General features: G+C 40.5%; 1 protein-coding gene across 1 annotated transcript; it reads left to right on the top strand.

Annotated features, from left to right (window-relative positions):
• Positions 1 to 20,835: 20,835 nt before the first annotated feature.
• LOC136858132 (glutamic acid-rich protein) lies at positions 20,836 to 45,671 on the top strand. The gene is made up of 3 exons (XM_067137457.2): positions 20,836 to 20,970; positions 36,341 to 38,397; positions 45,530 to 45,671. The coding sequence occupies exons 1-2, from the start codon at positions 20,908 to 20,910 to the stop codon at positions 38,375 to 38,377; spliced, it is 2,100 nt and encodes a 699-aa protein (XP_066993558.2). The 5' UTR covers positions 20,836 to 20,907; the 3' UTR covers positions 38,378 to 38,397; positions 45,530 to 45,671.
• The last annotated feature ends 26,418 nt before the right edge of the window (positions 45,672 to 72,089 follow it).

The following is a 72,089-nucleotide window of genomic DNA, read 5'->3' as shown; positions in this document are numbered from 1 at the left end:
CCCTTCGGTTCAGGGAGTCTCGGGCTCTGTTCCCGACCGGGTCAGGGATTTTAATTTTGTCTGGTTAATTCTTCTGTCTCGGGGACTGTCTGTGTTTGTCTCAACACACTTCTCTTCATACTCAGACAACCGCACTACCAACCACCACAGAAACATGCCGTAGTGATTACAACCCTCCACAAACCACCAGAAGGCAACCAACCATGAAACAAAGACAAATACATATGTGTGAGACAATTAGCTCCCGCTACTCCACAGGTGTGGGGAAAAGCGGTAGACGAAGAACAACAACAACAAGAAGAAGAAGAAGAAGAAGAAGAAGAAGAAGAAGAAGAAGAAACAACGATTAAGGCCCGAAATAAAAAAATATTACTTTCTCCGAAACGGCATGGCGAAGACGTTAAAATCTCACGTGTTGATCGCTTCTTTCTCCTATATATTTAATAAGAAATTGTTTTTAAATGTCCCACTCTTCATAGGACGGAATGATGGTTAAGACCCATAAACCAAACTACTAATTCCTCCGAAACCGATTGACCTATGAAATAGAAATTTCACAAGTATATCCTCGATATGAAATATGAACTATTTTGAAAATATTCCACCCCTAAGGTGCTTATATGGAGGTTAGTTCCGAAAATAATAATAATTCAGGAACCGTTTGACGAACGAAGTGAAATTTTCATTCTTTTCACCTCCATATCCTGTATATTAAACAAAGCATTGATCCTTCACGGGATTAAGTGGAGGTTTCCTCCGAAAACAAAAATATTTCTTCCTTCAAAACCGTCTGACGTAAGAGATCAAAATTTCACATAATGATGGCATTTTTAGGTTCTATGTATTATTTAGAAATATTTTAAAATATTCTACCCCTAAGGGGTTTAAATGGGGGTTAGCTTCGAAAGCAAACACACTAATTCATCCGAAATTATTTGAAATACGTGATTAAATAAAACGTCATGATGGTTGCTGTTCTATGTCTTAGATATTAATTACCAGGCGAGTTGGCCGTGCAGTTAGGGCGCCCAGCTGTGAGCTTTCATCCGGGAGATAGTGGGTTCGAACCCCACTGTCGGCAGCCCTGAAGATGGTTTTTCGTGGTTTCCCATTTTAACACCAGGCAAATGCTATTTCGAAGGACAGTAAGGTGACTGTCGTGCATTGTTCATCTATGTTGATAGTACAGGACTATTCACCGAATTTTATTGTCACAGTTCGTATTTGAGAATAACATTTTAGGCCTTCCCCTAAACTACCATTTCACTGATGAAAAATGCACAACAGTGACCTTACTGTCCTTCGAAATAGTACCGTCCCATAACTATGCACTGCTGAGATCAGCTATACATGTCCTGGAAACTTTGCAAGAAGGCTTCCTTTGGAATGGTGTTCAAAAGCCTCGTCACGTTTCGCTGGATGTCAGGAATATCGTCAAATCTCTTTCCTTTCAAAGCGAGTTTGATGCGTGACTTTTCGGCTCTGACCTTTCTCCGACGAGGGGATCCCGGAGAACGCCATTCCATGCTTTGCCGTTTCGTTTCAGGATCGTACCTGAGACACCAGGCTTCATCCTCAGTAACTATAAAGTTCAAGAAATTTGGTGTCGCATCCGCCGTTTCGACGAAATCCTGTGAAGCCTCTAAACATGCCTGCTTCTGATCGTCAGTCAAGTGATGTGGCACAAGACGAGAACACGTTTTTCTCTTCCCTAACTTATGAGTAACGATTTGTGGCACGGATTCACGTTTAATCTGCAGTTCATCCGCTATCATGCGCACAGTTAATCGACGATCGTTCGTGATTAATGTCCTCACCTTCTCAATGTTTTCGTCACTGACGGCGGTCGCCGGTCTTCCGCTACAGGGGTTGTCAGGAATACTTTCCCGGCCTTCTCGAAAACGGACGAACCACTCGTACACACACGTCAAGGACAGTGCTTGTTCTTCATAAACACGTACCAGCACCGCATGCGTTTCTTTCGGTGTCTTGCCAAGCTTAAAACAAAAATTGAACATTGAACTTTTGGTCATTCAAGATCATGTTCGCAGTTCAGAACCAACGCACTAAACACGCACTGTGTCAAACAGGTCTTACACGGCACACACACGATGTTAAACTGAACAACGCTGGGAGCAGGTGGTCAAAATCTGCTGCTACGCAGGTGCAGCGTTGTGTGTCGCCAGTGTTGCCGGATCGACCGTTCTGACTTCATTTACCGAATTTTATTGTCACAGGTTGTATTTATATTATTAGTGGTCATATCGATAAATACTGCATAACTAAGTTATATAGAATTAAATTTCCGATCATTTATGTCTTATACATTTTCACCGTACCGGCTATGAAAATAGAGATATTCATGAATTTGTATTTTTGTTGCTAAGTCCATATCAACGCCAAGCCACGAGAAAATCGTTAAACAGAATTTAATGAAAATCGGTATATGGAATCGGGGAATAAGAAACTACGATTTTATTCACCCTGGATGAAATGGTAATTTAGGGGAAGGCACCTAAAATTTAATTTTTAAATACCTATGTTATTGGTCCTACCGAAAAGTACTACACAACAAAAGATATAGAGAATATAATTTCCGATCATTTATGTTTTATTCAGTTTTACCGTACCGACTATGATGAGCGGTATTTCAGAGTCCGAAGAAAATTAAATGTGAAGGCTTACAATATCGCAAGCGCATACATTGATCAACAGTAACATTGACCATAGTTTGTTGTGATGTTCTTTGTCTCTTATGCTGACACTCAACTCCGATAGATGGGATTACTCCTGCATACCGAGTATAACAACCTGACTGAATACTGGCGAGAAATAGGTAGGGAGTTAGAAAGCGTTCTTCTTTAGCATGCCATTCCCCTGGTTCATACATTTTCTGATACTGCTGGTACGTAACACACTGGGTCATCATAGTATTCCAGCTATTCGATACATATTCTGCCGCGCTGTTTTGTATGAGCAGTGTGCGCACTTAAGACAGAGGCTCAGGAGTAGTAGTAGTAGTAGCAGTAATAGTAGTACGGCCTGGTCTAGAATTACGATTTAGGCACATTCCAAATTACAGCAGCACAATTCACTAAATAACTTAAAATTCAACCTTGAAAAGAGCCGTTTCTTAATAAAAGCTTCTTCTTATTCACTTTTATTAAATTTGTCATTCATTTTATTCCAAATTAGCAGTGAAGAGTGGGTTTCTCCTCTGACTTGGAAGAAAAATTGCCTCCAAGTCAGATATATTTTCCCGCCACCAGTGTAGTGAATTGAGATTTTCCGACTCATCGGGTACTCCCAGGAAACAGATTAGTAAAAGGGCATAGTATTTGCCCTGGGACACTCCACTATTCGAACACACCCGCCGAAAAAAGACGAAGAGTGTTCAAATATCACGGCTGTCTGCGGCTTGGTCATTCGAGCTCTGGAACATTCGACTGTTAGGTCAGCAGCGTAGTACTGTTCGTTAAAAGTGAGAAAATGTGTGGTTTTTCATTTCATCGAATATTGTATATGAAAGCATTGCTTTTAATCGCGCCATTTTTACTGACGACATAATAATGACCTATGTTCATTTGAGTTGGGAAAACCACGAAGACAGCATTTCTGAGGATGTAAAAATGCAGGTGGAGAACGAGTGTCTGCCATTATAATGAATACTTCCCAAACTGATTGTGACTGATGGTAGGCAAGCGGGCCTACCAATACAATGAAAATTCCCTAACCCAGTCTTCATATGAGAAGGGTAACGTTAAGAGCTATGCAATTTAATACAATCTTGCTCACAACGTGTACACTACCTAACCTAGAATGTTGTATACCGTGTAGAATTCCGTAGCGAAGCACGGGTACATCAGCTAGTAATAAATATTTTAAAGCACTTTGTCTCTAATACGTTAAAGGAGAGGGGGGGGGATCTCAACTCCAAAAACAAAAATATTCAATCCTCCAAAATCATTTTCAGTACGAAGTCGAATCTTCATATGGTTGTTGCTCTTTTACATCTTGCATATTAAATAAGAAATTATCTTAAAACATTCCACCCTTACGGTGCTTGTATAGGGGTTACGTCCTATAACAAAAAATATCATTTCTGTGAACCATTTGACGTACATAATTAAGATTTACCATGGTAGTTGTTTCTGTGTGTCCTACAAGTTAAATAACACAAGATTTGTAAACTTCACTCTTTAGGTGGTTAAATGGGGGTTAGGACCCCCCACCAAAGAAAGAAGTGATATATACCTTCAAATCCGTTTGACGTAGACTATGAAGTAGAAATTTCACATGTGGTTGCTTAGTTTATATCCCAGACGTTAAATGTGAAATATTTTTAAACCTCCCATCATCACGGAATTTAAATAGGGGTTAGTTCAGAAAACAAACCCAAAAAAAAATCTTACCTACAAAGCCATCTGCCGAACGAAGTTAAAATATCACGTGATGATGGCTTCTATGGCCTACGTCAAATACGAAATATGTTCATACGTTCCACCACTGAGAGCCAATGGCCGTAGCCGTGTGGAAACACCGGATCCCCTGAGATCTCCGCAGTTAAGAAACATTGGGCGTGGTCATGATTTTGATGGGTTGACGCGCGCTGTTGGTGGGGGGGGGGGGGTAAGGGAATGGAGAAGCGGAAAGGAACTGACCACCCTACCGTACGTAAACTCCGGCTCAGGCACATCTCTGCGGAGGTTCGGACCTGCCTTCGGGCAGAATACACCCTTACCTTACCTTACCTTACCACTGAGAGTCTTAAATGGTGGTAGTCCGGAAATAAAAGTGTTAAATCCTTCAAAACAGTCAACGTACGAAGTTTAAACTTCACATAATGATTGCTTCTTTATGTCTCAGATACTTATTAAGAAATTGTCTCAAATCATTCCACCCCCAAGGGGTTTGAATGGGGGTTAGATCTAATAAGCAAAATTCTACGAAATCATTTGACGTACGAAGTTGAAATTTCACTCAAGGTGGTTCTTTATGCCCTAGATACTAAATATTTTAAAACATTTCACCCCTAAGGGGCTTGGGCGGGGGTTAGTCAGAACACCAAATTATTCAATTTTCCAAAGTCCTTTGACGCAAGCAGTTGAAATTTCTCAATGTGGTGTCTCATTTATGTCATATATGTCGTATTTCAAATATTTTAAAATAGTTAGCTCATAATTCCTAAATAATTTAGATGGGGTTTAGCCCTGAAAACAAACATATTCATTCCTCCAAATCTGTTCGACGTAGGAAGTCCATATTTTACATGACCGGTCCATCGTGTGTCCTGTATGTCAAATAAGAAATATTTAAAATCACCCCACACATTAGGGGGATTGAATAAGGGTTAGCTACGAAAATAATAATATTTAATCCTCCAAAATTATTTCGATGTACGAAGTTGAAATTTGTTGACTAGTTTGACTGCTGCGCAAGAAGAGAGGCACAAGACGAGTGACGGTGGCTATCTCTTCCCTTCACTGGCGAATCCACTTCATTGTTCTTGAAGTGGGAACTACAGCTACTGTACCTTGCTAAGAATATATGTGGCTAGCGTAGATTTGAGGAACGACTGTTTCTCCAACGTGCGTACATAGGCTGCTGAAGAGCCCCACACAGCTTAGTTAATAAACCTCGCCAGGAGGAAGAAGAGAAAATGTAGTTTACAAGGAAGTTATTTAAATGTATTGGTTATGGTGGATAAAGGGGAAGACGGGATCTTCAGCCTGTACAATCAAGCAAAACAAGTTCACACCCGTTGTGGAATGAGCGATCGACTTAATAAACAAGAGGACCATCAAATTAAAGGACTCGAATATTTAATACCATCAGTGTTAGAAGAACTTTCAGCCTAAAACACCAGCGAAGCACTGATATCCTGCTAATTATTATATAAAAATACTAATATTTTCATAAACTTAATATTAACGTAGCTATAATTAGATCGACATTCTTCAAGAACGTACTGTTCAACGACTCATTCTACATTGAACAAATGTGTAATAATGAAAAACATGTTTTGCCATCTTCAGAAGTCGATACTGTCAATCACTAAAGTTATAGGACCCAACATTCGTGTATCTCCTCTGCTTAATGGAAGATTATTTGAGCACCTGTAGAATATGATAACAATGCTTCAGAATAACCTACATTCGGACTTGATGTTTACAACAACGAATCTGTGCCGAAGATATATCAGAGAGAATTTGTTATTACTCATAGCGCCTAGTTTAAGGAAATAAACTTCCGAGGTAGATCAAATTTAAACAGGGTTGAGTGGCTGAGGCAGCAGAGCGCTGCGTTTTCGAGCCTAAGTAGGTGTGTTCGATCCCGGCTCAGTCCGGTGGTATTCAAAGGTGTTCAAATACGCCGACTTCTTGTCGGTAGACATATGGCACATGGCATAAAAAATAACTCCCGGCAGGTTGGCGTCTACGAAAACCATAAGAGTAGCTAGTAGCAGGAAAAAATATTATTATTATTATTATTATTATTATTATTATTATTATTATTATTATTATTATTATTATTATTATTATTATTATTATACATAAACACATACATGCATCATCATTATAGACCGCTATGCCTTCCAGCGTTCAGTCTGCAAGCCTCTGTGAATTTACTAAACGTCGCCACAATCCCCTATTTGCAGCTAGTGCTGTGGCCTAATTTAGTTCTATACCTCTTATCTTTAAATCATTAGAAAATGAGTCTAGCCATCGTCGTCTTGGTCTCCCTCTACTTATTTTACCCTCCATAGTAGAGTCCTTTATTCTCCTAGGTAACCCATCTTCATACATTCGTCTCACATGACCCCACCACCGAAGCCGGTTTATGCGTACATATTCATCCATCGACTTTATTCCTAACTTAGCATTTATCTCTTCATTCCGAGTACCCTCCTGCCGTTGTTCCCACCTTTTGTACCAGCAATCATTCTCACTACTTTCATGTCTGTTACTTCTAACTCGTATGAATAAAATATCCTGAGTCCACCCAGCTGTCGCTCCCGTAAAGCAAAGTTGGTCTGAAAACTGGCCGATGAAATGATAGCTTCGTCTGGTCGCTGATTTCCTTCTTACTGAATACTGTTGATCGCAATTGCGAGCTCACTGCATTAGCTTGTTCTACCTTGATTCAATCTCACTTATTGTATTACCACCTTGGGAGAACACACATCCTAAATACTTGAAATTATCGACCTGTTCCAGTTTCGTATCACCTACTGACTTCAGTTTAGTCTTCGAAAGGCCAATCTTCATAGCATACTCATTGCACATATTTTCAATTTGCAAGATATTAGACTGCGGGCTTTCGGCACAGTCTGCCATTAAGACCGAGTCGTCAGCATAGGCCAGACTGCTTACTACATTTCCACCTAACTGAATCCCTCTCTGCCACTTTACACATTTCAGCAGCTGATCCATGTAAACTACGAACAACAAACGTGAAAGATTACAGCCTTGTCTGCCCCTGTAAGTACCCTGAACCAAGAACTCATACTACCATCCATTCTCACTGCAGCCCAGTTGTCGACATAAATGCCTTTGATTGATTTTAATATTCTACGCTTAATTCCATAGTTCCCCAGTATGGTGAACACCTTTTCCCTCGGTACCCTGTCATCTGCTGTATCTAGATTCTACGAAACATAAACACAACTGCCTATTCCTCTCGTAGCATTTTTCAATTATATGGTGCATACTGAAAATCTGATCCTGACAGCCCCTCTGTGGTCTGAAACCACACTGGTTTTCATCCAAGTTCCTCTCAACCAGTGATCGCACCTTCCCTTCCAAGATGCCTGGTATACTAATCAATGAGATACCTCGATAGTTGTTGTAATTCTCCCTGTTCCCTTGCTGATAGATAGGTACAATTACTGATTTTGTGCAATCTGAAGGTACCTTACCAATACTCCATGCTAATCTTATCATTCTATGAAGCCATTTCATCCCTGCCTTCTCACTATACTTCACCATGTCAGGTCTAATTTCATCTATTCCTGCTGCTTTATGAAAATGGAGTTCAATTAGCATGCTTTCCACTTCTTCAAGCGTAATTTCACCAAATCATTTTCCTCCTCCCCATGAGCTCGGTTGTTCGCGACACCACCAGAAAGATTTCCTTTTACGTTGAGAAGAATTTCAAAATATTCCCTTCACCTGTCCAGTGATACCCTGGGGTCTATTATGGGTTGAACTGAATTACCCAAAACACTGTTCATTTCTTTTCCCTCCATTCCTATGATTCTTTATTACAGTCCAGAAATGTTTCCCTGCTGCTTTACTTAGCCTTTTCAGGTTATTACCAAAATCTTCCCTCGACTTCTTTTTGGATTCAACAAATATTTATTTGACACTGTTCTTTCGTCTACGTACAATTCCCTGTCTGCATCAGCCCTTGTTTGGAGCCATTTTCGGTAAGCCTTCGTTTTACGTTTGCAAGCTGCTCTCACTTCATCGTTGCACCAAGATTACGCTTTTTCCCATCTACACACACAGCTGTTCCTAGGCATTCCCTTGCTGTTGCTACAACAGTATCCCTTTATGCCACCCATTCTGTTCCGACATCCTGAACCTGCTTGCTGTCCACTGTTCGAAAATTCTCACTAATTATATCCATGTACTGTACTTCTATCTAATTTTTTCGTCCTGAGGATTCTCTACCCTTATTCGTTTGCAAATAGATTTCACTTTGTCCTAGGCTTAGAGATACTTAGTTCACTACAGATCAAATAGTAGTCTGTATCATAAAATATCCACGAAAAACCCGTATATTTCTAATGAATTTCCTGAATTCGATGTCGGATAAGAAATAGTCCATTACGGTTCTGGTACCCCTGCTCTCCCATGTGTAGTGCTGAATATACGTAGCCTTATGCTTGAAGAATGTATTCGTAAATGCTAATCCCATATTAGCACAGAAGTCCAGCAAACGCTTCTCATTCCTATTAGCTTCCATATCTTCCCCACATTTACCAATCACCCTTTCGTATCCTTCAGTTCTATTTCAAAATCTCGCATTGAAATCGCCCATTAGCGCTATCCTATCCTTGCTGTTGACCCTGACTACGATGTCACTCAATGCTTCATAAAACTTCCCAACTTCATTTTCATCTGCACCCTCACATGGTGAATATACTGAGGCAATTCTCGTCCTAATTCCTCCACCTGCCAAATCTACACACATCAGTCGCTTATTGACGTGCCTAACAGAAACTATTTTGCGTGCAGTAGTATTCCTGATGAACAGCTCTTTCCCATAGTCTGCCCTGCCCTTCCCTTTTTTGACATCCGTCAAGTACATTTTATAATCTCCCGTCTCTTTCTCGTTATCTCCCCTTACCCGAATATCACTTACTCCTAGCACATCCAGATGCATCCTCTTTGCTGACTCAGACAGTTCGACTTTCTTTCTTCCATAAGCCCCATTAATATTGATAGCTCCCCATCGAATTCCATTTCGTTCGCCAAGTTGTTTCTAAGGAGTCCGTCGCCGGTCAAATGGGAGTGGACTCCATTACTCCCATAGGTCCGAGGCTTGCTCAAAATGTTCTGAGCTCGGTAAATTCGTGAAGCAGGATGCTACCCTACTTACGCATAGTCCAAGCGAGGATCTCTCCTCTAACGGGTTAGGGACCACCGGTGGATTGTATACTCCTAGCCGCCTGAGCACAAGGAGAGCCAAGACTCAGAATATGTCCGAAGTGCCCACTCCCATTCCGTAGCAACTGGTATCCAGACTCTCAGGACCACTTACTAGGCCACTTAGCCGTTGCCCATGGTTCACGAACTAGGACGTGACTACAGTAACCCACACCATGAACCATTATTATTATTATTATTATTATTATTATTATTATTATTATTATTATTATTATTATTATTATACATAATTTTTCTCTCCTATTCCATGATCATGAGTAGGAAGTTTACCTTTAGCCCTAGGTAGTTCCGAATATTTTCTGAAAGTTCTGCAAATCACTTCCAATCGTTTCATATTTCCTTATAAATAGAAATTATCCCGTTTGCTACCGGATAAAAGACAAAAACGTATTTTCAGCATGGAATACAGGGAGTAGTTTTAGGCTCGGTTTAACGTACAGAACTTCATTACATGTTTAGTTTTATGCACGGTTAAGTTTACATGTCTTCTGTATGTATTCGCCTTGATGCAAGAATGAAGACCTCCTGGAAACTAATTAGTTTAGTGGACATAAATTTGGTAGCCCATAAAACTCATTGAGGATTTTGAATTTATTTATTTATTTATTTATTTATTTATTTATTTATTTATTTATTTATTTATTTATTTATTTATTTATTTATTTATTTATTTATTTATTTATTTATTTATTTATTTGTATTATTTTGCTTAACGCAGTTAAGTCTATTAAAGTATTCTCTTACACTAAACTAAGATTAACAAATATATTAATCATATAATTTGCAGCAAGCCGGAAATAATGAAAATAATCTATATATATAAAATAAGAGTCTTGTCTGTACATTGCTCAGAATGTTAAAAGAATGGTATTTCTGTATCTGTCATGTCCACAGTAACCAGGAAATGTACTTTTTACTTTTCCGTAATTTCTCTCTGTATGTATGTACACGCATCACTAGAAAACGGCTAAAGATAATTTAATGAAAATCGGTATACAAAGTCGGGGAATATGTCGCTACAATGTAAGATATAAATAATTTTATTCGAGCTGATAAAAATGGTAGTTTAGGGGAAGGCGTAAAATTTAATTTTCAAATATTTATGTTATTAGTGGTCCTATCTTAATAAAAATTGGTATGCAAAGTTGGGGAATAAGTCGCTACAATATAGGCCATAAATAATTTTATTCACGCTGAGTAAAATGGTAGTTTAGGGGAAGGCCTAAAATTTAATTCTTAAATAATTTAAGTCATTAGTGGCCCTATCTCATTGAAAACTGGTATACAAAGTCGGAGAATGAGACAATACAATCTAGGCTATAAATTATTTTACTCGCGATGAACGAAATGGTAGTTTAGGGGAAGGCCTAAAATTTAGTTCTCAAATATTTATATTATTAGGGGTCGTATCGACAAATACTACATAACCAATGTTATAAAAATTCAATTTCCGACTATTTATGTCTTATACATTTGTACTCTACCGGCTATGATAGCATAGATACTCATGAATTTTTATTTTTGTTGCTAAGTCCATGTCGACGCCAAGCCACGAGAAAATGGGTTAACAGAATTTAATGAAAATCAGTATATAGAGTCGGGGAATAAGAAATTACAGTCTAAGCTATAAACAATTTTATTTGCCCTGAATAAACTTGTAGTTTAGGAGAAGGAGCCTAAAATTTAATTTTTAAATACCTATGTTTTTGGTCCTATCGAAAAGTACTACATAACAAAAGTTACAGAGAAAACAATTTCCGATCTTTTATGTATTATTCAGTTTTACCGTACCGACCATGAAGAGTGGTATTTCAGAGTCGGAAGAAAACTAAATATCGAAAGCGCATAACATTGATCAAAAATAACATTACATTGACCATTGTTTGTTATGATGTTATTTGTCTCTTATTTGTCTCAACTCCGATATAGCCGGGGAGTTGGAAAACTTTCTTCTTTATCATGCCATTTCTCTGGTTCATACTTTTTCTGATACACCTGGTACGTAACACACTGGTTCTTCATAGTTTTCCAGTTATTCGATCCCTACACTGATGCGCTGTTTAGAATGAGCAGTGTGCATACTTAAGGCAGAGGCTGACTTAGTAGTAGTAGTAGTAGTTGTAGTAGTAGTAGTAGTAGTGGTATGATCTGGTCTAGAATAACAATACACAATACACTAAATGACTCAAAATTCAACCCTGAAAAAAGCCGTTTATTAAGAAAAGCTTCTTCCTCTTCACTTTTAAATTCTACGTTCATTTTATTTATTCCAAATTATCAGTGAAGAAAGGGTTTCTCCTCTGGCTTGGAGGAAAAATTTGCCTCCAAGTCAGATATATTTTTCCGCCGCCAGTGTAGTGAATTCATATTTTCCGACTCATCGGGTACTCCTAGGAAACAGATTAGTAAAAAGGCATAGTTTTTGCCCTGGGAGTATCCACTATCGGACCCTCTCACCGCCTAAAAAAGACGAAAAGTGTTCACGAATCACGGCTGTCTGAGGCTTGGTCATTCCAGCTCTGGAACTTTGGACTGTCAGATCGGCAGTGTAGTCCTGTTCGATGAAAGTGACAAAATGTGTCGTGTTTCATTTGATCGAGTTTTTCATATGAAAGCATTGCTTTTAATCGCGCCATTCCTACTGACGTCATTGTAACGTATGTTCATTTCAGTTGGTAAAACCACTAAGACAGTCTTTCTGAGGATGTAAAAAGGCAGGTGGAGGGTGAGTGTCTACCATTATAATGAAGACTCCCCAACATGATTGTGACTGATGGTATGCAAGCGGGTCTACCATTACAGTGAAATGAAATGAAATGGCGTATGGATTTTAGTGCCGGGAGTGTCTGAGGACAAGTTCGGCTCGCCAGATGCAGGTCTTTTGATTTCACTCCCGTAGGCGACCTGCGCGTCGTGATGAGGATGAAATGATGATGGAGACTACACATACACCCAGCCCCCGTGCCAGCGAAATTAACCTATTAAGGTTAAAATTCCCGACCCTGTCGAAAATCGAACCCGGGAGCCCTGTGGCCAAAGGCCAGCGCGCTAACCATTTAGCTATAGAGCCGGACACCATTACAGTGAAATTTCCGTAACTCAGTCTTCATTTGAGAAAAAATGTTTGATGACTTCCCCGTCGCGTTTCCAGGGTAACGTTATGAGCTATGCAATTTAGGTCTAATTCAATCTTGCTCACAACGTGTACACTAGAATTCTGTAGCGAAGCACGGGTACATCAGCTGGTATCCTATAAAATAATATAACTGTAGGAATTTGATTACCCCAATAATAATAATAATAATAATAATAATAATAATAATAATAATAATAATAACAATAATTATTACCGTGATGCCCGTGGAGCAGAAGAGGTGAAAGAAGGTGCCGGGATGAATGGGTCTAACTACAATTTTAAGAAGTATATTTTAAACGTAACCTGAAGGTTATATTTCCGAAAAACAACAAGTTAAAATTTTTTTCATAACAACAAAAGCCAGGTACACTGACAAATTCTAGACAAGACAAGAAATCCAAAATTTAGTGACTGTTTAAAAAAAACTGGGCTTCAAGACCCTCGCTGTACAGTTCTTGACCTCGTAGCTCAAATTTACAAAAAGCACCAATTTACTCAAGGGCAGAAATCCCTCAATACATGGAGCACATCCTCTCAATTTACAACATCAAGCCTCCCAGAGGCATTTTTACATCACTTGAAAAGAGCTGACGTGTTCTCAGTTTTCCAAGCCTATTCAAGGCAATATCAGAAAATTACCATCACTCGCCATCAAGGCACAACTCACAAATTTGAAACAGAGGTATCTAGTACCCAACATATTGGGCCTTTGCGGAAAAGAACAGGTTAAGTAAATGGCCCGAAACACACATTGAATGGAGTTGTGTACTTGCACTCCTAGATATGAATTCTTAAAACCTAAAGGGCACTAGGCGTATGAAACAGGGGCTCTTCCCAAACTACTGAGGGAGCACGCAAGGAAATCACTTTAATACATTGCAGAAAACAAAACGTGGCACCTCAAACCAAGATGAAGGGGAGCTCGAGAGGGTACAGCACTCCCTATCCCCTATTTACAGTTGGAGATTTTATGAAGTAATTACATTAGCCGACAGAAAGTTACCTTTTTAGAAAAGAAGGTTACATGGTTAATGATTTCGGACCTTTCACTCAGGTTAAACTGCGGGGCTTGCAAGACAGAAAAAATGATGTTATGTGGCCATTACCTTATAGAAGTTCTAGCAGCTGACGAAGAGGCCTCCCGCCTCCTGCCTGACACACACACTCAGTAAGATGACGATCATTTGGCCAAGAGACGAGAAAATCCGCAGTTTATAAACCCTCGGGGAAAGTTCGAGATCATTCATGAATAATCAAGACACACCCACAGAATTTTATTGGTAGATTTCAAGAGTAACTCTCAGGATCGAAGAAGACAGTGATTGGTAGAAAATTAAGTACAGAAATTAGGGATTGGCTAGATTCAAAACTGGCGGAAAGGAAAGATAAATATTGCCAACCAAAATATAAATGAATATCAATTAGTAAAAAAAACTTATGAATACAAACATTTCTTTAAATCAAATAATCTTTCACTTCGCACCAGGGTGCATGATCATAGTTTTTTGTAGTGACATCAATGGAGGAATGTCCAAACTTCTTGATGAAGGGCAAACAAAGCAAGTAGAATTTCACACAGTACAGGAAATTTCACAATAACAAAATTATATCAGATTTCTGTGGTGACATCTTCTGAGCAAAGTTTTAAGCAGGTCTAGTTTCAAGTTCACGGTTTCTCCAGTAGAGGAGTTCATTTAGGCGCTAGATTGAAATGCGCGGCGTTGGGGTGTACCTCCCGGTACAACAACTACAATAATAATAATAATAATAATAATAATAATAATAATAATAATAATAATAATAATAATAATAATGTTCTGGACCGTCGTCCGCATGTGCGGACCGCGCTGGAAACGGGTCCTGGCCGGGTAATGACTACGAATACAGTCCGGCCGAGCTTCCACGTCGAGAATGCCATGAGACTACACAGATAACATTATCAGTACGTCGTTAACTTACCTCTTTTTAAACCAAATCAGAGACCAAAAGGAGAAAATTTAGTTTTTTTTTCTTCTTGTTACATTTTTTTAGTATCAATGACGTTCCACGGAGCTTCCGCAAGCCATATCATTATCATCATTATCCATAAAATTGAGTTTACACGAGTGACTTTAAAATAAACCAAACGGTGAAAACATTAGCACGAAAGAGGTGAAGGAAAATGCTCAAACATAACTTACAAGGGAAGAATCAACGTAAAATACTCCACCAAGATCAAAGTGTTTTACAGAAAAATCAGTCACGCTAAATAGTTCAATAAAATACAATCATCACCATCACTATGGCAACCACAAAACAAAACAATGGAACAACCAACCCCGGAACAATACTCAACCATAAGTTTACAAGAGATCAAACAATAGATAATCTAGCAGAATCCATAATACAAAAAATTACAAGGTAATTAAAATGTTAAAAAGGGTAACAGAATTTTTCTTTTTTGCTAATTGCTTTACGTCGCATCGACACAGATAGGTCTTATGGCGACGATGGGATAGGAAAGGCCTAGGAATTGGAAGGAAGCGGCCGTGGCCTTAATTAAGGTACAGCCCCGGCATTTGCCTGGTGTGAAAATGGGAAACCACGGAAAACCATCTTCAGGGCTGCCGACAGTGGGGCTCGAACCCACTATCTCCCGATTACTGGATACTGGCCGCACTTAAGCGACTGCAGCTATCGAGCTCGGTACAGAAAATTAATATAATTAAATGGGATCAGATTATAATTTTACCAGAACTCTTGCGGAAACCCACATGGATAGTCAAACCGCCACTGACATAATTTTACAGTCAATTAGATATTACGTAATAGTTTAAAGTACCTGCTGGCCGAAATAATAAGAATAAGAATAAGAATAAGAATAAGAATAAGAATAAGAATAAAAATAAGAATAAGAATAAGAATAAGAATAATAATAAGAATAAGAATAAGAATAAGAATAATGCAATCAAAACTTCATAGAGCGTGAAATGGTTTGGCGAAATCAAATGAAAATAACGTATAACTTTTAGGAACAACTTAAATTTAGAAAACATACAATGAGAAGCCCGACCAAATATAAGTTGAATAAAGAAACGTAGTAAAATTTTGAATAGGACGTAATTTTCCGAAGCTACGCGAAACAGTCTGGTGACCAGGAGAATCAGAAGAACAGAAGTAAATCATGGTGGTCGGGTAATTCCTCATCAGCGACTTTGAGGGGAAACAGTTTACTATCTTCTACTAGTCCGAATATGTTATAGACACACTGTTCTTTTTCTCAAATTTTGATATGTCCGAAAGAGGTGTGGGAATAGAGACGCAGTAAAAATCATACATATTTTCCATACCTTTGTATTTACTGACACCTTGACGTTTTTTAGAAATTATTTTTTTCCACGAGAGAATACATTAAGCATTTCTCAATCCTTTTAGTTTTGAAGGTTAATACACGTTTTCCTCGCTTCAATTCTTGCAAGTAAGGGAATGTATGTGCTTCCACGTAAGGGATTGTAATTATTTATACGCAAGTGAATGACTTCAACATCTAGTAATGCCCAGTTTCTACTCTTAAGATGTGATTTCTCCATTTCTGTAGTTAATTTTTTGAACTGCTCTTCAACAAAGATATTTAACCCTTTCCCGCCCGCATTTTCACTCCGCTTATCCCCAGGTTTCAACCTATTATTTAGCAAAAACTGAAACAGACCGTATTGTTTCAGAGAAAGTTAAATACAGTAAAAACTATTCATCACAATGAATTCAAATTTTCAATAACATTAGAAAATATACCATCACATCCATTTCTCTGTTTATTGAGTCATGTGTTTTTCACCCCCCCCCCCCCCCTCCTCGTGATACTCGACACAGAGACAGTCTGCATTTGTCACATTCCCACGTTGTCTGAATCCCTCAAAACCAATAATCACGTGATCTTGGAAGTGGAATGACACCCATGTATATAAGATTTTATTTCATCTGGGTAAGTGTCTTCCCATTCTGTTTTTATCTTACCGGAATGCGACTGTTTGAAGGCTGCATTGTTATATGCGCAATAGGCTATGTCACTGAATAATTTTTCTCCTCCTAACATACGTAAGAAAAATCTCTTTCCTCTAATACTCTTTCCGAATTATGCGCAGGTTCAACATCATCCATTTAATCATTCGGAGTAACGAAACGTAATATTTGTGTTACCTGAACTGCCGTGGCATCGCCATCAGGTCCGATTCGTTTTCATTCATATCACTGTTATCACTAAAATTATCTTCGTTGATATATTATTCACTCATTAAACATTCACCTGCACCCCTACTCAAGGATTCTGTGTCACTTTTTTCGCCCATATTCAGCTCAGTTTCAATATACGCGATATTCAATCCCGCCATGTTCACGAACGAAACAGCTGACCCGCGCTCGCGGAAGTTCAAGACCGTTGCCTAGGCAACGTCAAGACAGATTATCTCTCTTCCTTTATTTTCTAAGACTTGTAGATTGCACTGCGTGTTCATAAATGCCTTATCAACACTTCACTGATGAGAAAAATAAAAAACTATCGCACAGATCGCAGACGAATGCAGATAATGCAGCCGGGCGCTTTCGGGCGCTAAGGGCCGGAAAGGGTTAAATCAATTTATATAAACACAGCGGTGTTCCGAGTTTTGACGGCTCGATCCAGCATTGATAAACTGACACTCTACCATTAAGTTTACTTTTAACGATCTGTAGACAGCCCCCGCCGGGTTAGTGCGTGCCTTAAGAGCCCCTGGCCCAGCTCACATAAGTATTCACTACTAACGTTGATCACATGAGGTCGGATAGGAAATACGAAAGTAAGAGACATGCAGCTAGAATCAATTCTAGAACTACCTTGATCGCTCCTGAGTTCGAGTCCCCAGTTTTATGAAAAGCGGGGAATGTCGTGGATGTAATCTTAGTTTTCGCCAAGAGGTAATTATGTCTTTAACTTTACTTTTTTTTTACCACACTACTGTAAGTGATCTTTGCCACTGGGATATTTCTAAATTGCAATGTATTTGTTAGTAATACTACTAATAGTAATAATTAAGGTAGTCAGAGAGACTCTTATTTGTCGGCTTTTCTGTTTTCTTCATACAATCATTTACAAAACGCTCTTCCACGCCATTGAAGAATTCTTGACAGCGGCACGGAAGTGCTCCAGGCACATCGAAATATTGTACCATAGCAAACATTTATTACAGTGTAACAGGCACTTGTGGTAAGGTGTCGGACTACCCGTATCAATTATAGTGCCACTAACTGCTGACTACAGTTTTCAAAGACGCCGAGGTGCCATAATTGTGTCCCTTAGGAGTTATTTTACGTGCTGACAAACGTGCCGGTACGTGGCTGAAGTAATTGAGCACTTTGAAATGCCATTCGTCTGAGCGACCTCGGCGGTACACAAAAGAAGTGAGAAAGTTTTCTATCGTTTCTGAACAATTACTGAAAATATTTTGACGCGTTAGTCGGTCCTATGAATGGGCAAAGGAACAAATTCAAAGTGTGAAAAACCTTGGAAATCTGTATATATAAAATAACATGTACTGACTGACTGACGGATTCATCATCGCCGAGCCCAAACTACTGGAGATAAAGAAATTAAATTTTGGGGATACATTTATATTACAGTGTAGATGCTCACAAAGAAAGGATTTTTGGATATTCCTTCGCTAAGGGGATGTAAAGGGGGGGGGGTGAATTGTTTAAATGAGAATATCTATATCTCAGAAACTTAAAAGTTTACAGACGTAAACATTGGTAATTAAAAACTACTACAAAAATAAAGAAGCACGTATTTTTGTTTTTGGAAAATCCCCTTAATCGGGGTGAAAAAAAGTGAAAAGTGGTTGAATACCTTTTATGCGGATACTTATATCTTAAAAACTAAAGATGTTACAGACGTGAAAATTGGTATTTTGAATCTCCTTTAAAAACGAAGAAATACATACTTTTTCGTTTTTGGAAAAGTGACAAAGTGGGTGAAATTTTAAAAAGCTGTATTTACAGCATATCTCAGAAATGTAAATGTAAAATGTATTTGGAATCTACTGTAAACGTAAAGAAATATAGACAATAAATTTTCGGAAAATCCACTTAAGGGGAACTGAAAAAAGGGGTGAGTTTTAAAATGAGAATATCTACAGAACATATCATAAATTTAATATGTTACAGGCATGAAATTTGGAATTTCTAATCTCTTTTTAAAATAAAGAAACATTTATATTTGTTTTCGGAAAAAAGCTTAAGGGGGATAAAAAGGACTGAAAAGCGGATTGAATTTCTTTATTAGGATAGTCATATCTCAAAAACTGAAGATATTACAGCGGTGAATATCAGTATTTGGAGTCTCCTTTAAAAATAAAGAAATATACGAATTTCTTTGTTGTCGGAAAATCTACTTAAGGGGGTGAAAGAATTGAAAAATTAGTTGAATTCCTTGTGTGAGGATACTTATATCTTAAAAACTAAAGGCGTTCCAGACGCGAAAATTGGTATTTGGAATCTCCTTTAAAAATAAAGAAACATATCCTTTTGCTTTAGTAAAATGCACTTAAGCGGGTGAAAGAATTAGTTGAATTATTTGTATGAGGACCCTTATATTATTAAAAAATTAAAGATGTTACAGACGTGAAAACTGATATTTGGAATCTCCTTTAAAAATAAAGAAACACATCTTTTTTGTTTTCGGAAAATTGACTTAAATGGGGCGGATGGGGGGGCGTGTGAAAATAAGTAAATAGAGAGTTGAATTCTGTTTATGAGGATACTTATATCCCAGATTGAATCTCCTAAAAATATAGAAACACATACTTATTGATTTCGGAATGGGAGAGAGGAGTGGAAAGAAGTGAAGAAGTTGAATTCTTTATGAGGATACTTATATCCCAGAAACTGAAGATGTCACCGCTGTAAAAACTGGCATTTGGAATCACCTTTAAAAATAAAGAAACTAGTATTTTTCTTCTGTTTTCAGAGAGTCCACTTAAGTCGCTGAAACAATTGAAAAAGCGTGTGAATTTTTGAAATATATACCGGTATCTTTACAGAGGTGGGGGAAGGACTGGATTCTTTTTATGGTGATACTTATATCTCAAAAACTGAAGATGTTACAGATGTGGAAATAGGTATTTGGAATCTCTTTTCAAAATAAAGAAATATTTTTATTTTATTTTTTATTTTTATTTTCGACTGGTGAGAAGACTGTTTATCACATGTACAGTTCTATCTCACATGGACATCTCAGCCCCAAAAGGCAATACCACAAACGTGGTGTACAAAGAATTTCTGGGGTCAATGAAATTCAATTTTTCGGTGATTTTTTATACTTTGGAGGTTTTGAGATAATGTCTTAGTACAATACCGAAGAACAATTACTTTTAACACATTACGAAATCCACGCGCTAGTAGCCGTTTGGCCTCAGGAGAGGCGTGTCTGTGAGGATGGGGCCCTGCAATAAACTAATGGAAGTTTAAATTGCCGATCCGGGCGGGAATCGAACACGGGACCCCTTAGATCAAAGGCCAGCATGCTGACAATTTTGCCATGGAGCTGGATGTTGTTTTGATTTAAACATGAACGGCAGAAAGCCTGCTTGGTGCTTGAATGTCGGAATGCCAGGTAGATCATTTCTTGTGTATTCTCGCAGAAGCACCTCTCAAAACACTTAGATCTTTTCCAGTCACGTATTTCACCCTCCGATAACAGTCTGGTTCACCTGTTTCTTGTCCGGCTAACTGGTTAGCGTGTTGGAATAGTGGGTTCTGTTCCCGGCCAGGAACCTCCTGCGACTCGGGGATTAGGTTTTTCTGTCGTCTTCAAAACTAGACTACATTTGAGGCAGGGCCGCATTCTCAACTCGGTAGATCTACCACACGCCTGTTTATTAATGCAACATGCGCTCTTGCGAAAGACACACACGGTCTCCGCTTATCTGCAGTCCCCGATGTCCTTGCCGTGATTGTTATAAGAAAGTAATCGCGCAAGATCACGATCATGTCTTCTTATCAGGATATGGTCCCCGTATAAAAGCCATGGCAGGCAGAAACTTGGTACACACTCCTCAATCTTCAGTCATTTGATACAACAGCATAGGAATGAGGACAAAATGTTTGGGGGTTCTGCTCTGGACGCTTCTGCTGCCTGCTTTCGCTATCGAGGTAAGAAATGAAAAACCGAAGAGTGAGGTGAACCCTACAATGTTACTATCCTAAGAATAGCATTGTAAAACATTCTAAAATTGATTGTACTGGCACTACTATACACTTAGTTCCTACAAATAGCAACACATTAACTTTCTAACACAACTTTAGCTACAATTTTCTTGGAGAACTGAGGAAGTTACTGACACTAGTGCTTACAGGAAATACTTACAAGTGGATCCAGAAAGAATTTCCCCCTGTTTAAATGGACTCACAAATAGAAAATAGAAACTTCGGTGGTTGTTAGTGTCGAGGTGTTCACAGTAACTATAGAGAGTAGTAGAGAAAATGTGAACTCTTAGGCCCGGTTTCTCCAACTCTGTGTTAAATTTTACTTAACAAATGTCAACTAAGAATTATTAATTTAATACCAAACCCAATGGCACTTAACGCCCTTGAAAGGGCCTTGGCCTGCCCAGAGACCGCTGCTCAGGCCCAAGGCCTGCAGATTACGAGGGGTCGTGTGGTCAATACGACGCATCCTCTTGGCCGTTATTTTGGGCTTTCGAGACCGGGGCCGCCATCTCAAGGTCAGATAGCTCCTCAATTCTAGTCACGTAGGCTGAGTGGACCTCGAACCAGCCCTCAGGTCGAGAGAAAAATCCCTGTCCTAGCCGGGAATCGAACCCGGGGCCTCAGGGCGAGAGGCAGGCACGCTACCCAACACCACGGGGCCGGCTATTAATTTAATACTTCGGTTAAAAGTACCCCGTTTTACGAACACATTTCCAACATTTGTTACAAAACAATTGTTACGAAAAATTAACACGTTTCCGTGAGATTTCTGAACGCGTTTAGCAGTGAGCGTCTTTTGTTTCTTTACATAAGCGCTCCTTATCGGTATGTTGGAATAGTACTTCGTCACACATGGTTGACGTTATTATAGCTTATGGTTAGCGGATATCGCTAAGACGTAAATATGTGCAATAAGAGGCAACAAAGGCGTTATTATGATGAATGCGAGACAAGTGCAGTTATAGATTTTAATTTGAAAGTATGCAGGTGTGCTTGAAAAATGAAAGGACGAACTGTTATATCACATCATTCATTATATTCTTATATGAGTGCAATCTAAGGTTCCTAAATCACCGGAAATTGTGATAATTGATATGTCTTGAAGGATTTTCGGGCATTTTTTTTACTGCGGGGAAAATACTGTAATACCTTGTTAATGCTGCAATGGAAGCATGAATTCTTTGCAGAATTCTGCACACTCTTGTCTTGCACTCATGAGCATATTCGCTTACAATTACATGAAAAGAGTCCGAAGCATAATATATAAGAACTATAAGCAACCGTTACACTGCAGAAACTGATAAGTTTCAGTCTCTGGGAAACTCTAACAGGTTCCAAGAAGGACATTCCAGGAATAATTAATGAACAGTGGGAGTGTGTATGTGGGGATCTTCAAAAGGCAGAAGTATTCAGTCAGCAGTATGTAAAGATTGTTGGTTACAAGGATAATGTCGAGATAGAGGAGGAGACTACGGTCAAAGAAGTAATAAAATTTACATGTGATAACAATGACATTTACAGTAAGATATAAAAGTTGAAAACTAGAAAAGCGGCTGGAATTGATCAGATTTCTGGGGATATATTAAAGACAATGGGTTGGAATATAGTACCATATCTGAAGTACTTATTTGATTATTGTTTGGTCGGATGAGCTATACCAGATGAATGGAGAGTTGCTATTGTAGCCCCTGTGTATAAAGAAAGGGGTGATAGACATAAAGCTGAAAATGACAGGCCAGTAAGTTTGACATGCATTGTATGTAAGCTTTGGGAAGGCATTCTTTCTGATTATATTACACATGTTTGTGAAATTAATAACTGGTTCGATAGAAAGCAGTTCGGTTTTAGGAAAGGTTATTCCACTGAAGCTCAACTTGTAGGATTCCAGCAAGATATAGCAGATATCTTGGATTCTGGAGGTCAAATGGACTGTATCGTGATTGACCTGTCTAAAGCATTTGATAGGGTGGATCACGGGAGACTACTGGCAAAAATGAGTGCAATTGGACTAGACAAAAGAGTGACCGAATGGGTTGCTATATTTCTAGAAAATAGGTCTCAGAGAATTAGACTAGGTGAAGCTTTATCTGGCCCTGTAATAGTTAAGAGGGGAATTCCTCAAGGCAGTATTATCTGACCTTTATGTTTTCTTATATGTATAAATGATATATGTAAAGGAGTGGAATCGGAGGTAAGGCTTTTTGCGGATGATGTTATTCTCTATAGAGTGATAAATAAGTTACAAGATTGTGAGCAACTGCAACGTGACCTCGAAAATGTTGTGAGATGGACAGCAGGCAATGGTATGTTGATAAACGGGGTTAAAAGTCAGGTTGTGAGTTTCACAAATAGGAAAAGTCCTCTCAGTTTTAATTACTGCGTTGATGGGGTGAAAGTTCCTTTTGGGGATCATTGTAGGTATCTGGGTGTTAATATACGGAAAGATCTTCATTGGGGTAATCACATAAATGGGATTGTAAATAAAGGGTACCGATCTCTGCACATGGTTATGAGGGTGTTTAGGGGTTGTAGTAAGGATGTAAAGGAGAGGGCATATAAGTCTCTGGTAAGACCCCAACTAGAGTATGGTTCCAGTGTATGGGACCCTCACCAGGATTACTTGACTCAAGAACTGTAAAAAATCCAAAGAAAAGCAACTCAATTTGTTCTGGGTGATTTCCGACAAAAGAGTAGCGTTACAAAAATGTTGCAAAGTTTGAGTTGGGAAGAATTGAGAGAAAGAAGAAGAGCTGCTCGACTAAGTGGTATGTTCCGAGCTGTCAGTGGAGAGATGGCGTGGAATGACATTAGTAGACGAATAAGTTTGAGTGGCGTTTATAAAAGCGGGAAAGATCACAATATGAAGATAAAGTTGGAATTAAAGAGGACAAACTGGAGTAAATATTCATTTATAGGAAGGGAAGTTAGGGATTGGAATAACTTACCAAGGGAGACGTTCAATAAATTTCCAATTTCTTTGAAATCATTTAGGAAAAGGCTAGGAAAGCAACAGATAGGGAATCTGCCACCTGGGCGACTGCCCTAAATGCAGATCAGTATTCATTCATTCTAACCTATTTTCAATTTCTTCTATTACCTTGTTTATTATGGCTTTGGTAATTACGTATCTTTGTAAGAAATTTCCCCCTGTCAATTCTAAAAACTCAGTTTTTCTTAGTTTTTCTTTGTCTTCAGTTTATAGATAGTCTTCATACAGCAGTAAATTTTTAAAACTTATGTCTTCAACATGCTACCATTTTGACATTTTAACAGCTGCTGAAATGTTAATTATTATTATTAAATTATTAATTTAACACAAGTATTAACAATTTGTTAGAGTTAACAATTTTTGAGGAGATGACCATTTTGTTAAATTATGTATTAAGTCTCCTTAACAGTTGTGTGAACACCTAACATTCGTTGAAGAAACTGGGCCTTAGGTTATTTAGTGCGGTGACTCGTCCGCTAGAGGCTATTTGAGGGTTGGCGTCTCTAGTTCTAACATGTTTACGTTCAGTAGTTCTTCTCTGAATGCAACAACCAAAGAGTCGCCTATGATTGTTAAGTGAAGTGTGAGAAGATACCCGAGAATACGAAGAAAACTCTCAAATCATGCTTTGGTGTTTATGCGAGCCGAAATTCCACACATGCTAATCAAATGGCGTATGGCTTTTAGTGCCGGGAGTGCCCGAGAACATGTTCGGATCGCCAGATGCAGGTCTTTTGATTTGATTCCCGTAGGCGACCTGCGCGTCGTGATGAGGGTGAAATGATGATGAGGAGGCACATACACTCAGCCCCCATGCCAGCGAAATTAACCAATGACGGTTAAAATTCCTGACCCTACCGGGAATCGAACCCTGTACCCTTGTGACCAGAGGCCAGCATGCTAACCATTTAGCCATGGAGCCGGACTGTCATCATCATCATCATCATCATCATCATCATTTCCCCTTATCCAGCTCCTGCCGGGTCGGGGTATTTATCGCACTTCTTCATCTTCCTCTTTCCTTCCACCATTCCTCTTCTATGATGCTCCAGTCTAAATTTCGTCTTATGCCGCTCTTGACTGATTCAATCCGCCTTGTTCTAGGTCTTCCTCTTGCTCTCTTGCCCTTGTACTTTGCCTCTATCATCTGTCTTGGAATTCTATTCTCCTCCATTCTCTTTACATATCCAAGCCACCTTAGTTTATTCTTTTCAATTCTCTCATTTACTTTTCCTATCCCAACTTCCTTCCTAACATCTTTATTTCTCACTCTTTCTTTCCTGGTCTGTCCTATCATACTTCTTAGGAATTTAATCTCGCTGGCTTGAATTCTACTCTCTTGCCTGCTAGTCAAAGTCCAAGTCTCAGCTGCATAAGTCAGTATGGCTACATAGTAAATTTTGTACATTATCTCTTTGCTTTTCACCGGGCTAGTTGGCCGTGCGGTTAGGGGCGCGCAGCTGTGAGCTCGCATCCGGGAGATAGTGGGTTCGAACCCACTGTCGGCAGCCCTGAATATGGTGTTCCGTGTTCCTTCCCATTCCTAGGCCTGTCTTCTCCCATCGTCGCCATAAGACCTGTGTCGGTGAGACGTAAAGCAAATAGCAAAAGAAAAATCTCTTTGCTTTTCCTTGGTACTTCTTTGCTCCAAACAAGTTTTCTTACACTTTGGTAGAATGCATTGCCCTGCTGTACCCTCCTGTTTGTCTCCATGTCCACCCTAGCATTTTGCATTAATTCTCTTCCTAGGTATAAGTCCACAATTTCCAGACTCTGACTTCCAATTTTTACAGTGCCCTTTCCTTGCCTTTTCTCTCTCGACATCACCATAGTCTTGCTTTTATTTGTACTGATTTCCATGCCATACTTCTGATTTTTTCCGTTCAGTATATCTAGTTGTTGCACATCATCATCTACAAATGACAGTATCTTCACCTCTTTATCTCCATAGGTTCCCTTAGTTTCCTTTTCAATTTAGTCCATGGCCATAAAAAACAAGAGGTGACAGCACACTCGCCTGTCTTAGTCCAGTCTTATTCCTAAACGATTCTGTCTTTCCAACAGGGGTCACTACTCTGCAAACACAGTTGTACATTGCTTACACCATTTATAACATTTCTCTTCCAAGTCTGTTTTTAACCATGCTTTCCCAAACCTTCTCTCTGGGGACACTACCATATGCCTTTTCTATCTGTGAAAGCCATGACCATATCCTTTCCATATTCCCAGTTCTTTTCCATCAGCTGGCTAATGCTAAAGATTGGGTCCACTGTTTCTCTTGTAACTCTCCTTCAATCTTTCTTCTCATTCTTCTTTCTAATATCCTTTCCAGTATTTTAACTACTTGAGATATAAGTGTGATTCCTCTATAGTTACCATAAACTTTCTTGTCCCCTTTCTTAAACACTGCTGTTATTATCCTTTTTTTAAGTCTTCTGGTACACATTTGTATTTTCATATACACTTTAGTAGTCGGTACAACCATTGCATACCAACAGGTCCAGCAGCCTTTATCATTTCCACGCTAATTTCATCCATCCTCGTCGTTTTTCCCATCTTCATCTCCAGCTAACTCCACCTCCAGCATTGTTATATCATCGTCTGTTGTCGAGTCCTCACACTATATTGCTTCTATCTACCCTGTACAGTTGTTCACATTCAATAGCTCTCTTCGGCGTGTGTTATCAATTCACCATCTTCCTTTTTCACTAGCTTTGTGATAACCCTTTCTGTCCTCTTACATTTTATAAGTCCATTCAGCATAATTTTACTGCCACTTTCATTTTTGTGTAAATTCTTCCCAGCTCTTCTTCTTTTCTTCTCCTAGCACCTTCTTATATCTCCGTTTGCTGTTGAGATACTTCATTTTGCTTTCTTCTGTTTTATCTCGGTTCCATTCTCGCCAGGCTGTCTTCTTTTCTTTCACCACTTTCCTCACTTCCTCATTCCACCATAGTGTCTCCTTTTCTTTCACTCTTGTATATGTCCTGGCAAAATCACTCTCTGCTGCACTAGCAAATGCCTTTTTTAAACTCCTCTTCTACACTTTCCACTTCAGTAACTGGGATTTGTTGCCGGACTGCACTTATACTTAAGTGCATCAGAAAATCATTCCAAGACGAAATACATGTCTGTTACAATGATGGAGGTTTTAAAAATTGATACGTTTGCAGATTTGTAAGTTTGCCACAAACTAGCGTTTCATTTCAGCGCATGAACGTGAGACTTTTTTCAGTCACAATAAAACCTGCCTTTAGCGGAACCTATGTGACGCGAAGACGGAAGTAAATGTTCATACTAGAACGGAAAAAATATGTAAATTCCCTTCGTAACCCTTTTCAGTACAGTCTCTACGTAGTGAGTAAAATTTTATTAAATTGCATAGTTCTTAGCGTCATTCCCAGAAACACGACGGGGAAATCACCATATTTCATTTCTAATGTAAAGGCCGGGTTTGGGAGTTTTCATTGTAATGGCAGACCCACTTGCCTACTGACAGTCACAATCGTGTTGGGGAGTTTTTATTGTAATGGTAGGTGCTTTCATCTGCCTTTTTACATCCTCTCTGTGTTAGATGCTGCAATTTGGATCATCAAATACGGGACATGAGTGTTTTCATACCCTGACAAAGGAACCATGCTGTGCTATAGCAAACTCTCCAACAGTGTAATTATGGTAATGTCAGTGCCAGTGATCTACAAGTTGAGACAGAGGCGGTTAGAAAAACATCGAGAGTTCGTCACGCATCACCACCAAGAAAAAGAATTTCATGGCGATGATGACGGGAACAAAGACAATGAAGAAGATGGTTTGTTTAACGTGAAGTCCTACCGACATGCCCTATGAGCCGTAAAGGACATTTATCCCTTTCCGCTAGCGAAAAATGAAGCGGAATTGTTCAACATTATTTGCCGTGCCCGTATTTTAATTGAGAGCCGTGCTACGAGGGATAGTTGTGCCTAGCGTACATTTCTGGATTACTGGAAGAAGTAAATGGCGGTACTGTCCAGTGTTATTTCTATCAAACATGGGATGTGTATTAAATAATGTGCCTCTGTGCACTGTGAGGAAGTTGTCAGCAAGAACTGATTTGTGATAGAGATAATATATAAGTGTGTGCTTAGAACATCATTGTATCTACTTTCTTTCGTAGTCCGTTTAGCCTCCAGGATTGGTTTTTTCCTCGGACTCAGCGAAGGATCCCACCGCTACCACCTCAAGGGCAGTGTCCTGGAGCTTGAGACTTTTGGTCGGGGATACAACTGGGGAGGAGGACCAATACCTCACCCAGGCGGTCTCACCTATTATGCTGAATACGGGCCTTGGGAGGGGATGGGAAGACTGGAAAGGATAGACAAGAAAGAGGGAAGGAAGCGGCCGTGGACTCAAGTCTGGTACCATCCCGGCATTTTCCTGGAGGAGAAGTGGGAAACCACGGAAAACCATTTCCAGGATGGCTGAGGAGGGAATCGAACACCCCCCCCCTTTACTCAGTTGACCTCCCGAGGCTGAGTGGACCCCATTACAGCCCTCGTACCACTTTTCAAATTTCGTGGCAGAGCCGGGAATCGAACCCGGGCCTCCGGGGGTGGCAGCTAATCACACTAACCACTACACCACAGAGGCGGTGTTGTATCTACTACGGCACAAAATCATATAAAACACTGCTAGATTATCTAACGGATGTATGCACTTATGATTTTGTTGTATTTTTTAACCACCTTTATGAAACGGAACCCTGCATATAGCGGAAAACAATTCCGGTCCTTTAGTTATATCTTACACTAGCTCATGTAGTCGTGCTTCGCTACGAAATTCTACGTTCTATGCGGAATTCTAGATGACGTAGTCTCTACGTAGTGAGTAAAATTTTATTAAATTGCATAGTTCTTAGCGTCACCCCAGAAACACGACGGGGAAATCACCATACTTCATTTCTCATGTAATGGTCGGGTTTGGGAGTTTTCATTGTAATGGCAGACCCTCTTGCCTACTGACAGTCACAATCGTGTTGAGGAGTCTTTATTGTAATGGTAGGTGCTGACTTTCCATCTGCCTTTTTACATCCTCTGAAGGACTGTATCTGTGGTTTTTCGAAAGTCTTAAATAATACGGCAATGGACATCAAAGCAACATAACAGTAACAAAGACGCAATAAACCCATTTTAATAGATGTCTACGTAAGTACAAATTCAGAGGAGCAATTATTAATGTTTTATTATTGGAATATATATGGGATAATTACCCTGAGTATAGATATGTTGTAAAACGGTTCTCTGAACAACAATATGTTTCGAAGACATATCGCTGAAATTTTTCATAACAAATTGGAGAATGTTAAGAATTAGGAAGGAAGTTCACCTCTTCTGCTGCATTGTTTAGTAGAACTAACTGTTCATGCAGATCGTTCAATTCTAATGGTCTCAAGCGCACGCCTGATCACGTACAAAGATTGAGATTTATTTTCTCTGTCATTTTTCTTTAAATCACGATTTTCACGGGAAGCGTTTGATATTCTGGCATGATGCATAGTCTTTGTTACCCGGAATTACGTGACAGAAATTTCGAAATCATTCCCGTAGCTCCTGAGATTACCCGTTTCATATAAACAAACTCACAGTCTCCCGTATATATATTATTACTATTATATAGAGCGTGATTCGGCCCCCACTTGCTTTCAAGGTAGTTTTATGCAACCCACAATATTCGTTTCGTCCTGAAAACATCTACCTGCCGGTATGCTCAGACAACACAACCGGATAACTTGGTATTTACCGCCTCACCATGATAGGATGCCGTAATGTTACACTCGTACTAACCACTGGAAGACATGAGGGTGCCTTCTAGATCATATGAACCTGACACGCCGGCGAAACACTAAATTGATATTTTTACCGCAGTAAACATAATACTTGCTATAAGCTGCGCCGTCTGACGTGCGGAACCATAGTGTAGTTGGTAAAGGCGTGGCGGAGCGGGCTTGTATTGCGGGTGGGAGGTTCGAGTCCGGGGCGAAGATTGCAAACTTTTTAAATATTTATTTAACACGTACTGCACGCAGTGTATGTTCAATACCCGCTTTCATGCGAATTGTTTGTGAATGAATGTATTTGTGGCCCAAAGAAGGGCCGATTAGTTAACAGGCCGGACACATACAGACCTGAAATAATAGGAACACAACTGCCCTGACAATGTTTGATCGCAGCAAATACTCGATGTGATGACCGTTTTGATTTATTTACTTTCGGGTCTCGTGTCCAGTAGATCGTCTTGTGCGCTGAAGCATTCCAGGTGTAATTCCTCGGCAGGAGTCCGCGATGAGTTGCCGGAGCTGGTCGGTGTTTTCCGGCGCTTGAGTGTAAACGACGTTTCTCAAATGTCCCCACAAGAAAAAGTCTAAATCCGGTGATCTGGCGAGCCAAGAAACAGGGCCTCCTCGTCCTATCCATTTACCTGGCAGTTTCTCGTTCAAGTGGTTACGAACGGGCAAAGTCGAATGTGGTGGAGCTCCATCCTGTTGCAACCACATCGTCAAACGATCGTGCAAGGGCACATCCTCCAGCAACAGTGGGTATTCCTGACGCAGAAAGTGCAGCTAGCGTGGGCCCGTCCAATGACCCTCAAAGAAATAAGGTCCAATCAGGTGATCCCCCGAGATTGCACACCAAACATTCACTCCCCATCGTACTCGATGGGCCGCCGGTCGCACCCAGTGAGGATTGTCCGGACTCCAATAGTGCATGATGTGGCGATTGACGTTCCCATTATTCTGTAAGCGCGATTTGTCTGAAGAAAAAGATATGCTATATGAATGCTGCATCATTGTCCAGCCTGCCTACACCATCCGTTTTGTGATACGACTTGCCGTTTAGCCGTGAAATACCTCGAAACAAATGTCTGCACGGAAATTAAAATTGCCTCAATATTTCGAAATTTTTCGGGGGTAAAAAATGAAATATTTAAAGATCTTGGAAGCTTTCCGTCGATTACAGGTTATGACATACAATTTTGCCAAATTTCAATTTTTCTAGCTCGTCTGGCAGACTGTGCCTCAGTCTTGCTTTGAGAGAGGAGTTAAAATGAGGACTTTCAGAAAACTAAAGCTAACAAATATGCAGATAGTCATTATTACACTTGAAACGGGTAACCGTGCAAAACTATCACCAAAATAATCAATGCTCAGAGACACGGTCATTACTATTTTATTTTTATATATTAAAAAATCTGCTCTACATACAACACCTTTTGGGCTATGCCCGCTGTACATAGCCTGCAAAACCAACCGTTCATATCTTCATTATTGATCCTCCTATCGAAAAATTGCACATGAGAAAAAAGTTTTCGAAATGAATATCCACCAAGGTTGGTCGAATTTCAGTCAGGTTAGTCTTGTATATATTGAGGGAGAGTAAAACCACTATTTCGGTTCCCAATTGACCCCCAGTCCACTCCGGGAATTTGAAATGGTATAGACCCAAAAACCTACCTTTGTACAGGTGGACACTAAATATGAAGTTTAGTTGACATATCTCCAGTAGTTTTCAATTATAAAAAATACGCTTTACACGGACCCGCTCTTGAGTTGAATTTTGAATGTTCAATTTTGTACCGAAAAACGGTCCGTTAATGTTATCTCCCTTATTAGTCCTCGTATCGAAATGATGCATATGAAAAAAATGGTTTAGAAATAGATTTCCATTAAGGCAGGTAGATTTCCATTAAGTTTGGTTGTGTATATTTTGTGGTAGTGCAAAATCACGGTTTCGGTTTCGTATAAACCCCCAGTGAATTCAGTGAGTTAGAAACAATATTGGCCCTAAAACCTACCTAAGGACAGGTGGATTCCAAATATGAAGTTTGGTAGCAATATATCCAATGGTTTTCAAGTTATAGACAAACAGACAAACAGACACCAAAGCTAAAACAATATTCAGATGGCCATTATTGCACCTGAAACGGATAACTTTACAGAAATATAGCTAAAATAGTCAATGTACAGACACACGTTAGTTACGATTATTTATATAGAAGATATCAAAATCTGCTCTACGTACAACACCTTTTGGGCTATGTCCGCTGTACATAGCCTGCAAAGCCAACCGTTCATGATAACTCCATTATTAATCCTCCTATCGAAAAAATGCACAGGAGAAAAAACCTTCCGAAATGAATATCCATCAAGATTAGTCGATTTCCAGTCAGGCTGGTCTTGTATATATTGTGGGAGAGTAAAATCACTATTTCGGTTCCCAATAAACCCCTAATCCATTCCGGGAATTTGAAATGGTATGTACCTCAAAACCTACCTTTGGACAGGTGGACACTAAATATGAAGTTTGGTTGACATATCTCCAGTAGTTTCCAATTTATAAGAAATACGCTTTACACGCACCCGCTCTTGAGTTGAGTCGGGTGGGACTTGTACCGAAAAACGGTCCGTTAATGTTATCCCCCTTATTAGTCCTCGTATCGAAATGATGCATATGAGAAAAAAAGGTTTAGGAATTGATTTCCATTAAGGCAGTTACATTTTCATTATGTTTGGTTGTGTATATTTCGTAGGAGTGCAAAATCACGGTTTCAGTTTCGTATAAACCCCCAGTGAATTCAGTGAGTTAGAAACAATATTAGTCCTAAAACCTACCCAAGGACAGGTGGATTCCAAATATGAAGTTTGGTAGAAGTATATCCAGTAGTTTTCAAGTTATAGACAGACAAACAAACAAAGAAACAAACCAACAGAAGAACAGACACCAAAGCTAAACAATATTCAGATGGTCATTATTACCCCTGAAACGGATAACTGTACGGAAATTTCGCTAAAATAGTCAATGTACAGACACATGGTAGTTACGATTTTATTTATATAGATGTAATTGCAAAGCCGCACTAAGACTTGATGGACAGATGGTCGCTAGGCGATAACAAGTTACGCTATATCATGGTAGTTCTGCAAGAAATGGTCGATGTAGCAGGATGAGAACTCGCCACCGTATTTTCTGAGGTAGGAAGCGATCGACATGTACTTTCCAATATATTTATAGTAATTATTTCTTTCTTTTGTAAGATAAATTACAAGGAAGTGCAATAAAAAATTGGCGTAAAGCTGTCACTATTGTAACGGCAGCAGAGTTTCGTAGGCTTGTTTTTAGAAAAATATTGTGTGGATAATAAATTTTATTCAATATAACGTTGTACACTCGGAATGTGGGTGATACGAGAAATAGGCTAAGAGAGATAATTTAAGAGTAAGAGTAAGAGTAAGAGTAAGAGTAAGAGTAAGAACACTTATGTCGAATCCTAACAAACACTTTTTTCCATTATTTAATTTGTTATTCTATACAACTGAGCACGATGTATTCACGACGACAGCTAACCTACAGCTGAGCACGCGAGTCAACACAGCGTCATCTTATAACAGAGTATGCATGTGACGTCACACATTTAGCACGAATTCTGCCTTACTTTGAAGCACTACTTTCATTTTTTTTAGCAACAGCTAGCATCCTCCTTTATCTATCAATGGAGACTTTAAACATATAAAAAGCAAAGCAAAGCAAAGTCTTCTCCGTACAGGCCATGAAGGCCCTTGGAGAGGTGGAAGGTAAAGGCTTCAACTATCCGTAACCTCGGCACTTGATGGGGTAGAGTGGTTAGCTCTAAGCCCGGCCGTCTTTGCCCCCAGGAATTAACATGGTACTCATTTTAGTGTAGGCTGAGTGAACCTCAGGGCCATGTGCACCTGCGGAAGTGGAAATCTCATTTCTTAAATTTTACGACTTCCTGACGGGGATTCGAACCCATGTCCTTCCGGGCGAACCGAGCACGCCTTTACTAAAGTTAAATACTGTCGACGTCCGCCTCAGTGGTGTAGTGATTAGCGTGATTAGCTGCCACCCCTGGAGGTCCGGATTCGATTCCCGGCTCTGCCTCGAAATTTGAAAAGTGGTATGAGGGCTGGAACGGGGTACACTCAGCCTCGGGAGGTCAACTGAGTAGAGGTGGGTTCGATTCCCACCTCAGCCATCCTGGAAGTGGTTTTCCGTGGTTTCCCACTTCTCCTCCGGGCAAATGCCGGGATGGTACCCAACTTAAGGCCACAGCCTTGCCTATCCCATCCAATATTCCCATCCCTCCACAAGGCCCCTATTCAGCACAGCAGGTGAGGCCGCCTGGGCGAGGTACTGGTCATTCTCTCCAGTTGTATCCCCCGACCCAAAGTCTGAAACTCGAGGACACTGCCCTTTAGGGCGGTAGAGGTGGGATCCCTCGCTGAGTCCGAAGGAAAAACCGACTTGGAAGGTAAACAGATTAAGAAGAAGAAGAAGAAGAAGAATAAGTACTGTCGGCTATGTACGCGTTCCACCCAAACACTAAAAGCGTCTTAACATTTTTTCTTTTCATGAACCCGTTGTCGAGGAGCATTAGTCTACGTTAAAACAACCAACAATAATGAAGACAAATGTTAATAAAATTACATAAATTAGAATAAATCAAAAATCCATTTTATTTTTTGAAACGTAGCAGCACACACCGGTTATCAACTAGTTTTACACAAGAAAATATAATACTACGTTACAGAAGCCCTTTTTTAATCACTACAGGGTCTACTCTAATTCTCCGAGTTCTACTTATTATTCCATTAGATGGAATTGCTAACCCTTGAACGAGGGGTACACAAGATACTTCACTAATGATAATAGTACATTAGAACAGTTCCAAAATAGATGTTAGTATTCTTTGGTGCCTAACCTCTAAGAGCTCATCGTCTGTGTTGCCAACTCATAAATCTCTTCTCCGCTAAATTTTAGTTGAAAATACGCTAAATTCCGCTAAATTTCGAACTGAAGCAAAATAGCATATACCAGCTGTTTTAATAAAAGAGATTAACTCAACACTCACCAGTTTCAGAACAGGAGTTCATCATCTTCTCCTCCACGCACACTGTATGCTCTGAAGCAGATGTGCTGGGTTCAGGTGCTGTGGTTTCATATGAAGCCACACGGTACCATGCTTTTTCAAAATATATGCTGGCAGTTCACAGCAGCAAAGCACATACGGAAATTTTCAAATCTATTTCGAAAGTTACTTTTTACTTTCATTACTGTTTTTATTGTTGTTGATAAATGCGGAAAGAAATAATGCCAAACAATTTCGCATTTATATTGCACTGCCAAAAGATGCACCGTCGTATTTGGGATCACTCGGAAGCTGAACCAACTAGTATTTTAAAGTTTAATTATTTAACCACTCTTTACGAAATATCTGACTTTTTAACCTTTCCTTTCGACATATTGAAGTACCAAAAAACCCTGATGTCAAAAAAGAAACACGATATCGAACACGACATTACCCGACTTATCAAGATTGTAACACATTCTGACTGATGCTGTGGGCCAGAGCTGGTCTAAAAACGAGTGGTAGTACGCAGCATAAGTTCAATACAACGGGAATAAGCAGACTATTATACCGTAGTAAGTTCTATATTATTTTTTCTCCTGGTGATGAAAGGTGATATTGTTACAGTTGAAAATCGCTAAAAGAAGTTTGAAAATCCGTCAAAAAATCCGCTGTCCGCTAAATGGAAAATTTATCCGCTGTTCCATTTAAACATCCGCCAAATTTGGCGGAAAATCCGCTGAGTTGGCAACACTGATCATCGTTATCACTAGAGATGGGAATTATACACACGAGTAGGTTATAATGCAAATGTATTTGAACAAGGCGCAAGTGTATGTTATGTGCGGCCGGTATCCAGTATTCGGGAGATAGTAGGTTCGAACCCCACTGTCGGCAGCCCTGAAGAGGGTTTTCCGTGGCTTCCCATTTTCACACCAGGCAAATGCCGGAGCTGTTCCTTAATTAAGGCCACGGCCGCTTCCCTCCCACTCCCAGCCCTTCCCTGTCCCATCGTCGCCATAAGGCCTATCTGTGTCGGTGCGACGTAAAGCAACTAGCAAAAAAAAAGTGTATGTTACTCGCATGACGGTTCTGCGGTGAGGTTTGTATAAATATTATCGATCTGAACTATCAGAACCCCTAAAATTGATGCAACTTCCCGACATATCTGTAGAGAGACTAGATTTCACTTGCGCCTTGTTCAAATACGTTTGCCTATAATTCCCATCTCTAGTTATCACCATCTTCGTCCGGGCTGGAGCGTGTACCTTATGTTCATGATTTTAATATTGTTTATTAGTGTTCTTTGTCAAGGCAACTGACAAAGAGTTAGCAAAGATATGGACAATGTGGACTTAGATGGTAACAAAATATTAAGGTACCCAGCAAGGTTCAATTCCAACATACATTTGTTTTCTTTTCTAGATGAATGAAGACCTGGAAGATGAAGGATCAGATCACACTAGGATAAAACGCGAAGTCATACTAGAAGATGTTGATGATTTGGACCAAGCTGGACAGGTGGTCGTGAAGCGGGTACTGCACTCTCCTATAGCCAGACATACAGAGTCTTGCAAAGATGTGGTTTATGCGTATGGTTATGGTGACTATAATCAGATTCCTCCGGACGAGGGAGAAGAGCAGATGGCATCCTCCTCGGGACCAATTTCATCCCGCTCAGCAACTGCCACGAGAAATCAACGTTCCAGGCCATCCCGTACCCTTGTGATTGGCGAGGAGACCTACAAACCCGTCACATATCACAAGACAGCCAAACATGGGGAAATAGTCTATGTCCTGCGACACAATACTGACAAGACTGACAAGACACAAAAAGTGACGAGCCAAAGAAGCAACCGACAGAGCGGTACATATAAAATGACAAAGAAGGAAGCAAGTAATGTCGGTACATCACCAAGAAGGCCACTATATGCTATGTATTGCACTAAGACAAATGACGGTGAGGAAATGTGCACGTTCGAAAGTCAGCCTGAGAGCGTTTCTACCAGCAGTTTGGTCCAGAGTGATAGGCCTGCACGACGCAGCAGTCAACGAAGACAAGCCACTTTGGAAAGAGGGAACGAGATTAGGAGATATGCGAAAAAGAATGGCAACGAAAAGGAACTAGGAACACGTGTAACACCATCAGCAGCTGGAAAACAGGAGGAAAACGAGCCAGAGGAAGAGGAATATGATGCAGGAGAAGAAGAAGAAGAAGAAGAAGAAGAAGGCGAGAACGAGGGTGAACATCAGGAAGAAGAAGGAGAAGAAAAAGAAGGAGGCGAGAACGAGGAAGAGGAAGAAGAAGATGAAAAGGTTAACAAGAGAGAAATAGGGAGGGCTTATACTAACAATATTGTCTTCTACTGTAATTGTGGTTACACCGGTAACAAGTCAAAACTAGGAGGTCATATTTGCCAGTATTCATCGAATCATTCGAAAGTTCCGGAAACTCCTTCCAACAGCTCGAGTGTAAACGATACAAGAGTCGAAGAAACTCCAAGTAACCTCTATACGAAAATTGTGTACGTCAAGGAACATCCAGAAGAAGGAGTTTATGGCGATGATGTAGTTTATTATGATGATTATGATGATGGTGATGAAGCCATTGGACGAGATTTCGTGGAAACTCAAAGGGAGACGAATCATCAGACTGCACGAGTAAAAAACAGTAAATCAAGTAGACAAACTCAAAAAGTCAGCAGAACACAAGAAACTCAGCCGGAGAACGTTATCCAGTCTGTCCGCGTTACGGCTGAAGAACATCCCAAGGTGTATTACAAAATAGTTCGTGGAGGGGCTCCAGGGAAATGTCCGTGTGGACTTCGTGACAAAAGTCTAAAGCAAAAAGCTGATGGAGAAAGGGAATTGATTTACATGCGAAAGATTCCTAGTGAATTATCCGTAGGGGAAGGGGAAGGTCAATATAAAGTCATTTACCTCCGCAAAGGGAGAGGAGACGAGAAGGAAGTACACGCCGAAAGTTTGCCTCGATATGCAGAAGAAGGAGGAGGAGACGAACAAGTAGGACAAGAAAGAGAAGAGGAAAAAGAAGGAGAAGAAGAAACATCAGAAGAAGAAGAAGAAAAAAGTTCACATAAGTCTTACCACAAAGTGATTTATGTCACAAAAGTGTCACCTAGCCAGGTCAAGACTCGACAAAAGTCAGCAAAGAATTACAAAGTTTTTTATGTCCACAAAGACCCGGAAAGAGATTCAGAAAATGAAGAATCAGAAGAATTTGGTGATGGAGAAGGAGAAGTAGAAGAAGAAGAAGAAGAAGAAGAAGAAGAAGACTTTGGAGGCGAAGACCGTGCACCTGTTAAAAAGGTGTTTTACGTTCGCAACGTACGTGAAAGCAATAGCAGTAATGATGATTCAGAGGATCTCAAAGATTCCGATGGAGGAAATCCAGAACAACAATCCGATGCAGAGATAACTCAACTGCCAACAGCCAGCTGATGTCCAGGATCACCATGAAGGTATCATCATAGACACATTCTTAACTAACTAGTGACGTGTTCAATTCGCTATAGTACCAGCAGTGTTCGTTTCCACTCACTTAATGGCGCTGACATTTAGCGCCTAGCGAGAAAAAAGAACTGTGGTCATCAATTTCAAAAATTGTTTTCATAACAATGTCGCAATGTACACATTACCTCAATACAGCATATTCTGTTCTCGTGGCTGCTATATGTCGAGGTTCCGGATGTGACGGAGACTTTGCTTGCCTTTCTCTGCTTCCCTAACAACAATGGGCACCATTCTTAGTCGAATAATAATAATAATAATAATAATAATAATAATAATAATAATAATAATAATAATATGGCCTCAGCTACCGCGTGGAAACGTTTTAATTTGACGCCATCTGGCTGTCTGCTGGTCAATTTCCACATTCCGATTTACTTTACACCTTGAGCCTAATAGATGGCAGAATAAACCGAATCTCTCCTGGACGTCCATGGTTGACGTGAGTTTTAATTAATATTGCCAGGTAAACACCAAATGTGTTACCAGAGATGTTTTACATGCAGACATGGAGTGCCGAATAGAGTTTTCCGCCCTTAAAATCCGACTATCTCTGTCGGGTTTGCACCCAGTATCTTAGGATCCACAGAGAAGCTCTGTCTCAATGTCAGTGACTGAGGTAAGAGCGATATCATTCATAGCATCGGTTGGTGTGGCAGGCTGATATGGCTCTATGGGGAAATGAACGGGAAACGACCTCACTTTCAATTTCCCCGTACGCTGGGCAGTTGGTGGAGGAGACACTGACAGTACAGACAAACAGCCAGTATGAAATCTGGAACCTGAATGGTCGATTCAAAAGGCCCCGAGTTAGATTCCCGCTGCGTGTTCGGGAATTGGGTGTTTGTGTTTATGTCACAGGGTTGGCATCAGGAAAGGTATCCTGACGTAAATTCTCCTCAAATGCTGACCGCAGTAAGAAAAACGATGACTTCTGGAATATTCTTCAATGTTGTCCTCTCGTAAGAAAAACTAAAGGCCTTCGATGTGGATTCAAACGTCTCGTGAGAACACGTGTCTGCTATACATCACCACTAGCTGATGTACCCGTGTTTCGCTACGGGATTCTCAAAAAGACTGACTTTATGGTTTAGTCGACATAGGCCATTACAAAAACGTCAGTAGGAATGTAGCGATTAAAAGCAATGTTATCATATAAAATACTCGACCAAATGAAAAACCGCACATTTTCTCACTTTTAACGAACAGTACTACGGTGCCGATCTAACAGTCCAAAGTTCCAGAGCTTGAATGACCAGACCGCAGACAGCCGTGAACACTCCTCTGCCATTATTCCGTTAAATAAGCACACTGCTCATTCCAATCAGTGCCTCAAAGTAAGAATTGAATAGGTCGAATGCTATGATGAACCAGTGTGTTACGTACCAGTATTATCAGGAAATTTATGAACCAGAGGAATGGCATGCCAAAGATGAAAGTTATCTAACTCCCCAGCTACTTCCCGCCAGTATTCAGGCAGGCTGTTACACTCGGTACGACCGGGAGAGTTGGCCGTGTGGTTAGGGGCGCTCAGCTGTGAGCTTGCATCCGTGAGATAGTGGATTCGAACCCCACTGTCGGCAGCCCAGAAGGTGGCATTCCGTTGTTTCCCTTTATCACACCAGGCAAATGCTGGGGCTGTACCTTAATTAAGGCCAAGGCCGCTTCCTTCACACTCATAGCCCTTTCCTATTGCATCGCCGCCGTAAGACCTACCTGTTTCGGTGCGACGTAAAGCAAATTTTTAAAAAATATACGGTACGCAGCAGTAATCCTATCTATCGGAGATGAGTGGCAACAGAAGACACAAAGCACATCACAACAAACAATGGTCAATGCAATGTTATTGTTGATCAATTTTATGAGCTTTCTATATTGTAGGCCTTCCCATTTCACTCAGCGTGAATAAAATTATTTATGGCCTAGATTATAGCGCCTTTTCATACCGATTTTCATTATGATAGGTCCACTAATAACATAAATATTTGATAATTAAATTTTAGGCCCTCCCCTAAACTACCATTTTCTCAGCGTGAATACAATTATTTTTATAGCCTAGATTGTAGCGACATATTCTCCGGCTTTCCCTACCGATTTTCATTAAGATACGAACACTAATAACATAAATATTTGAGAATGAATTGTTAGGCCTTCCCCTAAACAACCATTTCACTCAGGTGGTGGTGATTATTGTTTTAAGAGGAAGTACAATTAGGCAACCATCCTCATTTCACTCAGCGTTAATAAAATTGTTTATGTCCTAGATTATAGCGACTTATTTCTCAACTTTGCATACCGATTTTCATCAAGATAGGACCATTAATAACATAAATATTTCAGAATTAACTTTTAGGCCTTCCCCTAAACTACCATTTCACTCAGCGTGAATAGAATACATTATGGTCTAGATTGTAGCGACTTATTTCCCGAATGCGCATACCGATTTTCATTGAATACTCTTCAGCCATTTTCTCGTGATGCGTGTACATACATATAGACAGAAGAGAGAAATTACAGAAGATTAAAAAATGCACTTCCTTGTTACTGTGGACACGACTGATACAGAAATACCATATTTTTTAAATTCTGAGCAATGTACAGACAAAACTCTTATTTCATATACACTGACTGACAGAGCAAATGCAACACCAAGAAGGAGTGGTTCGAAAGGGATGAAAGTTGGGGAAAAAACAGAGACGGCACGGACGAATAATTGATGTTTATTTCAAACCGATATGCAGGTTACACAATGCGCACGGCATCGACTCAGTAGGATGTAGGACCACCGCGAGCGGCGATGCACGCAGAAACACGTCGAGGTACAGAGTCAATAAGAGTGCGGATGGTGTCCTGAGGGATGGTTCTCCATTCTCTGTCAACCATTTGCCACAGTTGGTCGTCCGTACGAGGCTGGGGCAGAGTTTGCAAACGGCGTCCAATGAGATCCCACACGTGTTCGATTGGTGAGAGATCCGGAGAGTACGCTGGCCACGGAAGCATCTGTACACCTCGTAGAGCCTGTTGGGAGATGCGAGCAGTGTGTGGGCGGGCATTATCCTGCTGAAACAGAGCATTGGGCAGCCCCTGAAGGTACGGGAGTGCCACCGGCCGCAGCACATACTGCACGTAGCGGTTTGCATTTAACGTGCCTTGAATACGCACTAGAGGTGACGTGGAATCATACGCAATAGCACCCCAAACCATGATGCCGCGTTGTCTAGCGGTAGGGCGCTCCACAGTTACTGCCGGATTTGACCTTTCTCCACGCCGACGCCACACTCGTCTGCGGTGACTATCACTGACAGAACAGAAGCGTGACTCATCGGAGAACACGACGTTCCGCCATTCCCTCATCCAAGTCGCTCTAGCCCGGCACCATGCCAGGCGTGCACGTCTATGCTGTGGAGTCAATGGTAGTCTTCTGAGCGGACGCCGGGAGTGCAGGCCTCCTTCAACCAATCGACGGGAAATTGTTCTGGTCGATATTGGAACAGCCAGGGTGTCTTGCACATGCTGAAGAATGGCGGTTGACGTGGCATGCGGGGCTGCCACCGCTTGGCGGCGGATGCGCCGATCCTCGCGTGCTGACGTCACTCGGGCTGCGCCTGCACCCCTCGCACGTGCCACATGTCCCTGCGCCAACCATCTTCGCCACAGGCGCTGCACCGTGGACACATCCCTATGGGTATCGGCTGCGATTTGACGAAGCGACCAACCTGCCCTTCTCAGCCCGATCACCATACCCCTCGTAAAGTCGTCTGTCTGCTGGAAATGCCTCCGTTGACGGCGGCCTGGCATTCTTAGCTATACACGTGTTCTGTGGCACACGACAACACGCTCTACAATGACTGTCGGCTGAGAAATCACGGTACGAAGTGGGCCATTCGCCAACGCCGTGTCCCATTTATCGTTCGCTACGTGCGCAGCACAGCGGCGCATTTCACATCATGAGCATACCTCAGTGACGTCAGTCTACCCTGCAATTGGCATAAAGTTCTGACCACTCCTTCTTGGTGTTGCATTTGCTCTGTCAGTCAGTGTACATAGATTTATCACTTTTCACAATTTAGCTCCTGGCAACTTCTTCATCTTCTTCTTTTTTTTTTTTTTTTTTTTTTTTTTTTTTTTTTTTTTTTTTTTTTTTTGCTTGTTTCATATTATAACAAATTTTCTCATATTTTAACAACTTGTACAACTTTTTCGTGCCTTTCAAATGCTACATTTCAAGTCTTCGTTCACATTCCTATGTTATTATTGAAAGTCCCTTTAAACATTTTTCACCTGCCTTCTGAAGTATTCACAAAAACTCGATGCACACGGTTTTACTTTAAAACTGTCCGAGCTACAGACTACCCCTACACTCACCTCAAGATGTTAAGGGGCCGTAGTCGGCTTCCTACGTTTCGTTCGACACGTCTTTTTGCCGGAACGCTTTGTGCTCTCTCGTGAACCAATCCCTCAAACATCGTCTAAGGTATGGGCTCATTTTAGAATTCATAACTGAAAATCAACAACAATTCTTCACTACAAAACGGACTTTTCAGAAGATCAGGATCATGATCATCAGACTAGTGGTAGCCATGATCATGATCTAACTTATATGGTAGTTAGCCGGTTCGAGTCCCGTTGTTCGAAGAAATGGTCACCATAAGAATGTTGGCCGGCAGGGTGCTGTAGGGGACATGGTGGTATACAGCTTCTAATCACTAGATTGCATGCCGAAAGCGTGGATTCAATTCAAAAATTTGTACGCAGTGTCCGTATGGAGTGAGAGCATATGGCACCGTTGATGGTGACTTGTCCGTCTGATGGGGACGTTAAGCCTTGAGCAGACCCCTTGGTGTTATTCAACAGGAGTAGGCCAACACTGGGTTTTACCCTCTCCCTACATCACTGCCATCTTCATCCCACATCCAGACTTGCAGAGGTCGCCCATGGCCTGCAGCAGTAAATGAATAATGAGAGAATAATCATTGAGGAACCTGGTTGAAAGGGGCTCATTACACACTACTCCTGAGACACCTGCATATCCGACAGACGAGACTGTTTTCCATCATTTTGCAGAGACAGTTTCATTGTTTACGTTGGTAGCATTTCCATGAAGTGAGACATTTTCAGAACGGATTTGCGGTTCAGTAGAGGCCACCCCCTGTCCACATCTCTGGCGAAAACTCGAATTAAATGAAATAAAACACTCACTTAACAAAAGTTCCATTTGTCTGCTACAGCAGCGACCTTAGGTTATTATGACATATATTCACATGGAAGATGACACCAAACAATCAAACAATCGTCTACTTTCGGCTCTGAATCAGTTTCCATATCAATTGCAGGCTGTCAGTGAGTTCTGTGACAAGTGATGATTCTTGTAGTCACAGGCTAACACTGAAACGAGGGAAAATGTTCTTGATCCGGACAGTGATTGGCATAATACGAACTGTTTGTAGAAGTTCCGGAAGAAATATGGAATGATATCTCCGGCGTGAATAATCCAGCTTCTCTTTATAATGTCGAACGCGATTGAAGGACACGCCGTGGTTTAGTTATTCAGTGTATATACAGTATAGAGACAAACTCTGTTATATAATCGTTTAACTCCCTCATGTGTCAAAGCATTTCCATTATCCTATAGGAATTCTCACTGTACAGACGCAGAGGTGGAGCGCCCTTTTCCCTTCAAAAAATCAACGATTGATCGTTGACCTGGCTCCGTCTTCACGACGGTTGCGAATAAATCTGTGTAAATAAAACAAAACATTCGCCTTTGCTGTTTTTTGTAGGATTTCAGTTTTTACACGTTTCGGAATTTAGCAACCCTTGGTGGATGGCCATGACCGGCAGACATCATCAGGTTCGGTTTTTCCCTCGGACTTAGCGAGGTATCCCACCTCTACCGCCTCAAGGGCAGTGTCCTGGAGCTTCAGACTCTTGGTCGGGGGATACAACTGGGGAGTATGACTAGTACCTCGCCCAGGCGGCCTCACCTGCTATGCTGAACAGGGGCCTTGTAGAGCGATGGGAAGATTGGAAGGGATAGGCAAGGAAGAGGGAGGAAGCGGCCGTGGCTTTAAGTTAGGTACCATCCCGGCATTCGCCTGGAGGAGAATTGGGAAACCACGGAAAACCACTTCCAGGATGGCTGAGGTGGGAATCGAACCCACCTCTACTCAGTTGACCTCCCGAGGCTGAGTGGACCCCGTTCCAGCCCTCGTACCACTTTTCAAATTTCGTGGCAGAGCCGGGAATCGAACCCGGGCCTCCGGGGGTGGCGTCTAATCACGCTAACCACTACACCACAGAGGCGGACACCGGCAGACATATTTATAGAAATTTTGATTTTCGCAAAGGGAAAAATTGCTTTTTTTTATATATTCCAAAAATAGTTGATTTTAGGGCCTCATAGCGTCGTTTTCCAGCTTGAAATGAGCTACCTAGTCCTTCTACGACAACTTGGATTTTGTGCCCTCTTACACCAGGGAGTTAACATTTGAATTCGACAATATAATGACTTCTACGACCCGCCCGACTCGCCTCGGGAAATGTAACAAGCAAACAAACTTACTTTTGACTTTTAAGATGTGGATGTTGCATGAGAAAAACCACTTTATGAATTAATTTTCAGTACTGCCATATAACAAATAGGGGCTGCCAGGCCGAGGCGTACTCGGTTCGCCCGGAAGGACGTGGGTTCGAATCCCCGTCAGGAAGTCGTAAAATTTAAGAAATGAGATTTCCACTTCCGGAGGTGCATATGGCCCTGAGGTTCACTCAGCCTACACCAAAAATGAGTACCAGGTTAATTCCTGGGGGCAAAGGCGGCCGGGCGTAGAGCTAACCACTCTACCCCATCAAGTGCCGAGGTTACGAATAGTGGAAGCCTTTACCTTCCACCAATCCCAGGGCCTTCATGGCCTGTACGGAGGTGACTTTGCATATAACAAATGTCAGTAGGATGAAATCCTCGTCACCCCTCGCCGAGAGGTACAAGTATTCCGTATTTCACTGCGGCTGGAACAGTTCGTCAGTGTAGGATCTCATTCTCGGTCTATAATAAATAACAGATGATGTCCTTTCTCTTTTCAGATGACGTCGCTCCTGATCTGACTGGTGACGACTGCAACTATTTACTGAAACACTCGTTTATTTATTGATGTATTGTTATTGTTTATCGTTACACATGCTTTCTCTGAATAAAATTTATTTGTTTTCCCATCTACAAGCTCAAGTTGTCACTATATTTTTCTCTGCTACTCCAACATACATACACGTTCACCTTTCAGCGTTCAGTCTGCAAGCGTCTGTGGACAACCTATGTGTCTTCGTTCAGATCCACTCCTGCTACTATCACATTAAAACCGGAGTTCAGTCATGGTCCTCTTGGTCTCCCTCTACAAATCTTACTGTATTCTCCATGACCTAGTCCATTATTCTCCAGGGTAACCTATCCTCCTGCATTTGCCTCGTGGAGTTTATTTCTAACTTAGCCTTCATCAGGTAATTTCAAGTACGTTCCTGGCAGTGTTGCCACCCGCTTGAATCAGCTAACATGTTACTTCTAATGCGTACTGTTCCTACGCAACATTCACTCCTCCACAGCAAAGTCCGCCTGAAAACAGATCGATATAGACATTTGTTCGTCCGACTACTCAACTGTTTCTCACAACTCCGTTGATACGTCACTGCATTAGTTTTGCTGCACCTTGATCAATTTCTCTTGGTTCGTACCACCTTCTCCAACAAACATATTCCCCGTAGTTTTCCTTCAGGACGATCTTCCTATCCATATATCCTATAACTCCAACGAGCAGTTCAGACAGTTATCACACTGACCATGGCGAGGACCCCGCAGTAGGGAGACTCCTTGATGTGGAGAAGGTGTATGATGAAATACTCACAGAAGATGTGTTGGTCATATTGAGAGAGTATGAACTTCTGGGTAAGTTGTTAAAGGTAAACCAGCAAATCACAGTGAGAATTGTAAATAAATTTACATAAAGGTAAAATATTTCCGGGAGTAGTAGTAAGTAGTTTCGCCTCTGTCGACAACTTGTTCTTAATCTCGGACTGTGTTTGGAGCTTGATAAGACGCGCAGTCGCAGTCGTGATCAAAGGTAAGAAAGAAGTGAGTTGCCGGACCAAATTGCCTGCTTCCAGATGGACTTCAGCGCACGGGAGAGCTACAGTATGTCTTCAGTAACAGACACGAAAGTAGAGCGAGTGACCACTGGTACAAATTGTGCATATGAACACACTGAGGAGAATAGGGGATGGAGGGTGAGGGAAATAGATTATTGCTTCACAACTTTTAATTATGAGAACTTGTTTGCCTGTTATTCTTTCTTGACGATGGTGGTGGTGGTGATTATTGTTTTAAGAGGAAGTACAACTGGGCAATCATCCTCCATGAGCACTGTTCAGACGGGAAAATTCGAACAGGTCCGACACTTCCAAAAATGAAGGTATCGGCCAAAGAAAGAAAAGAGGAACGAATAGCGTGAAAATGAAGGACTCCCTAGGCCTCGAATTCTCTAATACCGTCGGAGTCTGAAAAGAACGACAGTTGACCAAGGGAGGTATGATGGGATACATGAAACTGAGGAGCCTGGTCCAGGACTCAACTGAGGGAACCATGGTCGCCAATAGGTCCGAGGCTTTCTTAAAACGTTCTGAGCTCGGTAAATTCATGAAGCAGGATGCTACCCTAGTTGCACATAGTCCAAGTGAGGATCTCTCCTCTAACGGGTTAGGGACCACCGGTGGATTGTATACTCCTAGCCGCCTGAGCACAAGGAGGGCCATGACTCAGAATATGTCCGAAGTGCCCACTCCCATTCCATAGCAACTGGTATCCAGATTCTCAGGACCACTTACTAGGCCACTTAGTCCTTGCCCATGGTTCACGAACTAGGACGTGACTACAGTAACCCACAAACATGAACCATTATTATTATTATTATTATTATTATTATTATTATTATTATTATTATTATTATTATTATTTCTCTCCTATTGCATGATCGTGAGTAGGAAGTTTACATTTAGCCCTAGGTAGTTTCGAAGATTTTCTGAAAGTTCTGCAAATCACTTCCAGTCGTTCGATATTGCCTTATAAATAGAAATTATCCCGTTTGGTGCCGGATAAAAGACAAGCACGTATTTTCAGCGTGGAATATAGGAAGTAGTTTTAGGCTCGGTTTAACGTACAGAACTTCATTACATGTTTAGTTTTATGCACGGTTAAGTTTGCATGTCTTCTGTATGTATTCGCCTTGATGCAAGAATGAAGACCTCCTGGAAACTAATTAGTTTAGTACGAGATAAGAGAGATACAGTACATACCTTGAAATATTCTGTGAGATAACATTTGTGGATATGACTAATGAACGAAAGTGGACATAAAGTCAGTAGCACCCAAAACTCATTGAGGATTTTGAACCTGTCTCGGTGACTGCTGTCCAGCCAGATGGCCTGGATTTATTTATTTATTTATTTATTTATTTATTTATTTATTTATTTATTTATTTATTTATTTATTTATTTATTTATTTATTTATTTATTTATTTTATATCGTTTTGCTTGACGTAGTTAAGGCTATTAAAGTCTTCTCTTACACTAAACGAAGATTAACAAATATATGAAACATATAATTTACAGCAAGTAAATAATGAAAATAATAACCTATAAGATAAGTGTAACTGTATTAGGAATTTGATTACCCCAATAATAATAATAATAATAATAATAATAATAATAATAATAATAATAATAAATTTTACCAATAATTGTGATAATAATTTTAACAGTAATATGAGCCTCAACTAAATAGATATTACGTATTTGTTATACTGGTTTTTGGTCGAGGATCCTGACGTGAGGCTTCGTAACTCGTTCGCTATGGTATTCCAGACCCGAATGGTGCACCGTTTGGTGGTGTGTTGAGGGCGGCTGTTTAGTTGATGAGTCTTCGAGAGTTTGGTACTGAGGTGTGGACGTATTTAGAATATTGGGCAACAGACACAGGGCATAAAGTAGCCTTTTCATTCATTTGCAAGTTTAACATGAACAATTTGTTAAGATACGGAGAGATATGTTGACATGGTTTCACACTGAAGTTAAAACGAATGCAGGAATTTTGAGCTGTTTCTAGCCTACCAGATAACTGTGAGTTAAGTCCGTTACACAAAACACAGTAGTTAAATACGGGCGTTATTAGAGGGCTGATCATTTTTGTTAGAGGTAGATATTTCTTGGTCCGCCTCTGTGGTGTAGTGGTTAGCGTGATTAGCTGCCACCCCCGGAGGTCCGGGTTCGATTCCCGGCTCTGCCACGAAATTTGAAAAGTGGTACGAGGGCTGGAACGGGGTCCACTCAGCCTCGGGAGGTCAACTGAGTAGAGGTGGGTTCGATTCCCACCTCAGCCATCCTGGAAGTGGTTTTCCGTGGTTTCCCACTTCTTCTCCAGGCAAATGCCGGGATGGTACCTCACTTAAGGCCACGGCCGCTTCCTTCCCTCTTCCTTGTCTATCCCTTCCAATCTTCCCATCCCTCCACAAGGCCCCTGTTCAGCATAGCAGGTGAGGCCGCCTGGGCGAGGTACTGGTCATTCTCCCCAGTTGTATCCCCGACCCAAAGTCTCAAACTCCAGGACACTGCCCTTGAGGCGGTAGAGGTGGGATCCCTCGCCGAGTCCGAGGGAAAAGCCAACCCTGGAGGGTAAACAGATTAAGATAGATAGATAGATATTTCTTGTCCCTTTGCAATGAATATAGGGCAGGTACAATCTTTAACAGGTTTACTGCACGTGCTCTGCCCATGGGAACCTTCGTCAAACGTAACACAAAGATTGTTTTACTGGTTTGCTCAGTTCACCTTCGTAGGCTCACATTGCTAAGATGAGTTAAGCTTTTTATATTATAATGATCTGGGTCTTATCAGGTTTGATTTTGGGTTTATTCTGTACAGCCCAATACGTAAGCATTTGTATGGTATGATGATAAACTGGGTTAAAAGTCAGGTTGTGAGTTTCACAAATAGGGAAAGTCCTTTTAGTTTTAATTACTGCGTTGATGGGGTGAAAGTTCCTTTTCCGGATCATTGTAAGTATCTAGGTGTTAATGTAAGGAAAGATCTTCATTGGGGTAATCACATAAATGAGTTGTAGTAAGGATGTAAAGGAGAGGGCATATAAGTCTCTGGTAAGACCCCAACTAGAGTATGGTTCCAGTGTATGGGACCCTCACCAGGATTACTTGATTCAGGAACTGAAAAAATCCAAAGAAAAGCAGCTCGATTTGTTCTGGGTGATTTCAGAAAAAAAGTAGCGTTACAAAAATGTTGCAAAGTTTGGGCTGGGAAAACGTGGGAGAAAAAAGAAGAGCTGCTCGACTAAGTGCTATGTTCCGAGCTGTCAGCGGAGAGATGCCGTGGAATGATATTAGTAGACGAATAAGTTTGAGTGGCGTTTATGAAAGTAGGAAATATCACAATATAAAGATAAAGCTAGAATTCAAGAGGACAAATTGGGGCAAATATTCATTTCTAGGAAGGGGAGTTAGGGATTGGAATAACTTACCAAGGGAGATGTTCAATAAATTTCCGATTTGAAATCATTCAGGAAAAGGCTAGGAAAACAACAGATAGGGAATCTGGCACCTGGGTGACTGCCCTAAATGCAGATCAGTATTGATTGATTGATTGATTGATTGATTGATTGATTGATTGATTGATTGATTGATTGATTGATTGATTGATTGATTGATTGATTGATTGATTGATTGATTGATTGATTGATTGATTGATTGATTGATTGATTGATTGATTGATTGATTGATTGATTGATTGATTGATTGATTGATTGATTGATTGATTGATTGATTGATTGATTTTAGAATTTATATTAGCTGTTAATTTTTTGTCAAGTGATTTTTTAATTTTTCTTTATTGTGAGTTTGACTGATATTTTACGCTTTTGCAGTTTTACAGTTATCGTCATGTGTTTAATTAATAGTTTAGAATTATTTTGTTGTTAAAGCCCATACTGTCTGGGTAGTAGCCGGTCCTTTCAAACAATTAATAAAAATAGGTTATAATTGTATGTACTTATGCGTCGCCATATAGATATGACGTACGCGATTCCTACTGTCATTAGGACGGTCTCCAATTAGCCTAGCGTACCCGAGAACTGTGTACTCAACACTAATCTCGGTCATTTTGATCATTTTCTTTTTTCAATCCTTCTGACTCCCATGCCGATGGAGGCTGAATTTAGAATTAAACGGCATCTGGATTGTCATAATTCATCTCAGCAATCCCGAAAAGTATGGATCCGACACTAATATTTTTCGATGATTATTACATGTCACTTCTTCCCCCACAGTATTTTTCTCGAGATAGTAAACCATTTGTGTAGGCCTGCCAAGTTTGGTTGACATTGCAGGTTTGCCAATAGACGCCTGTCATTTTTAATCGTTTAGCTTCGCCGAGATCTTTACGTAAAGATGTTACTCCTAAACTCTGTGAAACCCGCTAAGTACTGGAGTGGACATTTTCTGACTTAATTTTAGGAGTACTCAAAATAGACTGAAATTACAGAACTATCAATGCCTGATGATTTATCAGCGGGAAATTCCGGAGAGAATTCCGGTCCAGTGTAACGGTCAGCTGTTTTTAGTAAACATTTTTAAGATATTGATAATTATTACTCACGTATCACTAAAATATTTAGACACATTTTCTAACCCCATATAGATGAATGTATTCACTTTTTCGTGCTCCTTTGGTAGTTAGTTGTATGATCATTTATGTGTATATAATAATAATAATAATAATAATAATAATAATAATAATAATAATAATAATAATAATAATAATAATAATAATAATAATAATAATAATAATAATAACCAGCTATTCGCCGTCCAGAGACATAAGACTTTCATACTCACGTTAGTTTTTGTGGGGAAGGCGATAAAACTGAACATGAATAATAAAATCCTTCTAATTATCCCAGTCAGAAACCATTCTTGCAACAGTGTTCACACACAGTTCACGATGACGTTCTTCGTTTTGATATAAACAGCACGAAACTGCTGTAAACAAGCAATTTCCATCACCTAGTATAGGTACAATCCTTCCGGTTTCCACAACAGTAAATTAGGTGGACAATGTTTGTGACAGAGAAGTGAGGAGAAAAGATCAGTAGGAAGGTCAAAATGTGAAATGGAAAGATGTAGAAGAACAGAAAGAAATGGTGAGCGCTTGTACACCACACCCGAGAAACTGGGGTTGGAAAATGATTATGATGAATGTTCGAGAAGTCAACGTGAAATACTCTCGACAAACCATAAATTCACGACTCACCGCTCAGTTATGTAGACTGCAGCGAGGAGACGTCATGCCAGACAACTCATGCGTGCGCACGTGCGACTGCGCCGTGTTAAAATTCCCGTCACGCACATGGCCGGTAGGTGGCCTTGAAGTACTGGCGAGCGCTTTGACCAATCAAATTGCTACATTTTTCTGTAATAATTTAGAAATATACGGCAAAAAGTTTTATTATTTTAAAGATACACTGAAAATCGACATTCGTCAGAATGTTTTACGGTGTCAATTGCTTCAGCCGTTCTGTCAAACTCGCGGTAACAAAAACCAGCCTAGCGTTTTAAATAAATAGATAATAATAAATAATGAGGAGGAGGAGGGCGAAATATGAACGTCCCAGCAACTTACAGCGGTCTTCAGAGAAATAGCAGTGTCAGAATTTTATGCCTTTGGTGTTATTTTACGCGCCAGCGAAAGCATCGGCGTAAGCCTCTCGCAATTATATACTTTTACATGCCAGTGACAGAGGTGTTTTCTTGTGCTAAGGAAGAAGTCGAAATTTATATCTACCATTTCAATAGTTAGCGTAAAGTAGTAAGAATATTATAAAAGTTGCGAACAACTTAAAAAATCACATACTGGTTACTGTATATCTAGAGCTATGGCAAATCACAACTTACGTCCATATTTCAAAACAGAAAATTATGCTCATAGCAATAGATAAAACAGAAAATAAGCAACCCTTTTTTATTCATCACTGATTGCATAACTAACAAACATATTTTAATAAGTTCGCTTTTAAAAATTCAGAATGGAAGGATGAAGTACAGCACAGCCCTGACTGACCATGGCCTGCCAAGCGACTGCTTCTTAGCCCGAAGGCCTGGAGATCACGAGATGACACTTGGTCAGCAGAACGATTCCTCTCGGCCGTCTCTTAGGTTTCCATAAAGGGAATGCTATCTCACCGTCACATAACTTCTCAATTGTTCTGACGTAGGCTGAGTGGACCACAAACTAGCCCTCAGATTCAGGTAATAATCCTTCACCTGGCCGGGAATCCAGTCCTGGGCTTCCTGAAAAGAAACAAACTTGCTACCTCTTGACCGTCGGGTTGACTCAAAAATTAAATGAAAAAATGAAAATTTTTCCGTTCAGTTCATCTTCACAGTTTGTTGGAAAGAGAATACAATTCAATATCCCCGAACTGAAGCACATCGCGTGTTAGGATTGTTAATTATTTATTTTATTTTATTCATTTGTGGCCAGTGGCCAACGCTTTCTGCCCAGCTGTTGGTTTGTTCATTTCCAGTATTCAGAAATAGTATCTGCGTCTCATCATGTAATTATCCGACCCAGACTCTTACATTATTTTTTCAACTTAAAATCATTTCAAAATACAGACCAGGATAGCTCAGCACGTTTTAGCACTAACCACAGTTGCCAGTATTCATGAAACCGCGAGAAAGGCAACTTCGAATTCTAATGTCGGCCATCTTGAAATTACTTTATTCACCCTGTACCACGGACTGAGCTTTCGTCAGCATATAACACAAATTTTGGCCATGGCCCGCAGCTGGGTATCTAAATTATTCCTCTTATTGGATAGTGAAAACAGCCTATCAAGAGAAAATAAGCTTCAATTGTGCAATTCACTAGTGAGGCCAATACTGGATTAGGGTAGAGGGACCAATACGCGGACAGTTCCTATATCCGGACACTCGTAACGTCTATGTGGTTTACACTTGAAATAAACGACAGATGTGTTTTCGAAACAGTTAACTAGATGGCAGCACCCTCTGGTAGTAGAGTGAAACAGTAGTGAATGGCAGGACTCGCGCGGTTCTTGCTCCAGACAATATCAAAAGAAACACAGTAAGACGCGCCTCCTTTACTTTTCCTTGACTGTACATTTATTCTGATCTTTCGTTCCACTCAAACTGAGAGAATGTACAATCTGAGAGTAAGATAATCTGTATTGAAGATGAAGAGTTTAATCAGGCAATGTGTGGCTGGTAATATATGTAGGTGTGATCATGGCGCGAAATTTGAATGATGGATGGACTTGTTCCTATTTCCGGATGCTCGATTGTTATCAGTTCGAGACTCCAATAAATACCAACGATATATTCAAAGCTGGTTAAATGTACACGTTAAAGAGACTATCGACATATATATAAAGACATTATTATTAAATATAATTTATGTTTGATAACTTTGGTCCTCAAACTATCAATTCACTTTAGACGGGTGCCCAAGGTAAAGGGGTCTGACTTTTTTCTTCACATATCAGTACACCAGTGCTGTAGGTACATTGTGAGATGATTAAATTACACAGTAAACGTAAGATACTATCTGCGTCTGACGGGAAGTCGCGGCAGCTTGTAGGTACGGCAGGAGTAGCGGATACTGTACTCATTATAAACATTACTCGCGACAGAAAAACCAGATCCATATTCATTATTAACCTACTCATTATGCAGTACTTATAATTATAGTAAATGTGTAACTAAGGCACAATAGTAGGCCTACTACCACTTTAAAAATTCATAACAACACATCAATGCGCAAGTCACCACGGACGGAACAGGTGTTTATTGTCATGCCATGAGACTTGAGATAGACACATGCGTGGCAGGAATGCTTACCTCTCGTGCCCCTTACCCAGCAGCCACACGACTTCTCTCACTGGCTTCCTATTTGAATGCCGGGTGGAATAAGGAAGATACAGTTACAGGAAAAATGCACACTCAAATGCTATTTCTCTAAGCCCATTGTGTTTTGCGTTCATGAGGACTGAACCCTTATCAGGCAATTTAGCACTTTTAACAGGACAGACTTGATATGACCCTCAGGGATGACCAGCTTCGGTTATAGAGGGGTGTCCAAGATAGAGGGGAAACGATGCTCTATCTCAACCTCGTCCTGAAATTTTTTTAAGTAATGACAATATATGTTCCTGTGCTTTTGTTGTTCTATTTCAGTAACGTTTCTGCACGAATGGGATCATGGATTCAGTGCGGTCTGTGCCAGATATTTTATTATTAGTGTTAATGCAATGTTGTTCATACGTGAGTGCACGATCCAGAGTTACCCCTAGATATTTAGGAGTTGAGCAATGATCCAAGAGAGCACCTTCCCAGAAAAACTTCATCTTTCTTCTTGCCTGCATATTCTTTAAGTGAAAAGCGCAAACTTGCGTCTTTGAGGTGGAGTGTTTCGAGCGTACGGGTATGGGTTCACCCATCAGAACGATTTATTTATTTATTTATTTATTTATTTATTTATTTATAATTGACTTTATGTCGCACCGACATAGACAGGTCTTATGGCGACGATGCGACAGGAGAAATTATTATTATTATTATTATTATTATTATTATTATTATTATTATTATTATTATTATTATTATATGTTTGGCTTTATGTCCCACTATCTACTCTTTCACGGTTTTCGAAGACGCCGAGGTGCCGGAATTTTGTCCTGCAGGAGTTATTTTACGTGTCAGCAAATCTACCGACACGAACTGACGTACTTGATCACTCTCAAGTAGCACCGACCTGAGCCAGGATCGAACCTGCCAAGGTGGGCTCAGAAATCCAGCGCTCTACCGTCTGAGTCACTCAGTCCGGCAATCTGAAACACAGGAAAGTAACACTTTGCTTCAAAAATGTCACATGCCTTGGGAGTGCATCCTAGCGCGGCCCCCTTCATGAGAAGCAAGTACTGTTCAACTCGACTATCACACCCCTGTGTCAATATTTCTGTACTATTGTAAAAATGAATTTAACCGCTGAAGACTGAATTAATTAACAACGTCTTCAGTGAGCATTGTTGAAACTGTGATGACTAAATGTAGTAGGAGCGGCATTCAACTCATCCTTCAGATATAGTCGTATCACTTGTTGGATGTGGGCAATGGCGCGGCAACCACAGTGTTATGTGAACGACTTTATGACGTGTTGCAACTCAATATTTTCAAGTATTATCTTCAGAAAAAATGGAAAGCACTGAGACGGAACCAACACGTTCTCGTGCTCGAAGGTCGTCCCCTTAAAGGACAACCGGTGCCTTGGGACATGACCAGGGAAGATGCTTGCTTCGAATACTGTCTGCGTTAAGGTCGAATTTCACCTCCAGTCTCCACAACTTGCAGGGGATATTTTAAACATGGTTTTAATTATAATTGATTTTATACCCTACCAACATATTTTGTGGTTTTCGGAGACACCGAGGTGCCAGAAATGTTGTTCCATGGGAGTTTTTTAAAGTGTTGGTAAATCTACTGACACAAGGTTGAGACCCTGGACTGAACCGGGATCGAACTCGCAAACCTGGGATGAGAGAGCTAGCGCCCTACCGTCTGAACTATTAAGCCCGAGAAATATGCTTTCAGTACCTCAGTGTTCTCTCTCTCTCCCCATATAAATACTTCAACAGTTTCTAGTAAATCCTATGAAATCACTCTCTTAAATGCATCTATTGTATTTATCTCAAAGATATTAACGACATCTAACACAAAGACGTTTTACCATTCTAGAGCGATTGCATAGTGCATTTGGTTGAGCGTTAGTGTTTTATGGTGAAGGTTGCAGGAACCTACCAGATGGATAAACACTGGAATCCGTGACAGTGGGTATAGTAGCATTCATCTTAATAATGCCAGCATATCAGCGTCTCTCAGTCCACCTACGTAGCGTAACGGTTAGTGTTATTAGCTGCCGTCCTCGGAGGCCCGGGTTCGATTACCGGTACTGCTAGAAATTTAAGAATGGCAGGAGGGCTGGTATGTGGTTCAAATGGTACATGCAGCTCACCTCCAATGAGGGTGTGCCTGATAAGAGCTGCACCAACTCAGGATGAGGACACGAGTTTACTTTTACTTTTAGCGTCTCTCAAAATTTCCAGCATTAAAGGAGGGTTAAATATACAACATTATTATTATTATTATTATTATTATTATTATTATTATTTATTCTTTCTTCGTTATGCCCATTCCTCAGCGCGTTTGAACTTGTTAGTTGATGGTTTGTACCTTCTTATCCTCCCAAAATCTCTTCATGAATGCGTTCTGTCGACCACTTTCTACCAATTGTCTTTTTGGATTTCTCCCTAAATTTATGATTGGCTACTTTTGTTCTAAAAGCTCCACGATTTTCGATGATGTCGTCTGTGATATTTATTTCTTGGAGGTCCGCCTTAGTTTCTTCTAGCCACTTTATTTTCACCTTCTTTGAGTTGATTACTTTGAATAATCTTTTAGTTAGTCTGTCGCTGTTCATTCTGTAGATTTGGCCATGGAAATTAAGGCGTCTTTTCCGTACGGCATCAGTAAACCTCTCGGTGAAAGAGTAGAGGTCCGTTGTTCTCCTCTTAATCCACATTCCATTTTCTCTCGTAGGACCATAAATTTTCATGAGAATTTTCCGCTCCTGCTTTTCAATTTCTGTAATTTTAGAGTGACCACCTAAGCATATGGTTTCTGAGCCATATAAAGCTTATTATTATTATTATTATTATTATTATTATTATTATTATTATTATTATTATTATTATTATTATTATTATTATTATTATTATTATTATTATTATTATTATTATTATTATTATTATTATTATTATTATTGTCCGCCTCTGTGGTGTAGTGGTTAGCGTGATTAGCTGCCACCCCCGGAGGTCCGGGTTCGATTCCCGGCTCTGCCACGAAATTTGAAAAGTGGTACGAGGGCTGGAACGGGGTCCACTCAGCCTCGGGAGGTCAACTGAGTAGAGGTGGGTTCGATTCCCACCTCAGCCATCCTGGAAGTGGTTTTCCGTGGTTTCCCACTTCTCCTCCAGGCAAATGCCGGGATGGTACCTCGCTTAAGGCCACGGTCGCTTCCTTCCCTCTTCCTAGTCTATCCCTTCCAATCTTCCCATCCCTCCACAAGGCCCCTGTTCAGCATAGCAGGTGCGGCCGCCTGGGCGAGGTACTGGTCATTCTCCCTAGTTGTACCCGACCCAAAAGTCTGAAACTCCAGGACACTGCCCTTGAGGCGGTAGAGGTGGGATCCCTCGCCGAGTCCGAGGGAAAAGCCAACCCTGGAGGGTAAACAGATTAAGATAGATTGTTATTATTATTATTATTATTATTATTATTATTATTATTATTATTATTATTATTATTATTATTATTATTATTATTATTATTATTATTATTATTATTATTATTATTATTTTCAGGTAGGCCTGCAGCTTCTGGAGTTTTATTTATTTATTCGTATCAGAAGCAATACATCATATAAATTATTAATTAAGAATGAAACATAATTAGAGAGGCCTAACTGGTGAAAACATACTTGAGGTACATTCAAGTAACAATTATATCATATCGGACCAGAATTTGGCGAGATCTCTACCATTTGGTGTGGCCTTCACCAAATCTTGCATGGTGCAAACGAGAGGGCTGGAGTTGCAATTAAGTAGGTGGGCCATGGTTTGTTCTTCTCCGCAAGCACGGAGGGTTGACGCTTCAGACAGACCCCACTTCTTCATATTGTTATTAGGTCAACCGACACCAGAACTCAGCCTGTTCAGACTCTTCCATGTGGACCACGACTCTTCATAACCGGCTGGAAGAGTTTCAGATGGATCCATCCATCCATTGAGAGGGAGGTTTCTGGATCTCCAGGAAGTTAGTCTCGATGAATGAGGTAACTCCGAAAGGCACTCAGTAGAATGAAGAAAACTTCTCCTCGATTTTAATCGTTGTTAAGCAAGTTGATAATCATGCAACGGATGTATCTGGGAAATGTCTGCTTTAGATATTTCATGTTTGGCAGCTACTTCACGTCTAATATCTGGGGCAGCAATGCAAGTCAAGCAGTATACCTTATCTTAGGCAACCAGTTATAAGCCGGCAAGTTTCATTTAAAGCAATATCTACCTGTTTGGCATGACATGATCTATACCAAACAGGGCACGCATATTCTGCCACAGAGTAGCTCAGTGCTAAAGCAGTAGTCCTCATTGTTTGAGCTTGCATTCCGCAGCTGGTACTGCATAACTTGCGAAGAATGGCATTTTGTGTTTAGTGTTAATGCAATGTTGTTCATACGTGAGTGCACGATCCAGAGTTACCCCTAGATATTTAGGAGTTGAGCAATGATAAAAGAGAGCACCTTCCCAGAAAAACTTCATCTTTCTTCTTGCCTGCATATTCTTTAAGTGAAAAGCGCAAACTTGCGTCTTTGAGGTGGAGTGTTTCGAGCGTACGGGTATGGGTTCACCCATCAGAACGATTTATTTATTTATTTATTTATTTATTTATTTATTTATTTATTTATTTATTTATTTATTTATTTATTTATTTATTTATTTATTTATTTATTTACAATTGACTTTATGTCGCACCGACATAGACAGGTCTTATGGCGACGATGCGACAGGAGAAACATGCTTACAGTACCTCACTGTTTTCTCTCTCTCCCCAGATAAATACTAGGAGTGGGAAGGAAGCGACTGTGGCCATAATTAAAGTACAGCCCCAGCATTTTCCTGGTACGAAAATAGGAAACCACGGAATACCATCTTCGAGACTGTCGACAGTGGGGTTCGAACCCACAATCTCTTTAAGTAATTAAATGCCTTTAATTCACAATAATTTAAATTTAAACTTTAAAATTCTTGATTGTACTCGTATCCCCTCCACCACCACCACACTCACTGGTGGGAAATGAATTAAACTGTTACGCAATGCAGATGGCCGGTTAGAGCAAAGGATCCACCAATAACTTCCGGATTATTGAACGCAGCACGTAGTGAGTCGTGCTGAGAGTCTATTGTTCGGTTCAAGGTCGTGGACCTCACAGGTCACGGATCGCTGAGCATAGAACACGGGCTGAGGAAAGAACAACACTGCTGCATATTCAGTATAAAATGGCTCTGAAGATCGTGGTAGTAATCGCTGTTTTAAAGAGAAATTGGACAACCTCTCCCCACCACAATGCCAGAAGAGAAGGAGGAAGTTAGAGTTAGAGTTTCTTCACCACGAGCCTTCAATCCAAAGAGCTCCAGCTGTGGAACATTGGTAGCGTGTCGGAATCCAGATCTCAACAAGGCAGGTTCAAACCCGGTAGAGGTAGCTTTATTATTTGATGGCGGAAGGAAGTCCATTCGGTACTTCATGTCGTACGATGTCGGCGCTTTCTGTGCTTTTCTGTCTAACACGCTCCCCTTACCCTGATGGAGTCGCAGGTGCGATCTGTCTTAATACTGGGTTGAACTGTGAGGTCTGAACTGAATTCAGACCAGCCACAGAAGGTTGACAACGAGAAGAAGGTTATCTGCGAACCTTCAGTGCCCTATAATAAAAACAAGTACAACCTTGATTTTTTTTTTTTTTTTTTTTTTTTGCTATTGGCTTTTCGTCGCACCGACATAGATACGTCTTATGGCGACGATGGGACAGGAAAGGGCTAGGGCTTGAAAGGAAGCGGCCGTGGCCTTAATTAAGGTACAGCCCCAGCATTTGCCTGGTGTGAAAATGGGAAACCACGGAAAACCATCTTCATGACTGCCGACAGTGGGGTTCGAATCTACTATCTCCCGAATACTGGATACTGGCCACACTTAAGCGACTGCAGCTATCGAGCTCGGTAAAACCTTGAATGTATTGAGGTGATTGGATTGATGGTGGGTGCTCGTGGAACGATACCGACCCTTTTCGTAAAGACCTGTAAAATGTTAGGCTTCCCTAATAATACCATAAGAGATATTACAATGTGTTACTGTCCTTAATTTCTTCTACTATTTTCCAATCTTTTATCCGCATACTTTGTGTGCTTGTTATACTTTTGTTCATGTGGCAGCCTTGATCATTTGCAGGAAGCTAATAAAATAAAAAATGACTACTTGCTCGTGATATCAACCCCACATGGAGAGATGTGTACAGATATTACGTTTCCCTTTGTGGATGTTGGTAGTGTGGTATGTGTGTAAATATAGATATATGTATAAAAACAAGCACAAACATCCGGTCCTCAAAATAAAGGTACTGTGTTAACCAGACGCAGCTAAAATCCCAGCCTGATTCAGAACCGAACTTAGGTCCCTCTGAATGGAAAGCCACTAAGCGGATCATTAAAGCAAGCAGCCTAATGGTGAAATATACCGGGCGAGTTGGCCGTGCGCGTAGAGGCGCGCGGCTGTGAGCTTTCATCCGGGAGATAGTAGGTTCGAATCCCACTATCGGCAGCCCTGAAGATGGTTTTCCGTGGTTTCCCATTTTCACACCAGGCAAATGCTAGGGCTGTACCTTAATTAAGGCCACGGCCGCTTCCTTCCAACTCCTAGGCCTTTCCTATCCCATCGTCGCCATAAGACCTATCTGTGTCGGTGCGACGTAAAGCCCCTAGCAAAAAACAAAATGGTGAAATATTCGTTGTTTAGAATGTCTTCTTATTCTTCTTTATTTGTTTACCCTCCAGGGTCGGTTTTTCCCTCGGACTCAGCGAGGGATCCTACCTCTACCGCCTTAAGGGCAGTGTTCTGGAGCTTCAGACTCTGGGTCGGGGATACAACTGGGGAGGATGACCAGTACCTCGCCCAGGCGGCCTCACCTGCTATGCCGAACTGTGGCCTTTCTGGGGGGGGGGATGATTGGAAGGGATAGACAAGGAAGAGGGAAGGAAGCGGCCGTGGCCTTAAGTTAGGAACCATTCAGGCATTTGCCTGGAGAAGTGGGAACCACGGAAAACCACTTCCAGTATGGTTGAGGTGGGAATCGAACCCACCCCGACTCAGTTGATCTCCCGATGCTGAGTTGGCCCCGTTCCAGCACTCGTATCACTTTTCAAATATCGTGGCAAAGCCAGAAATCGAACCCGGGCCTCCGGGGGTGGCAGATATTCACACTAACCACTACACCACAGAGGCGGACGTTTAGAATATCAAAATTAATTTAACTCAGAAATAAGGTGCCCAATAATGGAATTTATTGTGACCTCTCTGCTATCTCGTACAGTAAAATGGAACGTCCAAATCGACACGTGGACAAGAAGAAATGCCCGCATATTACTGTATATTACATACATACATAATCATTATAGACTGTTATGCCTTTCCGCGTTCAGTCTGCAAGCCTCTGTGAATTTACTAAACGTCGCCACAATCCTCGAATTGCTATTATTATTATTATTATTATTATTATTATTATTATTATTATTATTATTATTATTATTATTATTATTATTATTATTATTATTATCAGTTAACCAGTGCCATACACCAGCTTGATGTTGACATTGGTCGTTGGTTCTGGGGCTGAAACAGTGAGATTAATATCTACCTTTACAATAATCAAAAGTGTGGCGAGCAAGTTGACTGCACTGTTTGAGTAACAGTGCTGTGAGCTTGCAATCGGGAGATGGTGGGTTCGAATCTCACCGTCGTCAGCACTTTTTTTCGTGTGGCTATATCTAGCCGAGTGCAGCCCTTGTAAAGAAGACCCTCCGATGAGGGTGGGCGGCATCTGCCATGTGTAGGTAACTGCGTGTTATTGTGATGGAGGATAGTGCTATGTGTGGTGTGTGAGTTGCAGGGGTGTTGGGCACAGCACAAACACCCGGCCCCCGGGCCATTGGAATTAACCAATGAAGGTTAAAATCTCCGACCCGGCCGGGAATCGAACCCGGGACCCTCTGATCCGAAGGCCAGTACGCTGACCATTCAGCCAACGAGTCGGACGTCGTCAGCACTGAAGATGGTTTTCAGTTATTTCCCATATTCACACCAGGCAAATGCTGGGGCTGTACCTTAATTAAGGCAACGGACGCTACCATCCCAATACTATCACTTCCCTATCCTTGAGTCGCCGAAAACTAGCACCGGGCTGAGTGGCTCAGACGGTTCAGGCGCTGGCCTTCTATCCCCACCTTGGCAGGTTCGATCCTAGCTCAGTCGGGTGGTTTTTTAAGGTGCTCAAATACGTCAACCTCTTGTCGGTAGATATGCTGGCACTTAATAGAACCCCTACGAGACTAAACTCCGGCACCTCGGGGACTCCGAAAGATGTAAAAATATTTAGTGGGACGTAAAGAGAACATTATTATTATTATTATTATTATTATTATTATTATTATTATTATTATTATTATTATTATTATTATTATTAAAAAGCTACCAAAGAATACAATGTTAGAGAGTTCGACTTTCAAGAAGAGAGAGTGTCTGTAAACGAATGGTTAGAGTCATGAAGGTCCTCGTAAACCTTGAACAATGCCATCACGATGAGAATGCTAGTTGCTTTACGTCGCACCGACACAGATAGGTCTTATGGTGACGATGGGATAGGAACGGCCTAGGAATGGGAACGAAACGGCCGTGGCCTTAATTAAGGTACAGCCCCAGCATTTGCCTGGTGTGAAAATGGGAAACCACGGAAAACCATTTTCAGGGCTGTCGACAGTGGGGTTCGAACCCACTATCTCCCGGATGCGAGCTCACACGATGAGAATGAAGTTTGAGCGAGAGAAGATAAACAAGAACGGGAGCAGAGGAGAGACTCTAAGCAATGTCTAGCTAAGCAAGACAGCAATCAAATAGGCAAGGAAATAGTGTTTCCTAACTGTCAGAATCTCGAGTTATGGTCATGTCACGATATTTACAGTCCCACATGACTTATAAGTACCATAATCCTATTCCCACTGAATAGTATTCGAACTGTGGACGCCTTAACGAGAAGCCAGTGATACTCGAATGGTAATCAGTCATCACACTGCGTAATGCTAGACTCAGAAAAAAACTCCAAGGTCAGCAAACCTGCCTCGACTGACAATATGTGACCCTCCTAGAAGAGAGGTCACTCTTAAAGATTCTTGCTTTGTTTTTCTGAGTCACCAGTTTCCATAAAGAAGTAAAAATCTTCACGTACGATGAGGGGACACAGAATACCAAACAGTATTATCCGACACTGGGCCATCATAACTTCCGTCATTCATCACGGCGTGTTTTCGCCCTTATTAATGCACATTCATACTAGCTGCGCGCAAGTCTGGACGATGCATTGTTGTTTCTGTTGTTGCTTTATTTATTTATTTATTTATTTATTTATTTATTTATTTATTTATTTATTTATTTATTTATTTATTTATTTATTTACATTATATTGTACATGTACATGTAGGTGGTAGATTGAGAAAGGGCAGGCCCCATATACACGGAACTGCCTCTATCCCCACATGAATGTATACATAAACTCTACTGAATATTTACATATGTTTAGAAAATTTACGCATTCACAATCCAAACACAGTAATCTTATAATAATTATTATCTTTATTCATGCCATGCATATTAGAGTAAGAATACCCAGTCATGTATATCCTCACTCATACTCCTGTATACATACTCGTTCACAACCACTCTCACACCCGCACGCACACATATTTGCCCATATTCAACTGTACTTGCATACATCATTCTTGAAATTCTAATTTATACAAGTTATATAATTCACATATGGGTTTCTGTTTGCATATACATTTTCTTTACTGCCTGGAGGAAGTGAGGAAGTGGAAGCAGTTTTATTTCAGAGGGGCTTCGAACCTCACAGTCAACCTTGTTGTGTACTTAGTGTGCGTGAATATTTATAGTGTGTGTGTGTGTGTGTGTGTGTGTGTGTGTGTGTGTGTGTTTGTTTTGAAAGTAAAAGTCTGTAGTTTTATGTGACTGTTGAATTGCTACTATTTCCACAGTACCTCCATTATTATTATTATTATTTCATTTTTTGCTTATGGTTTAACGTCGCACTAACACATTGAATGTTTTCCGCAACTTAAGGATGGGAAAGGCCTAGGATTGAGAAGTAAGCGGCCGTAGCTTTAATTAAGGTATAGCCTGGTGTGAAAATGAGAAACCATGGGACCTCCGGTTTCACACGAAATCCGAACCACAGTGACGTGATATACAATTTCAAATATATCACATGCATTTCCGGGATTCGAGCCACGGCTGCCTTGATGATAAACTAGAGATAATACCACCGTCCATCATGTGCTAATGAGTATTGAATCTATGATAGGGATAGAAACGGGCGTGGTCCTTAGAATTTTCCAATGTTGGAGAAAAAGAGTCCGCCTCTGTGGTGCAGTGGTTAGTGTGATTAGCTGCCACCCCCGAACGCCCGGGTTAGATTCCAGGCTCTGCCACGAAATTTGAAATCTCGGGAGGTCAGCTGAGTAGAGGAGGGTTCGATTTCCCCCTCTGCCATCTTCGAAGTGGTTTTCCGTGGTTTCCCACTTCTTCTTCAGGCAAATACCAGAATGGCACCTAACTTAAGGCCACGGCCGCTTCCTTCCGTCTTCCATTCTTCCTATCCCAGCGAGAAAATGATAACTGGCATTACAATTAAGATGTGTTACTTGATAATTCACTTAATTTGCGTTGAAATCTGTCTGGTACATCACAAAGAGTTCCCTTGAAATTCGAGAGTAAGCCTGCCATGGTTAAAGCGCAGAACGTTCCAGCCAAAGTACAGATGCCCCACGATGTTATCTTTGAAATTCAATGCCCTTAAGGCTGATTTACACAAGAAATTCACACATTGGAAAAGAATTGAGCACTACTTTTCTATTGAAAATTATCGGGAATTCACTTTGAACTTTCACTTAATTAATTACTATTTCGTCTGACGTCGCACAAATGCGGTTAGGTTTTTGGTACGAATAGGATAGGTTGCCATAAAATTACTGAAAACTATTGTCCCTGCATTATACTAGTGTGAAAATGGGACACCACGGGAAACAAGAACATCCAATCTCCCGAGTATAAACTCACAACTGCATGACGCATAATACATAGTCAACGTTCTTCAACGTTTTATAGACGTTACAAGGTGCGTCTACACCAAGATATTTTCGTTAACTTTGTTAATAAACGCTGTTAATGAACAATGTTCATGAACATTTTTGTATGTTAATAAACAAAATAGCGTGTTCATTAAGTTTTCGAGCATGTTGATAAACAAAATTTCTTTAACTTTTGTGAATGAAACTTTTCATTAACATTTCGTGTTTTCGTTAACATTTCGGTTCACACATGCGCAAGGACGCAATCAAAGCACGCAGATTCGTAGCGCGGAATACGATGATTTCTTCTAAAAATTGACTATCAAATCGCAAGCGAAAGTTGTAATATACACTAGCTTTGATTCTGTATGATATTCTTTTAGCTGTGTTCTAATGTATTTTCATTTCCAGCTTCGCTCCTCGTTGAATAACCTAACCTCCCATAATCGCTTCTATATCATCAAAATAATACTATGCTAACTCGGTAGGTTAAATGAAGATTTTCTTTATTTCGTACCTATAATAATTCCTTGATATTGTTTCATAAAGCCTTAAACACCTCAGACACAATAACTGAAATTGCTTCTTTTGATACTCTAGACCTGGGTCTCTCAGGGTGCATGCACTGTGCACTGTGCAAAAGACGACTTCGCTTGGTTGACCAGAGTGCAGACCCCCACTCCTCGATTTGGAGCAATAGCACTGTCTCTCTCTTTCCCCACGCCTGTCTCGCTCGCTCCCCCTGTCTCCCTCTTTCTCACTTGCTCCGTAGCGCTCCAAATCCGAGCCGAGTTGAGCCGAGCTTAGCCGAGTAGCCCAGAGACAAAGCGTTGGTCCGAGCCGAGCCGAGCGGGACCGATGCACAGCGCACGGAGCTCTTGCCCCTCAGTTTGCACGCGTGATATTTTGAGCGTTTGAGAGGCCCTGCTCTAGAAAAATAGATATACAGTATAAGTGAAATGTCACCAGTTGCTAGGAATCTTTAAAGTTATAGCACATCTATATAAAAAAGAATAGCCTGTCACATTAGTGGAGCCGGCTTTCCGATAATCTGTATCATTACTTGCAATTTCAGACCCAATTACTGTCAACAAGAACTGAAACTCATGTGGGGGGCATTCTCAAGAGAATTTTGAAAGCCTGCTGCATCATGAATTAAAGGTTCTGGCATATAAGTGTTCTTTCCAAACTTAATTCTACTCACCTTACCGGTATTTTTCTTTGCCACACTTCGCCTCTGCGCTTTTCTATAATTGTACTCACTAAAATAATGAAAGCTGCAGCTGTAAGTATTTTCTTCTTCCTGACCCTATCGTATCAGTTCGAGCCTCACAAACAGCTATTTTGGTGTGGACACAATGTTGATGATGTTTGTAAACAAAAGTTTATTAACATTTTGAGAAATGTTTTCATTAACATTGTTTCTTAACTTTGTTTCGTTAACATTATTTATTAACTTTGGTGTAGACTAAACAATAGTAAGATTTTACTATATGTGAAAAAACTTATAAATACAACCAACGCACCCGCTGAAACCACTCAAGTCTCAATGATAAACATTTGTAAGATTCTTAGGCTTGTTCCTCCTGATTTTCCGCAACGAGCGAGCTGGCTATGCGGTTAGGGTTATGCAGTTGTGAGTTTGCATTCGGAAGGCAGTGGGTTAGAATCCCACCGTCGGCAGACCTGAAGATGGTTTTCCGTGGTTTACCATTTTCACACTGGAAATGCTGGGCTATCCCTTAATTAAGGCCACGGCGCTACATTCTCAATCCTAGCTTTTTCCCATCCTTCCGTCACCGAAAACTTTCGATGTTTTAGTGCGACCTTAAACAAGTAGCAAAAAGGGAAAAGAGTCCACATTTGATGCATACAATGTAGGCACAGATATTACATGGATGCAAGAAGACAGATACACATGTACTCTGCTGTTTTACAACTATAGTAGATTTGAATTTATTCTTAAAGAAAACTGGTTTGTTTTTATTACTATGGAATATTCCCTTCTTGTAACTTAGCAATATGCAAAAGTGGGTCATTTTCGTTTACAGTATGGAAGGTCGGTCATCTATGGTTTTTAAGTTGTCCAGGCCTGCTCTAAATGATATGTGCTGCGGGCTAGTATTTCCCCTGCCAGCTGATGCACAGTACTACAGAAGAGAACAGTGGGTAGCTTCTGTATCAAAAACCCACCGTTCTTACACTTCCACACGTCCGACAAAAGTACCCTCAGAGATCATAAAACACTTACAGTCCTTTGATGGAAACAGTGAACATGGTCGCAACATGTTCGAACACCAGACCAGGAAGAAGATATTCTACAAGATATTGAGCACAAGCCCGATGCAAGCTCCACTCAAGTAGCCCGCCAGCATGTGTTGTATATCCTACACTTTTAATAGATTCGTCAAAATTTCGAAACCCTGAAGCTGAAACTTCCTGCTAAAATGCACGATTAGATAGCAGGAAATATCTAAGGGAATTATTTGTTGAAGGACATAAAAATAATCGCAAAAATGTACAATAGTTTGATCAAAGTGGGTGTTAGGGAAATGACCATGCCGGAAATAAGAATAACCCTGAGTTATAAAAGAAACAAGAAACATCTGGACTAAAGAAATAGAAATTTAAATTTTCTTAGCTGCAACTTAGTGCAAATGAAACTGAAAATAGTTCTCCCAATACAGTATGTATCCTGATATGCTTTTGCATATTTATGAAAAGTTTGGTAACAATGGTTAATGATGATAAATACATATAAAAGTGATTCAAATATTTACTTACAGCTGTTTCCCATCTGTATTCCCTGTTTTCCTAGGTACGAGAGGTTTTAGATTCCAGGCCAGGAATTTGAACCGGGTTTGGTTAATTACGCTAGTCTGGGGACACACCACTTAACACCTACACCTACACACAACACTATAAAAACCACGGAAAAGCACAATAGTGAATACATCCCCCCCCTTCACATAGGAATGACGTGAGAAAGGGCGACCGGCTATAAAAATGGACTTAAACTACATTAGTGCCTACCTCAGAAAATCAGCAAAGAGGTCAGTAAATAAGAAAGAATTACGTAAAGCCACTGAACCAAAATCGTAGTAAAAATTTTCGATGTGAATTAGTGATGCGTATATAATATTTGTTTCCTTAAAATATGGCTTAAATAAAAGTAAACCATCAATCTTATTAAAACAATTAGTCTCTGAATTCTGTTACAGTGAATCAAAGAGATTTGCGGAAAAGTGCTCGACAAATTTAGAACTTCTAGCTGCATAAGATTTAGTGATATAGAGACATAAATTTGACAATCTTGACATTGACAAAATAAGACATTCCATCTTCCCTTGAAGGAGTAATAAAATATATGCCAACATTCATAAAAATCACACAACATATTCCATTAAGGTGACAAAAAATGAAATGGCGTATGGCTTTTAGTGCCGGGAGTGTCCGAAGACAAGTTCGGCTCGCCAGGTGCAGGTCTTTTGAATTGACACCCCTAGATGACCTGCGCGTCGTGATGAGGACGAAATCATGATGAAGATGACACATACACCCAGCCCCATTTCCAGCGAAATTAACCAATTATGCTTAAAATTCCCGACTCTGTCGGGGATCGAACCCGGGATGCCAGTGATCAAAGGACAGCACGCTAACCATTTAGCCACGGAGCCGGACAAAGTGACAAGATGTACAGCCACTCAAAATAGGAATGAGCGTATGATGGTGTGAGGTCCTCATAGGGGCACTTTTCTCTGAAAAATTGAAACTATAGATAGATATAAAATTCTGACAAATTATTAAATAACATAAGATTATTTATTTATTTATTTATTTATTTATTTATTTATTTATTTATTTATTTATTTATTTATTTATTTATTTATTTATGTTGAAAACATTTCTTAGCTGACAAAGTAAGGGTCCCCATAATACGAAAAACGTAAAATTAATCAATTTCTTCAATTGTGCAGAAATTTGAAGGGCTAAAGGGACCAGAAAGGTTTCAAATTGTGAGTCTTGGATAGCTCTATAAAACTAAAAAAAAATTCGAAAATCACTCAGGGCCTAAATGCAGTTCCGGAAAAACAGCCTAAAATCGCCTGTTTCTTTACTCGTTTTCTTTTTTATTCAAATCCTAGCCAAATTAACTTATTTACATAATTTTTCTGTAATGTGTTCCTTGGTTCAACACCTTCAGGCATTTTTGTATTTTTTGAAAAATGTCCACACTGAATGTAGTTATAAGGGCTTAAGTGAAACAATGCATGGACTCACATTAGCGCTCGTAGTGGTGCTTAAGTGAAACAATGCATTGACTCGCATTAGCGCTCGTAGTGGTGCTTAAGTGAAACAATGCATTGACTCGCATTAGCGATCGTAGTGGTGCTTAAGTGAAACAATGCATTGACTCGCATTAGCGATCGTAGTGGTGCTTAAGTGAAACAATGCATTGACTCGCATTAGCGATCGTAGTGGTGCTTAAGTGAAACAATGCATTGACTCACATTAGCGATCGTAGTGGTGCTTAAGTGAAACAATGCATTGACTCGCATTAGCGATCGTAGTGGTGCTTAAGTGAAACAATGCATTGACTCACATTAGCGATCGTAGTGGAGCTTAAGTGAAACAATGCATTGACTCGCATTAGCGATCGTAGTGGTGCTTAAGTGAAACAATGCATTGACTCACATTAGCGATCGTAGTGGAGCTTAAGTGAAACAATGCATTGACTCGCATTAGCGATCGTAGTGGTGCTTAAGTGAAACAATGCATTGACTCGCATTAGCGATCGTAGTGGTGCTTAAGTGAAACAATGCATTGACTCATATTACCGCTCGTAGTGGTGCTTAAGTGAAACAATGCATTGACTCGCATTAGCGATCGTAGTGGTGCTTAAGTGAAACAATGCATTGACTCGCATTAGCGCTCGTAGTGGTGCTTAAGTGAAACAATGCATTGACTCGCATTAGCGATCGTAGTGGTGCTTAAGTGAAACAATGCATTGACTCGCATTAGCGATCGTAGTGGTGCTTAAGTGAAACAATGCATTGACTCGCATTAGCGATCGTAGTGGTGCTTAAGTGAAACAATGCATTGACTCACATTAGCGATCGTAGTGGTGCTTAAGTGAAACAATGCATTGACTCGCATTAGCGATCGTAGTGGTGCTTAAGTGAAACAATGCATTGACTCGCATTAGCGATCGTAGTGGTGCTTAAGTGAAACAATGCATTGACTCGCATTAGCGATCGTAGTGGTGCTTAAGTGAAACAATGCATTGACTCGCATTAGCGATCGTAGTGGTGCTTAAGTGAAACAATGCATTGACTCGCATTAGCGATCGTAGTGGTGCTTAAGTGAAACAATGCATTGACTCGCATTAGCGATCGTAGTGGTGCTTAAGTGAAACAATGCATTGACTCGCATTAGCGATCGTAGTGGTGCTTAAGTGAAACAATGCATTGACTCGCATTAGCGATCGTAGTGGTGCTTAAGTGAAACAATGCATTGACTCGCATTAGCGATCGTAGTGGAGCTTAAGTGAAACAATGCATTGACTCGCATTAGCGATCGTAGTGGTGCTTAAGTGAAACAATGCATTGACTCACATTAGCGATCGTAGTGGTGCTTAAGTGAAACAATGCATTGACTCACATTAGCGATCGTAGTGGTGCTTAAGTGAAACAATGCATTGACTCACATTAGCGATCGTAGTGGTGCTTAAGTGAAACAATGCATTGACTCGCATTAGCGATCGTAGTGGAGCTTAAGTGAAACAATGCATTGACTCGCATTAGCGATCGTAGTGGTGCTTAAGTGAAACAATGCATTGACTCGCATTAGCGATCGTAGTGGAGCTTAAGTGAAACAATGCATTGACTCACATTAGCGCTCGTAGTGGTAGAAAGAGGCAGGCCGCTAATCTAATCGACCGGATAACCATGATTAGGAAAAGGATTGTAATTTTTAGTTAGTTAATGCAGTAGTTGGACCAGCTGTCACATTCCTATAATCCGGAAATCTCCTGCAGGCCTACGAGACACTGAATGCTGTATACAATTAAGTTGAGCGGAACTGTCCTCACCCATCATTTTTAGAACATTTTCCCTGCTGATTTCTACACCGATTTAACTCAAAATAAGAAGGATATTATTTTATGAGGTAGACAAGCATTTCTTCAGATCGCGATTTTTTTGAGGAAATGTTAGAATAATAATCACAAATCATATAAAAAGTATCTTGCATTCTCAGGAAATTAACAAAGGTCTGAAAAAGTGCAATCTGCAAACGTACAAAGGAGATTAACGAACAGTTTGCAGTAACTTCTTACGAAGGTAGTAGGCCTATACAAGTATTCAACCTGTTCTTGTGCAGACTATTATTAGTATTATTATTATTATTATTATTATTATTATTATTATTATTATTATTATTATTATTATTATTATTATTATTATTATTATTATTAAGCCTCCGTGGCTCAGGCGG

This window comes from Anabrus simplex, chromosome 1 (assembly GCF_040414725.1).
Source record: "Anabrus simplex isolate iqAnaSimp1 chromosome 1, ASM4041472v1, whole genome shotgun sequence".
NCBI lineage: Eukaryota > Metazoa > Arthropoda > Insecta > Orthoptera > Tettigoniidae > Anabrus > Anabrus simplex.
This window is presented reverse-complemented; position numbering and strand designations above follow the sequence as displayed.

What these genes read in the sequence shown, in the direction of transcription:
- LOC136858132 (XM_067137457.2), top strand. Translation starts at nt 20,908, where the DNA reads ATGAGGACAAAATGTTTGGGGGTTCTGCTCTGGACGCTTCTGCTGCCT. An exon ending in TGCCTGCTTTCGCTATCGAG is followed by an intron (nt 20,971 to 36,340) that starts GTAAGAAATGAA and finishes TTTCTTTTCTAG; the next exon opens with ATGAATGAAGACCTGGAAGA.